The sequence below is a fragment of the Meles meles genome, chromosome 7 (assembly GCF_922984935.1).
Source record: "Meles meles chromosome 7, mMelMel3.1 paternal haplotype, whole genome shotgun sequence".
Classification (NCBI taxonomy): Eukaryota; Metazoa; Chordata; class Mammalia; order Carnivora; family Mustelidae; genus Meles; species Meles meles.
This window is the reverse complement of record NC_060072.1, coordinates 29,114,423-29,186,511: the sequence shown is the minus strand read 5'-3', so window position 1 is coordinate 29,186,511 and position 72,089 is coordinate 29,114,423. Positions and strand designations below refer to the sequence as shown.

Here is a 72,089-nt window from a genome sequence, read left to right as displayed (position 1 = left end):
CAAGTGTAGAGGAAGGCTTCTGACATGTCGATGTCGAAATTTCTTAAGACACCTCATAAATCTCAGAAGAAGCAAAACTCACCCTACTTTTTTGGTGGATTTAAAAAGTGTGTTCTTCAACTTTTAAATTGTAAAGGTTTCTTTTAAAGAAACATATGCTATCCCAGCTGTCTTTATCTAATAAAGCATCCACTGACAGAAGGGGGAAAAATGGAATATAACATTTCAGAGGTTCTTCAGATACGCTGAATACTATGAATGCAGTTAAATCAGGTTTACGTGCAAGTGTAGGAATTATGGGAAGGTGAAACATCACGTGTAAATTTCAGACTTTCAAAGGTAATACTGTTTATAATATAGAGATTATTAACAAGTCAGAAAAATCACAGGTTATGAAACAAAGAAAAGAAACAAACAAAATGCTGGCTGTTTCTGCTATTCCCGTATTTAAAAATCACATGTTTAATTATAAGATGTTTTTATAACATTTCATGGTAACAAGATTTATAGTGTTGTTCCTTTCCCTCATAATCCCTATGTGAATAATTATACAACAAAGTCAGTACATGCCCCCTGTGCTTTACTTTCTTGCGGTCAGAAGTAGAAATATTGTAACGGTTTATAGATACTGTTGAAGAATTTTCTTAAAAGTCACAATGGTCGGGCGCCTGGGGGCCTCGTGGGTTAAGCCTCTGCCTTCGGCTCAGGTCATGTTCCCAGGGTCCTGGGATAGTGTCCCGCATCGGTCTCTCTGCTCAGTGGGGAGCTGCTTCCTCTGCTCTCTCTGCTTACCTCTCTGCCTACTTGTGATCTCTCTCTCTGTCTGTGTTAAATAAATAAATAAAATCTTAAAAAAAAAAAAGTCACAATAGTCAAAATCAGTAAAAAAAAAAAAGAATCAATACAAAGAGAAAAACCATGAAACTTGCTAACAACTAATGCTGTACTTTCAAGTGGAATCAATAACTTAAATAAGACTATCTTTCCTATAATTGACTGAGAAAACTGATATTTGATATGACTCCTTGTATGATTTATGTTTAAAAGCCAATTTGGTTTCAGACACAGATCTTTCTAATCTCACTTTGCTTGTAAGAGAGCAACAATAACAGGGTTGTGAGGACCCAAAAGGAAGAGCAAGGGCTTCCCAAGCTGCCTTCCCCCTCCAGATGGTCTCTCCTCTTCCAGGGGAGGTTCAAATAAAAACCTGCTGAAAGGACAATCCTGGGAGCCTCAGCTGAGCCTTGCAGAGTCATCTGGGAAGCTTGTTAAATATATGCATTCTTACACCACTTGCAAAGTCTCCCAAATCAGAATCTCTAGGGTAGGACCCAGAAATCTTACTAAGATCTCTGGATATTTTCACACACTAAAGTTTGGGAACCGTACATTCTAACTTCAGAAATAACATGAACAACGTACGGAGCCTCCCTGATCCTCAGGTTCCTTCTTTGTAAATTGTAGATAATCATATTCACCTCATAAGATCATTGTAAAGATTCAATTAGATAAAACCCAGATGAAACATAGGAAGCTTGCAATGCTTAGTGCTATTTTTAATCGTTGCTAGTGACCCCGAGTTCCTGGTTTTCTGGGCCGATTCAGTGGAAAAAACAAAGGATTTAAGGACATTTTTAAGAAAGCAGGTCAAGGAATAGATCATGAAATTTAGACATATTACTGATTAAAATGAAGCCAGAAAGGATTTGGCAAAGTGAAAGAAAAATGAGTGTTGGAGGGTCTGAGTGTCTCAGTGAAATGAAAGCAAAATGTGTAGTGGGCCTCCATGGAGAGCTGGCAGGATGGAGAGTAGAGAAGAAAGCGTGTTTTCTTTCCTCACATTTCTAGAATGGAAATTGTGTGTGTGTGTATCTGGGTATCCGTGTGTATGTGTATAAAACAGTTGGAAATGGGATAACACTATGAAAGCGCATGACATCAGCTTCAAAAGTTGTGAAACGTGAAACATGAGACAGTTTGATATGGGACAATTTAAAACCCTCAAGCCAAAAATCAAAACCTTGTTTCTACTCCATCCAAAGAATCTGTTCCTCTTCCCTAAAAAGTTGTGCTTCTCTCTCTGAGAGCAAAGGGTTAGAAAACAAAGTAAGAGAAGAAAGTTGCCAAAGAATGGGGAGTTAGAATTTACAATTTCATTGGTCTGACGGTTCCCGATGGTGGCAAGACAGATAAGACAGCGAAATCGACAAGGTACATGTGAAGGCCAGTGGCATTGAGGCCACAGGCCTGTGAAATGGCTTTTGTGGTATGGGTTTCCAAAAGAACTAGGGGGATGGCAGGGTTTCTATGGGAGAGGAAGACTGGGCTCTGGCGGCAATAAAGTGATCACTGAAAGCTGAATAGTGTTCAGGTTCCTGATAGACGGACAGGAGGAGAAAGGTAGAAGGACTTTGGTTGTGGTCATGATGGGCACCCCACTCATGCTAGGCTAGAGAGTCAAGGTTTATAAGTGGGCATCATTGTAGAGCAGGAATTATGCCTCTCACCCCGACTCTGGTCCCCAGGAACATGAGAGAATCAGCTGTGTATGCTCAGGCAGCTTCGAGGGAAGGCAAGTGCCTTGGAGGACCCACAGATTTCAGAAAGACAGCAGGCTCCCTCTGCAAAAAGGTTGAGATGCTGGGAAAGCTGTTTACCCTGATGGGGCAGGCAGGCTTCTGGAATGTGCTCTCAGTGCCCTCAAACAGAGCCTTGCATTCAGGAGGGGACTCTGTTATCAGGACTCATACTCTGTAGACATTGCCTTGAAATTCTTACCAGTCTTTGAATTTGCTTTCTCAATGGAAGCTGATGGGATGATGAAGAATGTGTGCCAACTCAGAACCTCAGCTCACCTACTGGCCTGCATCCCCACTGCCTCCCACCTCCCTGGACAAAGCCTCAGCCACCTGATCCCCCCACCCTTCTACCCCACTGCCCAGGGATGGCTGCTGCCCCCATTGAGGGACTAGGTAAGGGTCTTGGGGATGAATAGGGGGCCTGGAATGCAAGCCCCACATTGAAAGTGATAGGGCGGGGCCTGGTCTTTTGGGAGAGTCAGTTCTGGTACCTCACCCAGGAGAGCATGATATTCAATAATTTTTTTAAAAACCACCATGGCTGGTTTGAAAGGAGACCACAGAAGAAAGGAAAAAGCTTTTCCCTTTGTTTTCTCTCACAAGGGGCCCTATGTTTATATTTTGCCCTGGACCCTACATTTTATGTAGCTGGCCCTGCCTGGAGGTTTCCAGAGCTAACAAAGGAAGACCACAGACGAAGGGTGATGAGAGAGGACTAGAGAGAGGGGACATCAGTGGGACTCTGGGGGAGGGCAGGGAGGACGGGGAGGACGGATGGATTGATAGCAGGGGATGATGGGCTTTGCATTTGGAGCAGTGGCCAAGGAGATTGTGAGAGAGATGGAAATTACGCTGTCAAAGATCCAAAGGAACGCTGACAGAGGTTCGAGTGAGAGTGCACTGAACTCGAGGGCTTACCTTTATTGCTTATGGCCTCTGCTCAGGACGCCAATCAGAACGTTAGGAGGGTTTCATAAGTTGGTTCAATAAATCCTTTCCCAGCGGCTACCGGCACAAACTGCTTCAAATTTGAAAGAGCTCCTCTTGCTGAATACAGCGGTACACCATGGGGGCAGGTGGAGGCCAAGGGAAGGCAGGAGGGGCAGGATTTGAGTCTCACTGCACAGAGCTGGATGTAGCCAAAACCTTTTGAGCTTACAAAGGAAAAATGAAAGGCTTGGACACCTGGCTTTCTCAGTTGCCAATTTTTACCCTGATCATAGACCCTAATTTCTTTGAGCTTTATCTGTAAAATGGGGATGGTGATCATTCGTGCTTTCTAACTCCCTGAGTTTGTTAAAAGTGTCAAAATATATTTTAAAAAAATGTGAAATTCCCTTGCAAGTAGCTACATAAATATTGATTGGTACTTTGTCTATATTCTTTTTTTTTTTTTTTTGAGGTGGATTATTGTTTCCTCCAAATTACTCTGTGACAGCATTTAAGAGAGAGACACCAGAGTCCTGCTTCATTGTGGTCAGCCCCACACCTCTGGAAGGTTCAGGCCTTAGGGTGGAGCTCTGAAGATTTTAAGTACAAACAAAACTAAAGTAAAAGGGGAGGTTCCAAAGCAGTGGAAAGCAAAGTCCATAGAAACAAATGTTATGTGTGAATGGATGAAAGTCTTAGAAGATATATATTAGATTAAAAAGATGGGAAGAAATAGAAAAGGTCTTATCTTTCTGAATTTAGGATACTTTTTAATCTATACCATTTATCTTTGTCAAGGGAGTCTCTTTTCCTGAATTATTCTCTCTTTTTCTTTTTCATATATTATGGAAGGGTCTAAAATGTAAGTGGGCTTAGCCCCACTTACCCACTTTTCCTTATTTATCAGTGAAATAGCCACAAAAGAGCAATTGTGGGCAGTGTGGAAAAAACCCATTAACGATCTAAAGAGATCCACGAACCATCGCATTCAATAATAATGTCAGGGTTTTAGAAAAGGACTTAAAGATGGTCCAGAAATTAACACTTCAGTAAAATGTTTCAGTCACCTCTTAATAAATCAACATCTTAGCTTAATTCAAACAAATGTTTTTGAAACCTCTTTTCTCAAACACTTATTTAAAATTTTAAAGTAGATAATGTCCATCTCTTCAATTTTGTTAGATTTTGGAGACAGAATTTAAAGTCATAATGTGTCCCAAATTGCATTTTTTTTTTTTTTCCTCCTGGGAAGATTAAAATAGTGAGTAAAGTGTAAACATTGGATGCTGATACTAGCTCATCCCTGAGGTGGTGGTGCTGGAATCGCTTCTTTGGAACGATCGCCACCTAGGGGAAATTATGAGTCAAAGCAACATCTGCAATGCACCACACAAGCCACGTAATACCTAATGACATATATAAGAGGAAAAGCATGCATGTATTTCAGTGAATGAGTTGCGCCGCCTAGGAAACACAGATTAAGTGGTGTGTCTAATATGTGTGTTTTTGCATGATTTATTTAATTTTGTTCCTAAGTACCATTAAAACTGCATATGGCTTTTTTTTTTTTTTTTTTTTTTTTTTTTAATGTATTAGGGCTTGACTTCTAATTTTTTCCCCTCCATATCTGGAAATACTTTTAGAAAATAGAGATCCTGGTGTTTGACCTTTGGGGAAAATTCTTCAATTTAAAATAATCAGTCACTAGTACCCTGAAAATGTCTAGAAGCCCCACACACTAAGGAATTCTCTCTCAATTAAGGCTTAGAAATTAACAAAAAACAAGGTTCCTTAAACCCCTTTGTTTCTGAGCATTTTTGACTAGGTTCTCAATCACAGCAAGTAGGGTAGGAGACAGTGTAGTTGGTTGATTTGGATAGAAATGCGCTAATTTTCTTTGCTTCAGTTTCTGATGGTTTTCGATCACAGAAATTTCCAAAAGCATATTTAACACGAAATATGATCCAAGCAGCTATCTTGCTGTGCTATGTAACAAATATGCAAACTTGAAAGAAAGCAACAGATCTTTAAGTTAGGTTTAAATGGATAATTTAGCAGCTATGAGAAACGTATATATATATTTTTTTTAAGGAAAAGCTGCCAACCTCAAAAGTTAACTCTTAAAAAAGTCTCTAAAAATGATTTTACATTAAATCATTTTCCGAAGATAACAACTTTTGGTTGATTGGATTCTTCCAGGTTATCAATTTTCAATGTGTCTAGACTTACGATGTAGGTAAGAGTCTAAATAGGTAAAAAAACCTCGTGGGTTATTTGAAGAAGTTTTATTGTCCTGTGTTTACCCTCATTAGATCTGTTTTCATACCGTTTGGTAACTGCCTATTAACTCATCAGTCTCCCTCAAGAAATGGTAAGCCCCTTGGAGGCAGAGACTATCTTTTACATGCAGTCATTTCTAGAATGTCATTTGGTTAGTGTCTGTTCTGATTAACTGATACTCATACTACCTACTGGTGGTTAAATATTTTGGATACAACCCTTAGATTTACCAATAGCACTAGAGTAGTCCCTAAAATTTTAGGAAGTACACAAAACACAATGGGTGAGTGAATGAATGAATGGCTTCCCAAAATGGACCTACCCTCTGTTTTAAGTGTACATTAATTGAATGTATCACTCTCCGCCACATGCAAATACCCCTTGATTAAGTCAATCTACTGCAGAAGGTATGATTAATATTTGTAAGGCAAAGGCAGACATAAATTATTCTTATCCTTTTTTAGATGATCACTAGCCTCTATAGCCTGCTATAAAATATTTTTATAGGTAATCAATAAGTAATGGCACACCAAAGGGAAAGTGTCATATGAAATTATAAATGTGTATATATGTATTTATATATATAAATATATATATTTGTACCTGTGTATATAACTATAGTCTTAGGAGTAAGTAGTGTATTTGGAATTGGAATAGAAAAAAATTCTTGGGGAGCTTGGGTGGCTCAGTCAGTTAAGCATCTGACTCTTGGGTCTCAGCTCAGGGCTTGATCTCAGAGTTATGGGTTCAAATCTCACATTGAGCTCCATGCTGGGTGTGGAGACTACTTAAAAAAACAATTTTTAGGTGCATTAACGTGAATAATAAGTTAACCTACCTGGATAAGTAAACTGGACATCTGTTCATTGCCTAATGAAATTATTTAAATAACCTGACAGCCCGCGTGTAAGATATGTAACATATGTTCAATTTAGTGAGTTCTGTTTCTCTTCTGCTTGCAAAGTAGCTGTGTTCTGAGTCTAAACTTTAGTGTCCCATAGTTTTCGTATAAAAATGGCTAAGAATAATGAACCTAAATGATGAAAATGCTGCATTCTAAAACACATTTGACCTCAAGGATTTTAGTAAGATCCTTGTGAATCTGTCTGGTGTATGTAGTCTAGACCAATCAGCTTTCTCCCTCCAGTCCCCATCAGCAATGAATCACCACGTATAATCCCCCTCAAATCTTACCTCTCTTCTATTTCCATAGGCCCTCTTTTCTTCTAAGTCAACAGCTTTGCTAAACAGGACAAGCTAATCCATGCTAATATATTCATTCCGTATTATTCATTGTCAACTCTCTCCTGATAAGTGCAGAATGTAAAAGTTGATTTATAAAGAAAAAAAATTGTCTCAAACTGAAAGAGTGGTGAGGTTTAAGGAAGGGTGTTTAAGCTAGAGAAAACATAAATATGACATGACTGATAGAAACTATTTTGGAAAAGGAATTTTGAAGCACAGTCAAATTGAAATTCCCTGTCTGTTGCCTTACTTAGGGCCTGGTCTGATGGTAATGAGTAGCAGAGGAGTTGTGACAGTTCACATAGTAATTTTCCTAGCTAAGTCCTTATTTTCTGTGAAGTTTCATCCACATTTCCCATTTCAATTCTCGCCTTCTCTAATTCCTGATATTCTCCTTTTGGTGAACATTTCTCAGCTTTTACACTTGGACTCTTCATGATACGCAAAGCTTTTAACTGACCTCCCGATATTGGCTACGGCTTTTATTTTTTATACCGTATTTTAAATTTCCCCCTACCAGTGACAGCCCTTGCATTCTTTCCCTGCCAGCCGCTGACAACTTTCCATTCCCCCCACTTCTATTAGTGACAGCTGATTCCTCATTTAGAGAATTAAGAATTCTGCCATCAGAATGTGCTTTCTACTTTCAACCTTAGAAGAAAGGGGAAAGGGGCCAGGAAACTGCTCTAATGATGGGAATATTCCAGCACGGTTTGGCACTCTGCTGCTTGTCTCTCTTTAAAAACGTCTCATCCCATAAATAATTTATCACAGAACCTCTGGACATCAATTACGGAGACTCAGCGTTTTTTCAGGGCAGGATTACAATATTGCAGTGTGACTGCCGGAGTTTGACTTTGGATGTTTACTCCGAGGGATGTCCTTGAATAATCGGAACTGAAATTGAAATTTCATCATACTCACCTCCCCTTCCCCATTTCATGGGGCAGAGCAATGACACAAGAAAAACAGTGCGGGGCTCCCAACTCCAGGCGTCTGTTAGCTTTACACCCCAGACTACGATGGTTCCCCGTTCAGGTGCCATCAGTTTCAGCTTCCTCACTGTGCTAAACTAACCCGGCGTGTAGTTCTGACACCAGATAAGGACTAGGCCGGCGCTATTTTAAACGTGGCATAGAATTAGAGTTTGGTTTAAAAAAAATATTTTATTTATTTATTTGAGGGAAACAGACCGAGATAGCAAGGAAGCATGAAGGGGGAAGAGAGGGAGAAGCAGGCTCCCTGCCAAGCAGGGAGCCTGATGTGGGGATTGATCTCAGGACCCGGACCCCAGCCAGGATCCTGACCTGAGAAGATGTTTAAATGTTTGAGCCACCCAGGCTGCCCTAAATTGTTGAAATTTCCAAACCAGTTACTTTAAACTGCAGAATTATGAGACACTTCAAATGTAGTTGCAGGTGCACTTTTTTTTTCTTTTTTTAAATTTTATTTATTCGACAGAGAGAAATCACAACTAGGCAGAGAGGCAGGCAGAGAGAGAGGAGGAAGCCGACTCTCCACGGAGCAGAGAGCCTGACGTGGGGCTTGATCCCAGGACCCTGGGATCATGACCTGAGCCGAAAGCAGAGGCTTTAACCCACTGAGCCACCCAGGTGCCCCGTTGCAGGTGCACTTTAAGAGAATTGTTGCTGTGAATATTATCAAGGTGGTTTGCATTCATGATTCTGTGGCCTGCCAAGCTAGAGCCATGAGCTTCCTTGTTACATTCAAGGACTTTGTGTTCAGTTCCTGTAAGGATTTGTCTGTCCACAAGGACCTACTCATCGGATGACGCGGAGTTCTGGGTGCAAGAGATGATCTCCATGCTTCCTGCTGAAAATGGTTTTATTACACACATCATGAATAAGTCACTATGCTTCCCTATGAGAACTACCTGATCACCAGAGATCATTTCATAGATTTCGTTTTATTTTTTTCATAGTATTAAAAACATGCATGGAGGGCTTCCTATATGCAAGAGTCTGCACTGAAAATAGGAAATTAGTTCTTTGCCCTGGTGGGGAGGGGGATTCCCTAGGCAGAAGAGAACTATAGAAAACTAACCATAACTTTGATGGTAATAGAATTATCAATAAAGAGAGTATGAAGGAAGTAGAAAGCAGGAGTACCTGCCCTTTGTGGAGGTGCTCCCGGCATCACATAATGAATGCATTACTAAGGAAGCTGTGAATGTGGAAATGGCTTCTCAGGCTAAGGCAGAGCCAATCCTTAGTACTGAGTTATGCTCCCAGTACATGTGGTTAAGCAGCTGGAAAGAGCTGGAAATGGGACAATAATAAAAATATTAATTATACTCTGGATGCTGGAAAAAGAGCAGGTTTGTCTCTTTCTCAATAAGTTGTCCTCTAACTATTGTCTGTGATCATTAATAAATTGTGATGCTCAAGTCCTGGAGGTAACTGACTATCACAGGTCTTTCACTTAAAACGAGACCAAAACAACACTGTATGTCAGCTAATAGAACTTAAAATAAAAACGTTAAACTTCTTATATATATAAATATAAAACTAGGCCAATGGGCACATACGCTTATTTTTATTTCTCAGGATTAAGGTATTAAGAATTGTTTACTTCAGCAATTTGGATTTATAATTTAAGCATAAAGATCTATTCCAGGGGCACCTGGGTGGCTCAGTTGGTTAAGCAATTGCCTCCGGCTCAGGTCATGATCCCAGGAACCTGGGATTGAGCCTCGTGTTGGGCTCCTAGCTCAGCAGGGAGCCTGCTTCTCCCTCTTCCTCTGCCTGCTACTCCACCTGCTTATGCTCTCTCTGTCAAATATATAAAATAAAATAAAATAAAATAAAATAAAAAACTAACCTAAAAAAAGAAAAAATAAAGATCAATTCCAAATTTGTTGTCTTTTCTGCTGTTGATATTAAAATCAAAACAAATTGCTGATATAAAATAGTGTTATAAATGTCAAAAGGAGGGCGCGTGGGTGGCTCAGTCAGTTAAGTGTCTGCCTTCAGCTCAGGTTATGATCCCAGGGTCCTGGAATGAAGCCCCACTTCGGGCTCCCTGCTCACTGGGGAGCCTGCTTCTCCCTCTCTCTCTGCCTGCCACTTCCCTGCTTGTGCTCTCTCTCTCTCTGTCAAATAAATAAATAAAATCTTTCAAAAAGTGTCAGGAATTCAAAATAGATTGTAATAATATATCTAGATAAAATTTTTTTATCACTATCAGATAATAATCTGTGGAAATCCAAGAGTCTTGTGGGTCTGTTTTCCTTCTTTTACAAACTTTGATAGTTTATATTTAAGACTTAGTTTCAATAGTCAAAAAGACCCAATTTACTTACTATTATTAAACACCGAGATACTTGGTAACATATTCAAATAAGTTATGCAAATATCTTAATATGGTGCTTCGTGCCAACATCTCTTCTCTGTGTATTAATATATACGTGTCCCCACAAAATGCATCTGTAAACACAACAGAAACACCCTGATCATTAGTTCACATCTAAAAGTTTTTCCCTTGCCACTAGGTGGCGCCAACATATTAATAGTAGGAAGAGCATATGTTCTGAAAGAAGGCAAAACTGAGAGTAAAGAAAGTTTAACTTTGTTTTGTATTTAAATATTTGTCCTGCTATATACTTTGAGGTGATGAGATTATTGCAGGGAATAGTGTGTAATTCACCAATTTTTTAAGAAAAGGAAAGCGTGCTTTATTTTTATTTTTTTAAAAAAAGATTTATTTTTAGTTATTTTAGAGAGAAATAGAGCATGAGCAAGGGGAGGGTCAGTGGGAGAGAGAATTTCAAGCAGACTCCCTAGTGAGAGTGGAGCCCGATGTGGGGCTTGATTTCATGACTCTGAGATCATGATCTGAGCCCAAATGAAGAGTTGGTCGCCTAACCTGCTGAGCCACCCAGGCGCCGATATTTTTTTAATTTTAAGGAATAAGTAAAAGATGAACATTGACTTTGGAAAGTCCGCAGGGGTGAAAGAATGTAGATCCACTCAGTCCTGACCTCAGCTTGTCATTTTTTATTATCTCCCAGGGAATGTTACAATCGAAAGAAAGTTACAATAGCAAAAAAATACAATTATATTTAGCAGCATTATAATTTCACTTTTGGTAGTGCTATTAATGGTAAGTGTCATATGAAGTCTAACAGTGGTTTTGGTGAGAACTGGTAACTTAATTAACCCCAGTAAAAAGCCTTGAATTACTAGAACTAAAAGTAACATGCTAAAAAATCTAAATCTATTCACAGGAGAGAATGCCCAAATATTTCATGATAACAGTAGTACAAGCATTATAAAAAGTTCAAATGCCACATGAAAACAACAGAAGATGCTAATATTAATAGCATAAGACAGAATCTTCAATAATGTTGTAGTATGACGAATGATACCCAGGGATCTTACAGCCCTACAAAATTACCTACCATTCTTGTGAATATTTTCCTAACATAAAATTTTGATTGTAATTTAATTATAGGTGAGAAGAAGCACAATATCTAAAACTATAAATTATCCCAATCAGGTGTTTTTTTCTCATCAAATATGTGTATATTGACACATATATATAATTATTAACAGTGTCTAAGATTGTCATCCTATGACTTACCTAAACTATTAAAGTACCACTAAGGATCATAATTGAGACAGGGTATCGGTATCAGTATCTCTTCCTTAGGTAGGTACCATTATTACCAACCCTGCACTGAAGGGGCTGTAATCCCTTCTCCTCTCCTTCGAACTCAGGTCAAGCTTATAAAAGGAAATTTTGTTCCCACACAGGCTGTCTTAAATAAGACAATGGGAGAGATGTTCCAATAATACAATGGGCCCATAACTTTAAACTCAGAACAAAGGACTTGGGTCCTGAAACAACTACTTTGAATTTCAGGTCCTTCGTCTGTATTAGGAAAATTAAGCATTAGTTCCCAGTGTGGCTATATGCTTTAATGTGATAATGCATGTTAAGAATCTTGCATATGCTTACATGGTTTTTGAAGTATTAAGATTTCTGTTCTGAATAGTTGACATGTTCCACGCAGGTATTTAATATTTATTGGAATCTCCACTGTCTTTAGGCTTAGCATAAGATAGAACCTTTTTCTTTAAGCATTACATCAAAACACGTTGAAAAGACGCAATGGCTGTATGAAAAAGAATGAGCCTGACTTGAGTGGATAATTCTTGGCACTAGTATTAAAGTATTAATGTCAGCCATAAGAAGGAAAGAGACATCACTGAGCTGGCATTAGGGGGAGATGATAAAGAACAGAAGTTCTAGCTGTGGAGATTTAACTGATTTTCATAGCCCTGCCCAATGGTAAGTGCAGCTCAAAGAAATGTATCTGATTAGTTATCTTTGGGGGAAATGAGACAGTTAATGTGTGACTTTAGTATTTATCTTGTGAGGCTTTGCATTTATAGTTGTTCTGATTACTTAACAAATGACTTCTAGACAACCCATAATATGTCAGTGGTCTCATCTGTGCACTTCCTGAACGTTTATTCTGATAACCAGTAGTTCTTGAATATCGCTCTCCTGAGTGTTTGAGTATTGACCCACGTCGTCTTCAAAATCTCATTTAATCTCATGAGGTAGATACTACAGGGAAGAAAACGAGAAGCCAGAATTTCAGGAACATGCCTAAGGTCACACAAGTAGGAAATGATAGAAGTTTCGGAGGCCCAGACTGTGATCTTGATCATTGGCTTCCCACCAGGGCTCTGCGATGGCACAAACCCCTCCACCCAGAACTTCTAGGTGCCTCATGAGCATGCATAGCTCTTAAAGGTCTTGCTATGGAGCAGATTCCAACTCAGTAGGTTGTGGGTGGAGGCTGGTTGGTAGAGGTTTGTTCTAACAAGATCTCGGGTGATTCCAATACCCTGTGGTCCGTGGACTATACTTTCAATATCTAGGCTCCAGACCACTACATCTGCACACTGCTTTAGCAGGAGCCCAAACCAAATGCCTAGGGCAAGTTGGTTCATGCTTAGATTAGTGCTCACAACTAAAATATCTAGATATCTCAGTCCAACAGAATTGCCATGAGATGACGTTTCCTGTGCCTCGTTAATGAATCTGAGCTGATCTAATGTTCAGAAATTGACATGATTTTGATTATAAGGTGTACTTTAGCATATAATGATTAACAGTGATGGACAGTCTATACTGCACTTTTTTTTTTTTTAAGATTTTATTTGTCAGAGAGAGAGAGAGCACAAGCAGAAGGAGAAAGTAGACTCCCTGCTGAAAAAGGTGACTGTTGTGGGACTCCATCCCAGGACGCTGGGATCATGATCTGAGCCGAAGGCAGATACTTAACCCACTGAGCCCCCAGTCTCTATACCGCACTTATTAAATATTGGGTTATTTGGTCTTCAAGGTAGGTCTGAGTGGTAACGGAGTATGACAAGTATTTTTGAGGAAAGAGACCCAAGGCAAGCGATGACTGCTGAGTCTCTTTTGCAGCTCTGACCACACAGAGATGCCCAAATTCTTCTCTTCTGTCAGCTGATCTTGATGTTTGGCTATGTTCCATTGACTGATTAAAAGTAAATAGATGCAAAAATAAATAAAAAGCAAAGAGACGCAAAATGATAGTAGTGAAAGAGGTAAGCTGCAGCCACATCCTGATACTGCTTTAAATACACAGATAACCAAGGCCGAAGGAATTTGGAAGCATTAAGGGTAATTTTCTATGGTTATTACACTAATAAAAACCTATCTACATACAAACAACAAGGCTGCATATATAATTTTATTATGCTGCTAAAATCAAAACTTAGTCTTATTTATTCCCAGGCTCTGAGACCACCTGTGAGATAACGGTACCATTTTCTTCCCAGACCCCCCAGGTTTGGCGTGGCAGGCAGGAAACTGGTTATTTAACCTCTTGTGTCTAGTTTAATGGAACTAAATATGTGGGAATTCCTTTTTTTCATATGCAGATGTTCAAAGTTTTATGAAACCATACTCAGAATTCAGAGTTAATCTCTAAATGTCAAATGGTAAACTATCCTTAGAAGACTAATATTTTCACAGGAAAAAAAAATCCTTTTGAGTTACTGTGGAGACAATGAAGATAAATCAAGAAATGCTGCACTAGGAAAGGAAAATTACCAAAGTCTCTATATTTAAAAACACTCGAGGATTGACAGCAAAGCTTCTTATCAAGCCTGGGCTTTCCAGACATATTTGTGATTTATAATGTTATTTTTCTCCTCATTGACAAAGGAAAGAATACCTCAATTCTTGACAAAAATGGCTACACGGCACCTCTTTATCACACTGTGTTCACTCATGAAGCTTGAACTGACTTTAAGAATAATGACCTTATGGGGTACCTGGGTGGCTCAGTCAGTTGAGCATCTGCCCAGGTCATGATCAGGGTCCTGGGATGGAGCCCTGCATCAGGCTCTCTGCTTGGTGGGAGTCTGCTTCTCCTTCTCTGTTCCACCCATGCTCTCTTTCACTATCTCTCTCTCTCTTAAAAAACTAAAATCTTTTTTTAAAAGAAAAAAAAAGAATAATGAGCTTACTTTGAAAAATCATGTTTTCTTCAAGTGTACACTTACAGCTCAAACTAAAAACTGGGTTTATTCTGAGTTCATACCAATATCCCTGAATGTTCCACTTGTACTGAACGTTCTGTGCAGAGATTCTCCATGGGAATGCTCCAAGTGTGCTAAGCAACAATCCCTAGGACCCTGTCATTAGACGGTCGTGGGTGGGGAGGTGTCTGAAAGTGTTAATGATGGGTGCACTGGGATGACTATCTTCCCCCCAACCTCAACATTATTTATTTCATACTGAAGGGACCATCACACTATCTGGCTAATAAAACAAAGAGTTCAGATAGAAAATTATCAGGGACTAATCATCTTCTTCCTTCATTAAGTTTTGCCGGTGTCTTTCAAAAGATAGAGGTAGCATAGAAATGAACAGATAATAGAGCTTTGGCCTCCCTGCATCACTTTCATCAGCTGTTCTGCCGGGACACTGGTAGGTCCATCCTCAGTTCCTTAAAGACACCAAGTGCCTCCCAGCTCTCAGCCTTCAGATTCGTGCACGGTTCCTTCTGCCCACAGTTAATATCCCCAGCTTTACTCTTGGATTTCTTTGTGATTTATACTTTCATAGTGATGCATTTCCTTGGCATTGCTTGCACTGACTAATTTGTCTACCTCATTTCACGTGTCTTTTCTACTAAACTGTAAGCAATGTGAGAGTAGGAATTTTGTTTTTTCACCACTGTATCCTTTTTTTAAAAAAAAGATTTTATTTATTTATTTGACAGAAATCACAAGTAGGCAGAGAGAGAGGAGAAAGCAGGCTCCCCGCTGAGCAGAGAGCCCGATGCGGGGCTCAATCCCAGGACCTTGGGATCATGACCCGAGCCGAAGGCAGAGGCTTTAACCCACTGAGCCACCCAGGCGCCCCTCACCACTGTATCCTTATCACAATTCACATTGCTTGGCCCCTAGTAGTGCAGTAACCATTTGTTGAAGAATGGTTCAGGAAGCAGAGGAAATTGCTGAGGCACTGCTCATGTTTATATCCTTTATAAGGGCTAGTGAAGAATGCCTTGTGCCTGTGGAGGCAATTAATGTGTTAAATTTTTTGAAGGCAAAAGTAGAATCTTTTGTAATAAACTGAGAATTGTCTGATGTGATTAGGAAGAAATTAAATCCTAAATGAAAGCCTAAATCCTTAATGAGAACACACTTACGACTTAGTGAATATTTGAATGTCTTGGATAAAGTATTTATGAGCTATGATTTGCTGGGATTTGTGGACCAGTCCCAGGAGCAGGCCTCTTGGCTTCCCCCCACATATAGACACTAGAATAGTGAGCATACTATGGAAACCTAACTGTACAGGTCACTCAGATTGCCTCTCGTAGAAAGTCATGATCTTTTAGAGTATTATTAAATGTTTGGAGTGTTCAGCACCATTTTAAAATTCCTACAATGTGTAAGTTGTTGCTTCTGTCCATCCTGTTGACCACGGAAGTATTGCTGAAGAGATTTCTAGTGTTTAAATAATAAGTGAAAAACAGAGTACTTTCATTTAACACTTTTTTAATTTTTTTTTTATTTTTCAAGAGCTTAAGCTTATTCCCCCCAAAGCTGTAGTACCCTGGGATATATGAGTAAAAAGCAACATCCAGGTAAGGTACCACCATATAGTTTCCAGCAAATAAATACTAAAGTGTGGCTCAAACTATACTTAGAAGTACAGCTGGTCAAAAATGTAATTTCTGAGAAAGAAGGTTCAAATTCTTCATCTAGGGATATTTTGGAAATATGCTACAGATGGAACTTTTTATTAAGTTATGAGAATTAAGTGCCCAGGAGGAAATGTATTATCACTTCCTAAAAATGTCTGAATAAAAGCTATTACTTGAATAATGTTGTTCGTAGACAATTGTTTAGACATTAGAAACAAGCTCACACAGGCTTGAACTTACACATCTTTGTTTTATTCTCCTTTATGAAGGAAGACAAACTGGGAAAGAAATAAGATATTCCACCCCCAAAAGGCCAGTAATCCTTAAAAAAAAAAAAAAAAGAATCCATTGTGCAAAAACTATCTTTATGGTTCCTGTGAACTTATGACAAGGAATATATCCAGGAACAATGCTTTGAAATCTAAGCTATGTTCCATTGTTTGCAGTTACCTTGGATTTTAACTAGCTGTGCAAGTTGACTTCTGACCATGGGGAATCCTCTCCATGCATGGATTTATGGATTGTTGAGGCCATGGCAGATAACCAGTTCCACAGAAGCAACTTCATGTTCTTCTGAGGAAGATCCATAGCACTGTGGAACAAGGAATATAAGTGAGCGATGCCACAAGAGACTGCAAATGGGGTTATCATAATACAACCCGCAAAAATGAACTCTGAAGGTGGAGAATCTACAAGGAAAAATATTTTTCAGTGATTTCACTCTTACGTGAAGAGCACTGACATTCAGTAGCCATGGCATGTGCTTCTTAAGCATGTAAACAGCCAACCTATCTGTGGATTCCAAGCTCATTAAGTAGACAGTTGAATAAATTTGTAAAAAAAAAAAAAAAATCAGCATTGCCAGAATTAAAAAAAAAAGAAAAAAGAAAAAGTCTTAGGTGTCTAGAGGAGGAAAACACCAAATGAAACTATTCAAACTGCAGTAATAAAATATTTGGCCTTTAATCATGTCCAATTAAACTGCATTTGAAAGCTCCCCCTCCCCCACCCGTAGTCATAAAGAAACACACCAATTTTTCAACATTTTATAATGGCCAAAGAAGGGGTTTACATAGGTATGTTTATTAATGGAACTCACTTTTTAATTTTTAATTTAATTTTTAATTTTTAATAGGTTGCTAATCCATTTTCGCCTTAAATCAGTTCCATCCCATTCTCAATCCCTTTCCTGAGGTCTAACAGTTAATGTCGTCTACCATGAGGAGTGCTTCCTGGGGCACTTTGGGAATTATCTGCTTGGGGCTTAAATAAGTACAGTTTATAAAGTTCTCTCTCTCTTCCTCAGCCCCCACTAGGAATGATAAAGGCATTTCTAGAGGTAAAGGATTCTCTTCCTCTCTCGGCTCCTCTTCCTCCACCCCCTCCTCTTCCTCTTCCATATCCTCCTCTTCCTCTTCTTCCTCTTCCTCCTCCTCTTCGTCCTCCTCCCCCTCCTCCGCGCAGTCAGCCTCTTCGACCTCCTCTTCATCTCCGGCCTGAGCCTCCTCCTCCTCCTCCTCCTCCTCCTCCTCCTCCTCTTCCTCCTCCTCTTCCTCCTCCTCCTCGCTCTCCTCCTCCCTCCCGTCACACTCCTCGTCACACTCTTCCTCGTCACACTCCTCCTCCTCCCTTCTTTCGTTGTCGTCGTCATCCTCCTCCCCCCAAGGCTGTGTGGTGGGAAACCGGTGCTCCTCGTGGGGGTCGGGACTGAAGCCCAGAGAGGGATTCTGCGCAAAGGGGTACAAGGTCTCCCGCGGCTCCGTCTCTTCCTCGCTGCCGCTGGGGGGCGCGTCGTTCCCGGAGGAGCCCCCGGGGGAGGCCGCGCCGCGCGCCTGCGCCTGCTGCGCCCGCAGCGCCTCCTGCTGGCGCTCCAGCTTCTCCTGCTGCCGCATGTCCTCGTAGATCTGGTTCATGATGAACTGGGTGGTGTTGCGCGGCGCCCGCATGCCGGGTGCCCGCCACCCGTACAGGTTGACCGGCCTCAGCAGCGTGCTCAGATCCACGGGCGGGCTCCTCGGGAAGGGGCGGCGAGGGTGGCGGCGCAGGCCGCGGCCCCTGCGGCCCCAGCGCTTCTTCCTGCCGGGGGGCCTCGCCCAGCCGGGGTTACAGGGCCCGCCCCAGCAGGAGCAGCAGCAGAGGCAGAGCGGGTGCACACCAAACACCCAGATCACTTGCACTCGGCCGGGAGGCTTCCAGAATCCGGCTGGAGGTGGGCGCCAGGGCTCTCCCCAGCGCCCCCAGTTGGAGTACACGGCCCAGTAGGGCCGTCGGGGTGGCTGGAACCAAGGGCCCGGACCGTGCTGTTGCTTCGGCTGTTTCCTGGGGGGCTCATACTCGGGCTTGGAACCATAGCGCTGGCGCCGCTTGTTTATGGGAGCGCCCCTGCGCCTTCGGTGGCAGGTATACGAGGTACGCAAGGGGGCGGAGGTCGCCCAGCCGCCGCCCCGGTTGAGAGGGTCCTCCTTGTTGTCGAGGGTCTGGGTCATCGTCCAAGGAGCTCCCGGAGGTCTAAACAGAAGCGTCCTAGAAGTTGTCGTCGGTTGGCCTGGTCTGAAGGTCTGCAGAGCCTTGTCTGTCTGGGCAGCACCACGTGCCTGCTGTCGGGAGGGCGCCTTTCTCTCCAAAAGGACCCCTCTTCCCCCCTTCTCCCTCTTCTCTGCTTGCTCGATCGCTCTTCCTTCGTAATCTCTTGTCTTTCGCACCCAAGTTGTCTTGCCCAGGTGGGTTGGGCGGGACTGGGGGTGGGTAAGGATGGTGGGGGAGGAAGGTGTTGGTGGGCGACGCACGGTGAGACCCGCTCCGGGTCCCACACACACCCGCCTCGGCGGAGGCGCGGGCTGGGAACCGGGGAGGCAGGGGTTGCGCGTTACCTTGCTGCTCCCTCCCAACCCAGGTGCTACACCGTCGCTGTCCTGGCGGGACTGAGCCGGCGTGGGCAGCTCCGGCCTTTAAATACCGGCCGGAGGCCCCGCGTGCCCACCGCGTCCTCGGTTGCCCGGGGCGATAGCCAATTGGGGTCGAGGTCGTTCTCGCTGTGCGAGGAGGGGGTTCCGGGTGGAACGAGGTGCCCCGTGAATGTTCGCAGGGGACTTGTGACGCAGGTTTTGAGAGCGGGAAAGAGGGTCCTAGGCTGGGGTTGTGCTTACCAACTCAGGCAACGTTTGGGGGCAGTTAATTTGAAACTTTTGTACCACCTGGAGGTGCGGGGATAAAGATGGACCTTGAGCTGAACCCCTTGGAAGGGGGCAATCTTGTACATCGGAAAACTCGTATCTTACACCTTTGGAAGTCGAGGGGATAGAGGGAAAGTGCCTAGAGTCAGAAAACGGGACCCCACTCCTTACCTTAGGGCCTGTGCACACTCTTCTGACTCCTGGGGGTTCTAGTGCATCACACGTGAAACACGACCACCACCATTTATTGCGTGTGCTTGCAGCAAGCATGGGCTCACTGCATGTAGGCTCTGTGAGGTGGCCATTGTTACGGCGCCTCACAGATCAGGAAATTGAGAGGTTAATTTACTCAAGCTCGTGGGCATAAGGAGCTTTGGGGCTAGTATTTAAATCTAAGCCGGTTGGCCCCCAAACCAAAGTCTTAACCACATGGCTGCTCTCTACTGCCCATTCACCTTAAGTAGGACTCTTGCCAGGAGTACACGAAATCCTTAGAGGAAATGCTTTGCTAATCGTCATACAGCATGCAGTTGTCCACTAATTAAATCAATAGTACCAGGATGTATACAGTGGGTTTACTCTTGAGAATACAAATATGCCAGTTACATCTTTAGGTAAGTCCCTTTGTCTACCAGACAACCCATACATTGGGAGTCTTTATAACATTATGGTTAAGAATACGGGCTTTGATTTAAATTAGCACAAACCTACTCTGAGGATACTGTAATGGTGGATATAGGTCATGGTCGTTAGGCATTCATCCAAGGTCCATAGAACGTACAATATTAAGACTGAACCCTAATGTGATCATCACTTTGGGGGGTGATCATGTGTCAGTGCAGGTTCATCAGTTGAAAGACACCTACCATTCTGATGAGGGATGTTGGTCATGGGGGAAGCTCTGCATGAGTGGGGAGTGGGCGTATAGAGGAAATCTCTTTATATGGGAAAGTATATGGGAAACCTACTCCATTTTAATATGAACTTAAAACTGCTTAAAAAATGACATCTGTTAAAGAAAATGTGCTTCAACTTCGATTCAGCAATGACGAACCTCTGTGAACCTCAGGTTCCTAACTCATACGGAGAGTAGAGTTATAATGCCTATTCCACGGAGTTGTGTTAAAGGTTAAGGTACTTCATTAACGCAACCAATGCAAGTACCCCAGGAGCGTGCAGTCGCTGTTAGCTATCATCATTGTCACACTTAAATACTTTAGGACTTTAAAAGGAGTTGATACGGTGTATGTAAAGATAACCAACCCTGTGCATGAATGCCAAAGTCGGCATCCCTACCCTTGTGCCCTTTTCTTGTCCCATTTATTAGAAACATCAAGGACTAGCTACCAGGCTCGATCCTAGAAAAAACCACCCCAGAGTAGATCCTTTTATTGCTTTCCTGTGGTGAGTGGAATTATGGAAAATGGGACATTGCCCAATGGGAATTCGAGTCCATGCAAGCCTCCAATAAATGATGGAGAAGTAAATGTGGGAAAGCCCCTGAAGCCTGCAAAGGTCATTTATGCCTTTCTGGTTGAAAATGGAGAACAGAGTGGGGGATCTTGGATCAGGACTCCAACCACTGCTGTGGGACCACAGTGTAGACTCCACAGGCTTCATTCAATTTGGTTTGCTCTGTGGTTTGCTGGAGACTGGCCTGCTTGACTCCAAGTGCAGAATGCTGACACTTTTAGCCCCCAGTGTCCCTTTCTGGATATAGAACCACACATCTGGCTGTTACTCTGCCCTTACTCTGCTTAATTCAAATTGGAATACCGATACTCCAGATTTATTTTTCTGGGGACCTATGTGGTATACGTACTGAGTTTTAATTGGGAACTTTAGAAATTGACCATGTTGCTGTAGTGGTTTTCTCATCAATTTCTTCTTTGTTTAAAAGAGATTAACTCACAGAAAATAAAAGCATTGTTCTTGTACAGTTTCTTCCATGGTGACATACATTTCATATTAATTCTCCTTATTAAAGAATGTTAGCATGGTATTGTTCCTGCTCCTTCCTTACTCTTCTTAAGAGAAACAGAAAATTATGGTTTATGATTTGTAGTTTTTTTCAGTAGATTGGCATTGTAATTCAAATTGTTCATGTACTGGCAAATCACCCAAGAAAATTACCACCAGAGCATGTTAAATGTAACTTTCAGAAATGCAATTAAGGATTTTTTTTTTTTTGCAATTAAGGAATTTTTAAAGACCTCTTTTAATTGGCCCATATTCCTTAAATACTACAAAATAAAGTGTTTTAATATGTAGTATTAGTTTTCTACTGCTGTGTATCAAATTCTCACAAACTGACTTAAAATAACATACATTAGTTATCTTAGAATTTTCAGGTGTTGGGGGGTCCAGGCTTAGTTGGGTCCTCTGCTCAGGATCTTACCAGGCTACAGTCAAGGCACCTGGCTGGCTTGGGTTCTCATCTGGGGTTCTCCATTTGGGAAAATGTTATGGCAGCATTTGTTTTCATGTGGCTATATAAGCGAAGGCCCTCCCTCTTAGCTGTCTGTTGGCTGGAGGATGCGTTCAGGTTGAAGGCCACCCACAGGTCCTGGGAGTTAACAGCCATTCCTAGAGATTATTCTCACTTCCTTGCCCTGGGCTTTCTCAGTAGGGCTGCTCATTCCTTCAAGTCAGCAAAGCAGATCTCCCTAGTGCTTCCTAGCACAACGAATACACACACACACACACACACACACACACACACACACACTCGTGTATGTATCATAGTATGGGCATGACATTGACATTAATGACATCTGCTATCTCTGTCATATTCTGTTGGTTAGAAGCAGGACCCAAGGTCTTACCAGCATTCAAGAGGAGAAGGTTACACAAAGCCATGAATAGCAAGAAGTGGAAGGTTCACTAGGGGATTACCTTAGAGTGTTCACCACACAGACCAAGTAAATTGAGTAAAATATATCCTTCATATAAACTAGTATGACTTTATTTGGGAGACTTGAATGGCATGCAGCGTTCTGAAATTCCATTAAATGCTGTATGACAGCATAAGTTATGCTATGCTTTATGTTATGCAGGACTTACACAGTTACGTTGAAAACACACTGCTATCTTGGTGTTATTTTTTGTGCATTTGTGTGAATTGAAAAGGATGAATGCTAACACTTGATGGCAGTAGTAACTCATTCAAAATCCAGTCAGTGAGAGCCCCCCGTATACAAAACAAACTATGAGAAGATAGGTACTTCATTTTTATATTTATCACAAATGGCATATTTAAATTGTTCCAGGTTGCCAATATTAATTGCCCTTTATTCTGGTGCCGTGTAATTGGGTATATTTATTAGATTTTAGCATTTTTTAATTGGCTTTTGGAAAGCAAGCCTCCGCTAATTAAACTTATAAATTAAAATTTTTTAGAGAGAATTTGGATATGCCTGAGAAATTTGGTCAGATAAATAAAAGTCAACAAATACTTTTTAGATCCATCTTTTTCACCTATTAAGTTCTATGGGATATGAGAAAAAATAAATGGAACGCATTTTATACACTCTCAAAAACGTGCCTTTTGCAACCCTGAAGAGATCCATGCAGTCATTTCAAACCAAAAAGGTAAGCGCCATCTGTTGGTCATAGAAGCTAACTACAAGGTATTAAGTCCAGCCTTTCAAAAAGTGAGATGAAATTAACTCATTAATGTAGTGTGCTGATATGTGCTTTTCAGAATCAGTAGTGCTATACGTGCTGATATGGAAAATTGTCAAGAAATATTTTTAAGTGAAAGAAGCAAAATTTAGAATAGTGAATACTTCTGTTATTTAAAAATCCATGTTTACATGTTAGATGCGTAGATAATGGTGTTATGTGTGTGTAGACCTGCACATGTATTTTTGTATGAAAAAGGGAAATTTCTCAGGGCACCTTGGTGGCTCAGTCAGGTGAGTGTCAAACACTTGATTTGTAACTCAGATCATAATTTCAGGGTCATGATCTCAGGGGGCATTGAGCCCCACGTTGAGCCCTGCTGAGCCCCATGGGTTGGGCTGCATACTCAGTACAGAGTCTGCTCCAGATTCTTTCCCCTTTTTTCTCCCTTACCCAGTGCTCTTCCCTGGCACTTCCTTTCAACAGAAAACTTCCCATTCCCTCTCTGTCTCTCTCTCTCTCAAATAAATAAATCTTTAAAAAAAAATTGCTTATGTACAAGTTTTTGTTTCTCATGAAAACTTTTACAAAAAAAATGCAAGAAACCATCATCTAGTTATTTCTTGGGAGTGGAACTTGAGGTTTGCAGCAGGAAAGAAAATCACCTTTCATTGTATATTCCTTTGTCATTTTTTGGTTTGTAACTATGTCCCTGTGTTATGATCATATATTTCAGAAAGATCAACTTTCCTTAGGCATTCCTTAGCTTCTTCCCTAGTGTGGTGATCATATCATCATCTCTTTTCCATTTTCTAAATTTTATTTTGTTCACAGTCACAGAAATATACCAATAGGATGATTTGATTGTTAGCCAGTTGTGTTAGAGTGATGAGACAAGCCTAGGGTCCTCTACAGCGCCATCATCTTATGAGATATAGCAATAAACTGCCACTTAAACAAGGGTCTAAAATGAGTTCTCAGATCTTTAAGGTGACAAAATACTTTTTTTTCAAAAACTGAAGATATGTGATATTGTCGGATATGATTATTTGCATGTTGTGATTAAAATGGATATTTTCCCACAAGGCCATTGTAAATTTCAAATTATTTTATTGTCTCCTTCATTCTCATTAATAAATTTGGAAACAGAAACATGCTTTAGTTAAAAAAAAAAAGGAATAGAAAAGTTTAAAAACACCTAAATCTTGACAATACACCTAAAGTGTTCCTTTTGTTTTTTTCTTTATTATAGACTTAACTTGAAATTATATGGGATATAAATCCTTAAAACTTGGAAGTTATATGTGATTTACAAAAGTATCTATAAAATCAAAACTAATGTTGTCATTTAGTTTTGCTCTTACTGTACATCAATTGGTTTTATTCCTGACTCACCTGGTGTTTGCTTAACATGCTAAATTGTTATGATATCTTAAAACTTTCAGCTGTACACCATTTTTTAGAATGCAATTTGAAATTATTGTGCTGAGTTTCTGTTTTTGAAGAGAGCAGTAAGAATTGTTCCATTATAGTGGGTGTCATAATGCTAACCATGATCTGAAATTAGACAAGACTTCCAATAGGCAAACGAGGTAGGCACAGGTAGGCTTGAGGAGTTTTGCTGAGATTGATAGGGTTTCCATCCAATCGAATATCCTCCAGCGCCTTACGAATATAAGTTAAATTTTTAACATCGCAGAAGGTGTCTTCATGCATCTCCAAGATGTTGTTATTCTAAAAGAGATGGCAATAAATGATAAGACAAAATATAACATGCTTATTATTGATTAATAACACAGTCCATTTGGCTTCACCCCATTTTAATTCTTTTGTTCCTTCTCTTATCCAAAAATGCATGTTATGGGATCATTAGGCCTCAAGCACTTTCTAGGCTGTGGGGATTAAATCACTGACGATTAAATCACTTGCACTTGAGTAGTAGGAATGTTAAGATAAGGAGGTGAGAAAAACAGAGGTAAAGAAAAAGTTATTTCTGCAACTGATGGGTCTTGTGAAGGAAGAATGGTAACTGTGGAAAGTTTTCTTAAAGAGATAGCAATGGAGCGCAGAATGGAATAACACACCGGCATGGAAAGAGCCAAGATAGGAGCATTGCAGGGAGAGAGAAGACCATGTTCAATTTGAGTAATTACCTTGGAATGTTCAAGAATGGGAAGAGAGTCAACATGGCTGAAGCAGAGTGAGGGAAAAAGTGAGCAACTATCAGGAAGATAAGAAGGGCCCAGAAAGGCATATTTAAAAATAGCTTTGTTGGGTATATTTCACATGCCATAAAATTCCTTCATTTTAAGTATATACTTCAGTGGTTTTTAAGATAGTCACAGAGTTGTACAACCATCATCATAATTTATTTTTAAAATTTTTAATTAATATTTTAACCATAATTTAATTTAAGAACATGTTGAACCCTCTACATATTAGCAGTTATCCCCTCTTCCCATTTTCCTCTATCTTTAGCCCATGGTGACTTCAAATCTACTTTCTGTTTTTATGGATTTTCCTATTTTAGATATTTTCTGTAAATGGAATCATAGATCATCTTCTGTGACTGGGTCTTTTCACTTAGAACTGCATTTTCAAGGTTTATATATTTTGTATCATGTATCAGTACTTTGTATTTTATTGCCTGATAATATTCAATTGTGTGGATATGCCACATTTTTATCCAATCATCTATCAATAGAAATTTGGATTTTTTTTCTGCTTTTGGCTTTTATGAATAATGCTTCTATGAACATTTGCAAACAAGTTTTGTGTTGACATGTTTTCAGTTCTCCTGGGAGTTGAACTGTGGGTTTATACTAACTCTATGTTTATACTACCTCTATGTTTAACACTTCAAGGAAGTGTCAAACTTCTCCAAAGTAGCTGCACCATTTTAGAATCTTACAATGATGTATGTGTTCCAATTTTCTCTGAATCCTAACCAACACTTGTATTTATCCGTCTTTTTTATTTTAACCGACTAAGCGGGTGTAAGGTGGTATCTCATTGTGGTTAAGTTCATGGCTAGTGTATTTAATACAACTGACATTTGGTATCAATTTTATAACCTGCCACATTGCTGAACTCATTTATTGGTTCAAATGATTCAGTGGATTTCTTGTGACTTTCTTTTTTTTTTTTTAAGATTTTATTTATTTGACAGAGATCACAAGTAGACGGGGTGGGGGGGCGGGGAACAGGCTCCCCGCCGAGCAGAGAGCCCGATGTGGGGCTTGATTCCAGGACCCTGGGATCATGACCTGAGCCGAAGGCAGAGGTTTTAACCCACTGAGCCACCCAGGCGCCCCATTCTTGTGACTTTCTATATAAAAAATCTGTAGATCAATTTGGGGCCTATTTCCATCTTAATATTAAATCTTCCAAACCATTAATATGTACTATCTTTCCTTTCTTTAGATCCCTTTCTCCCCAGATAAAATTATATACATTTAAGGAGTACAGAATAATGTTTTGATATATGTATACATTGTGAAATGATTACCAAAATCAAGCTAATTAACACTTCCATCACCTCCCATGGTTACCTTTTGTATGTGTTTCTGGTAAGAACACTTAAGACCAAAACTGAAAAAAAAAAATTGAAAAAAAAAAAAAAGAACACTTAAGATCTACTCTCAACAAATTTCAAGACCTCAATAGGTATTCTTAACTATAGTCATCATGCTGTATTACATCTCCAGAACTTATTCACCTTAAATAACTAAAACTTTATATTCTTTGACTAATGTGTTCCCATATTCCCCCAGTCCCCACATCCTGGCAACTGCCATTCTACTCTCTGCTTCTTTGAGTTTGACTTTTTTAGATTCCACATATAAGTAAGATCTTACAATATGTGTCCATCTGCATATGGCTTATTTCACTTAGCATAATGTTCTCACCCATCTTGTTGCAAATAGCAGAATTTCTTCTTTTTTTAAAGATTGTTTTTCTTTTTTAAAGAATGAAAAATATCCCATTGTATATATACACCACAATTTCTTTATCCAGTCACCCATTGATAGACAGACCCATAGTTTGCTTCCATATCTTGGCAATTGTGAATAATGCTGCAGTGAACATGAGAGTGCAGATGTCTCTTTGAGATACTGATATTGATAACTGATATTCATTTCACTTGGATGTGTATTCAGAAATGGGATGGCTGGATCATATGGTGGTTCTTATGAACCTTTTGAAGACCCTCCATACCATTTCCTTTAATGACTATACCCGTTACATTTCCACCAATAGTACACACGGGTTCCACAACCTTGTTGACCTTGTTATCTTTGGTCTTTTTGATAATAGCCATATAGTGAGATGACATCTCATTTTGGTTTTGATTTGCATTTCCCTTACGATTAGTGACATTTAACATCTTTTCATACACTGGTTGGCTACTTCTATGCTTTCTTTTAAGAAATGTCTATGTAGGTCCTTCATATTTTAATCAATTTTTTTGTTGAGTTATTTGAGTTCTGCATATTTTTCTGATATTAACCCCTTACCAAACGTATGGTTTGTGTATCTCCCACTTACAGGTGGTCTCTTCTCTCTGTTGATTGTTTCCTTTGCTGTGCAGGAAGCTTTCAACAAGATTGTAGCACTCAGTCTACACGTCTTGTACTTTTTTTGTTAAAATTATTCCTGGGTGATTTATTATTTTGTGTTAATATGAATAGAATTGTTTCCTTAATTTCATTTTCAGATTTTTCATTTGTAGTGTATACATACACAATATTTGTATATTGATTTTATTGCCTATGACATTGCCTAAATCATTTACTAGATTTCTTTTTTTGACTCATTGCTTATTAGGGAAAGTGTTGTTTAATATCTTCATATTTGTGACTTTTCCAAATTTTATTTGTGGTTAATTTCTATTTAAGTTCCATTGTAATCAGAAAAGTACTTTGCATGATTTCAGTTCTTTTCAATTTGTTGTGGCTAGTTTTGTGGCCTAGTATATGACCCTTCCTGGGAAATGTTCATTGAACACTTGAGAACCATATATATTTTGCTATTATTGGGCAGAATGTTCTATAGATGACTCTTTTTTTTAAAGATTTTGTTTATTTTTTTGACAGACAGAGATCACAGGTAAGCAGAGAGGCAGGCAGAGAGAGAGGAAGGAAAGCAGGCTCCCCGCGGAGCAGAGAGCCCGACGTGGGGCTCTATCCCAGGACCCTGGGATCATGACCCGAGCCGAAGGCAGAGGCTTTAACCCACTGAGCCACCCAGGTGCCCCTCTATAGATGACTCTTAAGTCTAGTTGATTTTTTGTGTTTTTAAGGTGTTCTTGAACTATTTCCTAGTTGATCTTGTGACTGGTTGTTCTATCCATTATTGAAAATGGAGTTTTGGAAGACCCAATTTATGGTTAAATTGTCTCTCCTTTCAATTCTGACAGTTATGCTTCACACATTTTGAGGCATATTGTTTATATCATTAATATAATGTAATAATGGTTAATGAGTATATAATTATATATTGTTAGATGCATATATGTTTATAATCATTGTATCTTTCTGATGGCTTAACCATCTTCTCATTACATAGTGTCCATAAGGAATAAAAGGTTTAGTGTCTATGTGCTGTACTACTCCCTTTGATAGGTAATAGGTATGCAACCATTAATAATAACTGTGCCTTACACGTAAGTACTTATCATGTTCCCATAACTGTACCATTCACTTTATAAACTAAAACTGTGGTGCAGGGAGGCTCAGATATTTTGTCCGATCTTTAGAGAGGATTAGAAGTAGAATTTCAGTCCAGGGAATCTGCTTTTGCCAGAGCATTCATTCTTAATTACTATACTGTATTTTGACAAACTTTTTGAAATGAATCAAAATTGGGGATTTTTATATAAACATTAAAAATAAATATTGAAGATGACATAAGTTAAAACCAACTGATATTGGATATTGATGCAGTGGTCATGAGAAGATAGATGCTTTAAAGGGTACAATTAATGCATTTTTTAAGCCTTAAAATAGGGAATATGAAGCCAATTACTTCTTGTTAAATGTCGTATTGTATACACCAGCCCATTGGGTTTGAATACAACATCAGAGACACAGTTACTTTGTAAGGTCAATATCATCACAGACAATAGTAATAAAATTTAATTCAGAATGACAAAAACACATTGGAAACACATTTTCTTAACCCAGAGAGATGGAAGTCTGTCATCTCTCAGCAGATAGGAATGACCTAGGATTGAGTTTAATTCAATACATGAAACTTAAAATTAAAAGCTAAAGTTGACGTTTTTGCTATCCCGAAAGCTAGAAAATAAATTAGATTTCTCTTTCTCCCATTTTCTCTTCCACTTCCAAATCTTACACATTTCTCCAAGAACTGAAACTTTCAATTTTGTTTGTATTTCTTTTTTTTCCAAAAGTAATTTTGGGTGCCAGAAAGATGCATTATGATTTGACAAAGACTGAAAATCTTTAAAGACTAAAGTCATTATCAAAAATGACAGTATAGACAGAGGCAGGAATGTACAAAGACCTTGAACTCCAATTGAGAGAGAGAAAAAGAAGAAAAATGGTGACAGTGTGTCAACAGACCATTATAAAGACTTTCTGTGTCCTGACTTCCTCACCTTTACTTTTGTTTTCCATGGAGCTGTTGGGCATACGTTACTGGTGGAAACCTACCTGGAGGTGAAGGGCCCGTAGGTTTTCCGGGAGTGGCAGAGGGATGTGGTCCAAATTGTTATCAGTGAGGTAGAGGTGATGGAGATCAGACATATCCTGCAAACATTCCAAATGGAGGGACTTAGTGGAAATTAGCGGCACCACAGTTGTGTTTTCCATTCCCAGTTCATGCAACTATTTGTTAAAATAACACACGCCTGTCAAGGTCTTGTTTTGCAAAGACGAAGCAGATTAGTTCCCCAGGTTACTAGACATAAGTCAAATGAGTTTTGGAAAAATTAACTGTAAGCGAATATTTCTTGATGAAAATGTAAAGAGCTTCTCAATCTCTCTACAAAGAACCTTGCTTTGCCCACTCTCACTTTCTCTGTTTAAGCAAGGCAGTGTCTACCCATGGGAGACACTCTCCAGAGGGGTTTTGAGGATCTGGGTGAGGCAGAGGAAGAATGACCTTTGTGTTACAGGGACAGAGAAAAGAGAGTTTCTCTCCAACAAAATCCTGTTCTCTCTAGTACAAGTACTAGGAAAAGGGCAGCCTAGCAAGAAAAAACAAACAAACAAAATTTAGACAATAACAGGTCTACTCTAGACAAACACCACAGAACAAACCATGACTCAACCACCACCATGCCAACAAAAGCTGAATGGGGAGACTGAACTTTGACCCTTGGCCAGCTACAGTGAGGTGTCCTAGCTCCCTCGCCAACCAGGGTTACAGGAGAGCTGGTGGAGAAACAGGACTTTGGCCGTTGCTCAGCAATAATGGGTCCACACAGCCCCCTGCACTCTCCCCGTGTCCCTTCAAACAGGATTTTAAATTTGTTTACCAGAGTTTTGGAAAAGCAGCCTGAATACAGTGCGAGTGGGTAAGACAGCTGGCTGGTGAGTATTCTCAGGTCCTTGCTGTTACTCCTCTAAGCAAGACCCTCTGGCCCCAAACTTGCTTTCTTCACTTAAAAAACAAAATTTCTAAGATTAACCGAATCCATCCTTTTTGCAAGGTAATGTAATGGACTTCTACCTCAAGGCATCACCCACACCCTGCACAGGTAGTTGTCCTTTAAGCCACATAAAATATTGGCCCTGAGTGGAGTTCTTAGAAAGTACAAATTGCCTGGCTGACACTGTTTCCAGACGCTCCAGACGCCTCATGCAAGCTCTGCTCTCCGTTCCTCTTGTTCCACCAGCCTCAGAACTTAGCAAAACGCAGTATTTCCCAAAAGTTTGGTGAATAGTATTGTGTAGTTTACTTTAGGGGGTAAAAATCTCATCAAATTGAATCTGCTTAAGGCAATAAAAATGCTAGTCATTGATGGCGAATGGGGTAGAAGGATGAGAAACTTCCATAACCAGACTTAAAACTCACTTTAAATGCTTCTTGCTTTATTCCTTTCCTTCCCAGCCTATTGCTGCTGATATCGATAAATGTCAAAGTGTTTGGCAGTTCGGGGAGCTGCCTTATTTTATTGTCACGCAGGACAAGCTCCCGGAGGCGAGGTAGCTTTCTGAATGCATCCTCATCAATTTCAGATATTAGATTTGATGTCAAATCGATCCTTCTTAAATCATCTAGAAGGAAAAATGAGGGAGGTAGTTAAATACTCTTAAATATGTTTTGTTCACATAAAAGTACGACGATAAATTTTTCATAAAGCAAATAGAAATATGAAGTGAACTAGCAATAGACAACTAATGAAATAATTGTTTCTAACTACTTTATATAAAAATGTAATTGTTTTCGGGGCGCCTGGGTGGCTCAGTGGGTTAAAGCCTCTGCCTTTGGCTCAGGTGATGATCGAGCCCCACATCGGGCTCTCTGCTCTGCGGGAAGCCTGCTTCCTCCTCTCTCTCTGCCTGCCTCTCTGCCTAGTTGTGATTTCTCTCTGTCAAATAAATAAAATATTAAAAAAAGTAATTGTTTTCTCCCAATACTATACATATTTATGTACTTGTAAGAAAGCATAATTTTAGCAAAGGTATTGACACATTATATTTATCTGGTCTTTTCCCCGCAGTCTTCATAAGCTTTGTCTAGATTTTACTATTTAAAAGGTTTTCCTCAGTTATGACAGATTGCTCTATTTTTCTCATCGTGATAGATACATTAGCCTTAAAATACAAAGGCATTCAAAAGAGATTTTCAAATGATTGAAACAGTTTATAAAGACCAGTTCCAAAATTCTTCGAAGTTGGCAACAATTATAAAGTCAGAATGTAGGCTTGTAGGCATAAATCATAAAGCAATTGTGCTTAATGGAAGTTATTCAAACAACCCAAATCCTAGTAACTATATGACCACAACATTTTACTCAATGTCATGACATGATAATGAGATCTAGTCTATAAAATATACATATTTATGATTCTATTTCTTGATTCTAAATATACATATTGATTTTAAATATAAATATTGATTGATTGATTTTAAATATACATATTCTTATGATTCTATTTCAAATTTTATTTGAAAATATATAGTTTCTTAGTGACCTTTCATTCTTCCTCATTTTTCCCCCACATAATTAGAGCAAACCTTCAAATATTTAAAAAAGGAAAAAATAGTTGATTTATGGGCCATATTTTCATATTCAAGTTTCATTTTGTAGTGCAAAATTTTAGGAAAGTCTGTAAAGAAGACAAGGAAATTAGTGCTGTCGTCCATACTTAGGCTTGCAAAATCATTTTTGTTGATCTTTTTAATTCTGTTGAAGCGGGAATAGAAATAAGCAGTGTTCCTGGGCAGCGGAGGGATAGCATCAAGTTCGCGGTCATCACAGTATACAGTGGTACTTATACACGTACACAGAAGGCAGGTTGGAAAGTCTAAAAGGTAGAGGCAAATAATTACATGTAAGTTACAAAAGCAGCTGCTAAGAAATAATATGATCAGATGTTTGTTAAATAAGTTTACAGTCTCATACAGACCATCCTGGTATATTTCATATTTTCTTACATAGTTTTCTATAAATGGAAATTAAAATCAAATGTACCAACTAAAGCAGCCATAATAACTAGTACATTCTTTGTACTGTTTTAAATTTTATTTTAAATGACCCAGTGGCTATAGTGTGGTTGTTGCTTTTATACTCATTAGAAATTCTCTTTTCAAATATAAATATTAAGACTGGCTTTTGTAAAGTTAAAACATCGCACATAGTATTTTTATTAGGTCTTTGGTTCAATATTTAAACGCCCCACTGAAACAATCTGCTTCAAGAAAAAGGGTAATAATGATTTATATGAATTCACTCAATATGTAATTATTGAATCCCTTCTAGGGAGATACAATTCTATTTTATGACCTTCTATGAAAGATAAATGTGAATCACACAGTAAAATGATAAATCTGCAAAATGTCATGAAATAATGAGCATAAGAGAGGGGAATTTGACTCAGTCTGACAGTCACCGTTCTCTGGGGCGGTGATAACTGAGTTGGGATCTGCAGAAACAGCCGGTGACCATGTACTTCCCATTGGGAGCGAAGAGTGCACAGGTAGAGCAAGCAGCAGGGGCCAAGGCCCTTCCCTTTGGAAGGACTAAAAGCTGCTCCACGCGGCTGTAGCACAGAGAACACTGAAATGTATGGGACATACCATACAGAGGCCTTATGGGCTGTTATTACAGATGTCGCGTCTTATCCTAAGGATGGGCAGGGTATTTCGTGATCAGATTTGCGTCTTAGGAAATCACTCTGCTTGAAGGTGTGGTAGAGGACTGAGGGAGGGCCAGTGGGCAGAGTGGAGATGAGTTGTTACTTAGATAAAGGATGGCGGTTGCTTGGCTGCGGTCATGATGACATAGCGAAAAGGCAACAGATCAGAAGATATTTGTAAGGCTGGATTATATCTCAGCATATCGGTCTGTCTCTACCGCGCCCACATGCACGCACACACACCTCTCCACTCTCTGTTTAGCCGTCCTGCAGAGGACAGTAAGCTTCTAAGGAAGAGAGAAAGGCAATAACCAGAAGGAAAGGAAGAAAAGAGAATGGGAAGATGTCTCGGAGGCCAGATGGAGAGAGAGAAGGAAAAGGGAATAGAAAACCTTCTACGGCTGCTGAGATGTCAGGTAAGTTAAGGACTGAAAATATCTCTTGGATTAGTCATTGGAGTGGTTATAGGCAACTTCCGTAAGAGCTGCGGAGTGAAGGGGCTGGAAGCCAGATTAACAGCCAGTTGAGGAGGGGAGTAGGGGGTGCAGAGATAGTTACTGCAAATACAGACGATGCTATCAAGATGTTTGTGAAGGAAGAGAGAGGGATGGTGATAGCCATAAGCAGATATATTTGCAGTGTGTAAATTGAGCGAAGCAGGATCCATTTGTGGTTTGTGATCAAGACCCAGTACTGTGCTTACGAAGGTCTTTTTGCTGTCATTAAGTAGGAAAGTTAATTACAATAACAGCTTCAGGAATGAAAACTATTTTAAGACTGGAAATCTAAGAAAGACAATTTAAGGGGAAGCTATAAAGTATTTAACACTTGCCGATTTTTCAAATTATTATAAATTAATATTCGCTACTTATAAAATTTTTAAAAAGTAAGGCATTTGAGTCTTTTATGTATTCATGGCTTTGCTTTAGCAATAATTGCTTAGGATAATTCATACATTATATGTACATGCTATATACATATCTATGTGTATATATTCACACCATTTATAATTTAATTCTCTTTTCTTCCACTCATAACCCACGTCTATTTTATATGGCTTCAGAATATTGTTTTTAGAAATCCATAATAATCATAAAAATATTTTGATTACTAATGATTTAATATTTCTTTCCAAGCTATTTAACTTTGATGAGTATATAATATTTAAATTTGAGGGCACCTGGCTGGCTCAGTAGGTTAAGCATCTGCTTTCGGCTCAGGTCCTGATCTCAGGGTCTGGGGACTGAGAGCCCCACATCTGGCTCCCTGCTCAGTGAGGAGTCTGCTTATCCCTCTCCCCCTACTCATGCTCTCTCTCTCTCTCTTGCTTGCTCACTCTCTCTCTCAAGTGAATAAAGAAAATCTTTATTAAAAATATTTAAATTTAATTTTAAAGCCTAGAATTTCTGGTGATGCTTAGCCTGTGGAAATGAAAATGTTAATTAAAGTTTTAACTTCATTACTCACCCTCACTCTACTTCAGAGATAATCCCCCCCCCACCAAAGTCATAGATGTTTTATATAGTTTCAAAACTGACATGCTTGAGCCATAATTTCGACAAAAGCTTTTGAAAATATTAGCGATTATGTTTTTCTGTTGTGCCTGGCTTGGCTGAAAGACCTGAGTATATGGGTAATGATGCCAGATAGTCAACTTTTGAAGGATTTGAAATTACTTAAAAGTAAATCATGTTCTAGATATATTTACTTTCCCTATCAGAAACTTTCTTCTGGGTACTCCTTCTATTGTATGTGCATCTCCTTGGGTTTATTTGGAGAGTGTTCTACTACTCCCTAGAATAGTAACTATGTGGAAAGAATATGATATATTCTTTGGAGATACTGGCTTAGAGTTTACTGGTCTCTCTTCGCATTTCAACACCACTATGTACCACCTCAATGATCTTCAACAACTTTTACACTGTGTTGGGGTTTTAGTTTTCTATTTTTAAGTGGAAACAACAATGCCTAGTATGTAGTATCATTCCAACTCTTTAAAGAGTTCATATACATAAAACACTTTAGTGGTTGGCATATCCACAGTATTTTACAAAAGCCAACCTTTTATATTACTTATTGGTGAACAGTTAAAGACTGGTAGATGCAGAGAGTAGATGGGGGGTTTCCAGAGGCTGGGTGGGGAGTGATGGGGCGTTGTTGGTCAACAGCTATAAAGTTTCAGTTATGCAAAATGATTAGGTTCTGGAGATCTTCTGTACAACATAATGCCTAGAGTTAACAAAACTGTATTGTACACTGAAACATTTTTTGAGAGTAGAAAAATAAGCTCTTCTATCAATAACAGAGTTATGAGAATAACTAACATTTATTATGTTCACTATGGGTCAGGCACAAGATTCATTCATTTAATTCTTACAACAATTCTACGAAGTAAGATCTATTATTTATCATCCCATATTTTAGATGAGGGAACCAAGACAAAAAGTATTGAATGGCTTGATCCAGACTGCATATCCAGAAAGTCCCAAAGCTGGCATTTGAATGGCCTCCCTCTCTGGTTCTCTCAGTATGCTCTGTACAGTAGTCATTTTAAGATAAGTTTTGTATCTCCAGAACTTAGAGTACAGAGACACTCCAACTCTGTACTTATATACTGTTGCAATGGGAATTCTACTCATTTTTCTACACCCCCTCGCTATGCCATTCTCCATGTGGGAAAGCCTTCTGGTGTGAGTCCGTCTGAGTGCCCCCAAGGATGACACTGACACATTCTAACAAGAAATATAGACAGATCATGGAATTGTATTTAGCAACAGGAACTCTTCCCCACTAACTAAAAGGCTCTGGTTTAGATCATCTTCAGGCTATACAAGATACAGTCCAGTGTTACGGAAAGCTTTCTACTTGGCAGCTCCCAAGGACTCTCCCAAGGACTGAATGAGAAGAAGCCCATGCTCCAATAAGTACACAGACAAGAATCAGAACAGACTCATTTGAGGGGCGTCTGGGTGGCTCAGTGGGTTAAAGCCTCTGCCTTCAGCCTTTAGGTCCTGGGATCAAGTCCCACATCAGGCTTTCTCCTCAGCAAGGAGTCTGCTTCCCCCCCTCTCTCTGCCTGCCTCTCTGCCTACTTGTGATCTCTGTCTGTCAAGTAAAAAAGAAAGAAAGAAAAAGAATAGGCTCCCTTGAAATCCAGGTTGTGCAACTAACAGCTATGAGATCTCTTGACAAGTTCCTACCATTTTTTTTGAGCTCGTTTCCTCAATAAGGAAGACCTACAACCTTTACACGGAGGTTGTAGTAGTCAAATGAGAGAATGTGAGGCAAGCATTGTGACCCACAGATCGCCTGTGCCCAGTCAGTGTAAAATATTATTGCTATTGCCATCGTTACCATCAGCCATCACCACCTTGTCCCCCTAAACTGCTGTGGCCTGCTCTGTCAGACCTGGATTCTCACCTTGCTCTAACATGGAGTGGATTCTTTGTTCTAGAAATGCACTCTACCACAACGGTTTAGAGTAATGATGCTAAATAAATAGTTTTGTCCCAAATCTTTGGTTATTTGATAATTTCCATCATGCCAAAGCTGAATTCTTAAAGCTGCTTTATATTTGAGTATAAAATACATGTGTATCTCCTGCTTCAAACCCAGTCTATGGCAAAACTTTCTCTGTGGGTCATGTGGGTTGCCTGTGGCTTGCCTGTGGCATTGGAGTTTGGCAGCTTTGAGGTATGACCAAGTGGACTTAGTTCAGATCAGCCTCAATGGACCTGACCTTCATTGGTGTGTGGGCCCAGAACCCCGGTGAATTCAGGCTCTTGTGGAGAGGAGCCATCGATCAGTCTGGGGGTGGACTCCTCTTCTTCCTCCTCTTCAGGCTCTTCTGGCGGTGGGGGTGGGGTGAGGAGCTCTCTGTTTCCAGAAGGCATCACTGTGGCTGTTTCAATCTGAAAAAGAAACAGAATTTCATCAGGCAACCTTCTTAATCACCCATGCTGTGGGGCAGGACACAAAGTTTACACATATCCATTTTTGCCACAAGAGGTCGCTGGTGTTCTGAAATTCGACACTGCAGGGCCGTCTCGCCTGGCTGAGCACATGTGGTTCTAGTAACTGTTGGTTTTAATTAATTTTGCTTTTCAAATCTTAGTAATAATTTCCAATGCCCATGGTTTTTTTGCTTTTTTTTTTTGGTCATCCTACTCTTTCAAACATTCTCACATGTTTATTCATTTTTTAAAAACCTCGTTTATTGTTTTCTAAATACATAGCATTGCAAGAATGCATTATTGTTGGGGAAGATTCAAATTAATCCAGAAGCGTGCAGAATACAATCTCAAAGTACCCTTCACCCTGAAGCCCTGATTCCATTCCCTTTGAGGAGAACAACCATTAAGAAATTAAGGTGTATGTTCCAGTCCTTTTAATCTTTGTTTTCCTAGATTCAAATATTCTGGGCTTGTTTGTCTGTTTTACAGTTTACACTTCTCCAATTGTTTTACTGTAAAGTATCATTTCTACCAAAAGAAAAATATATAAGGAGTTATGAAAACTATAGTTTTGATTATGATGTGCCATTTCTCATATACTTTCAATATTACTTTGAGTAACAGGTATTATCGACAATATTTGGGTTTGTTAAATTGACCTTTTCGAGAGCTTTGACAGTAGAAGGAACTTATTAAAATGGAAAAAAAAGATGCTCAAATATTTTTTCAGGGATTGTATCTTAGATAATACTTGGTTTTCTCTTCTTGCATATTTTGGGTGATGAGTAATTGCTCTTAGCAGCACCGTTTGCATTTAGAATAACTCCTTACTCTCAAATCCCTTCCCATGCCTCAATGTCTGTTCCTCTGTATTACTTAGTAAATGTCTACCTCCCTGACAACTTTGTCCCTTTAGGCAGGAAATCTGTTCAAGATAGTTTGTTGGAAATAGGCAGCGCCCACTGTTGGGCACATACTTTGTTCATGGAAGCCTCAGAAATCCCAGATTCTCCTTTTTCAACCCTGATAGGGCTGCTTGATTCTTTCCACCCTTCTTTATTTGCATTTATTAAACAAGCAAACACACACACACACACACACATTACCTTGAACTTCAATGTCAAAATGACATGCACAGTATTACTTTTATGTGTAAAATAAGTACATAACTAGGGCAGATATTTTCTGAGTATTTTAGATAGATATTTTAGATAATCACAATATTTTAAAGATACATTTATTATTTAGTTTTTTTTAAATAAATTTGAATACATTGCTTCACAAATGAAAATCATCCCTTTAAAGGAACACTAAACTCTTTGTCCGTTCACACTTTTGAATTGTGTCTCTTTCTGTGTTTCTGTAGGGTCTCCCCATTTCTGTCTTTCTTACACTGTATTAACATGACTCCATCAGTCTTCTGCCTATCCAAGCCCACTAGTTGGTACACTCTAAGCTACATGTTTTATCTTTGTAACTCAAGCCTGTAGCATGATAGGTGATCAACAAGTACTTCTTAAATATAATTTAAAAATTGCTTGTGCAGAATATATCTATTTCACAGCTCTACATTTAATTTTAGAGATTTTACTGATAAGAATCATGAAAGTGTTCATGTTCACTTTAAATGTACTTAAAGCATGAAATCAAACAAAAACAACTCATTCTGTCTTTGGTGCATTAGGAGGCCATACACAAAGATTTTGTAAAACTTGGCCAGGGATCTCCACTTGAGAAGATTGGGCACACTTCCTTAAACAAGGAGACATACGGTTTCCATCTGCAGGATCAGAATGAAGCAGATTTAGAAGGAATAGACCTGCAGAGACCAAAAGGAGGCTCCAGGAAGAGCGGAAATTGAGACAGATGTTTCATGGAAGGGAGGGAGCCTAAAGGGAGAAACACATTCCAGACACGTTGCCTCGAATCTTTAGCTTTGCAGGAAAAATGTTTGCACATACTTTCTACAGATAATTGTTTTTCCACTCATCTGACGTGAAGCTGTAAGCTCTCACTTGTCATCCAGTATAATGAGGCAAAAACAGCTTTTGTGTTTATCAGAACCTGTTTTGTTCATGCTTCCTTGCTAATAAAATGTGAATGTTGAACAATTTTGAAGACCAAGGGAAAGGAATGCTTTTTCAGCTCAGCAAAATCCCAGAACTATAAACTCAAAATGCTGTTCCTGGGAAGCTTTTGCATTGCAGACACATTTATTCTCACTATTGAATAGACATGGTTTAGGCTTCTGTCATTTTTTTCTTCTTCTTTTAACAATTTCCATACTGCGATACAAAGTTGTGAGGCAATGCATGCAAAGAAAGGAAGCCGGGGGAGCATGAGCACCTGGATCTCCCTGTGGCTGACTTTTATTCTTACGCTACAGAAACCTAAATTTGGGAATAAACACAAATGGCCAGAAAACATCCCTGCCCCTTTTCCTCAAGCTACCACAGGCAACCCTCATATGAAAATATAATCGCGACTCCGACATAAATATTCATCCTTCCTGTATTTTCCTCCATTATTTTTCCTCGTTTTACTCTGAACTGTTCCCTACTAAACTGTTTTAACCTCTTAATTATATTTACCTGAATTTTACAAACACAGTAAATACAAAAGATCACTCCTGCCTACGGCCTTGGACTTCGCCATCCCTGTGCTTGAATATTCTTCCCGGCGTGGGACCAGCAGGGCACATCTCTGAGTGGACTGGTTTGTAGTAAGTTGTCAATTTCTGCCCCCTTTTCACTGGGCGTTAGAGCTGTAGATAGTTTATGTCATGGTGGACCGGATTTAGGCATACTTTCCTTGCTCATGAAAGAGTATGTCCGTACCAGAGATGAGAGTTGCTTAACCAACAGACAGTGACCTGGGTAGAGGGGAGTGTCAGCAGATGTCAGGTTGGAGCGTAACAGTGCCAGGAAGGGTCCCCAGGGCTGCGTCAGCCTCTGCAACCACACAGCCTTGACTCCATGTAAGTAATCCAGCACCCCAATACAATCACAGGGAGGGAATTGACAATGACCCCCAGGTGTCTTAGACGAAGTCTCTGCTCCCCGGAGACATCAGGACTCGAAGTAGAAAAATGACTCAGTTACCTTCCTTGTAGCAGATGATATGTTCCGAGACTTACCACCAATATTTATATCGTTAAGAATACTGCAAAAGATTTGAGACTTTCGTTCTCCAATCATCAGAGGAGTTATCCACAGAAAAGCCTTTCTACAGAAGTACTCAGCACCATTTTAAGCGGTAACATTTGGTTATAAATAATTTTAATCAAATCCATTTGTCTCTTAGCAAAAAGCTAAGACCCGTAGGACTATATTGCTCCCACTGGGTCTACTTAATATGTTTGTCTTAATTTCAGAGTAAAAATATGAAAAAAAAAATACTGCGTTTGGAAACAACAGTCATACTTCTTCCTGACTGCCTTCCCTTGTCAGGGAAGCCTGTCAGTCCTGAGTTCTTGTTGAACATGTTCCTTATACCTGTTGAGGATGGTCACAAGCCATTTGCTGTGGCTAAGAATGTGTTCCGACTAATAAAACATACTGTGTGGTTTTTTTCCTAATATTTTGATACCTTTTGATCTCAGCACTTAGTCGGCAGCTGAATTTCCAATGAGGAACTTTATGAAAATGTCACATATGCATGATGGAAAGAATGTTACAAAAGAGTTCAGGATACTCAGATTTGATTACTACCTTCATGAATGAATGCAAAGATCACTGATTGAAAGAGTGAAATCGTAAATGATGTACATGAAATGGTGAATGATGTAAATGGAAGGTTTGCCAGTCTTTATAATTATCTAATCAACCAGAATGAACATGCTAAGTATTACACTTAAATTATGATCATTATGTTCACTTTACCTGTCAGTATTATTTTCAAACATCTATCAATACTTTTTTTTTTTTTTCTCTCTGTGTCCACCACCATTACCATAATGTAAGTCACTATCCTGTCTTGCTGGGAATACAACTGTTGACTTACAGCTAGTTGTTGCCTCCTCTGTTAGATATTCACTTTGTAATGAGAATAAGCTCTTAAAAAGACAAAGCTGATCATGCCAAACTCTGCTTAAAATCCTTAAACGGATGTTTACTGTTAATAGACACAAGAACAGTGCCACGCAGAGGCACAGAAACATACTGGTTAAGAGGAAGGATTCTGAGGAAGTGAGCTTGACTGTAGCTTACCTCTGAGACTTTGGATGAGTTACTTTATCTTATGAGCCTCAGTTTCTCTAACTGTAAAATTCTGGTATGCATAGTAGATAGTACAGCTGTGTTAGGATGAAAATGTTAATATACATAGTAAGTACCATGGAAATTTACTATTATTTGCTCTTTTTATTTTTGCTATTTTTTATTTTATGTTTGCTATTATTGCTAAAATAAAGTCAAAACTCTTTGACTTACAAGGTCTTGCATGGCTTGACCTGACTAGTGTCCCTTTCCTCCATTTCATGTCAACGTGCTCTTCTGTTGTACTGGCCATCTTTAATTTGTTATGCTCCTTGTTCTATAAGACATTTCCATGTATGAGTTGGTCTGCTTAGAATTCACTCCATTCCTCATCTTATTTTTCCCCAATCTTATTTTATCTTTTAATAGCTTTATTGACAATACAGTAAATCCATGAAGAAAAAGAAAGTAAAACATGTGTATGCTGAGATCCTTGTTGATTCCTTGATATTCACTTAAGGATGAAGATATATTGTTCCTATTAGCATGCAAAAAATAATGCAGATTTTAGTAGAAATACGAATAGGGTCTGGGATAGAGACACAGTGAGGTCTCCATCCCAAGAAACTGAAGGGAATTTAGCTTGTTCTCGTGATATAAAACTGACCTTAAAATGCACACACACACACACACACATACACACACACACACACACACACACACACACAAACCATTCCTCCCAAGCTTTTGGGAGCAGCTTCCTGACTCTTGACTTACTCGTGATAATAGTACAGCTAAAGAAAGAAAGAAGTAAAATGAAGAGGGGCAGCCTAAAAAAAAAAAAAAGTTGAGGAAAGAATGGTTTATTTTTATGATCTGCATTGTTTGGAGATAGAAATATGAAATTTATTGAATATATATAAAAGTCACTAAAGAGAGCATCTCTGGTATCAAAAGAAGTTTAACTGTATCTCCTCAGGGTCTAGATGAAAATAACTAGCATGGATTGAATATTCACTGTGTGAGCATCTGTTATGTTCTTTCCAATGATTCACATGTAGTAATCAGAATCACTCTTTGTAAAAGCTGCAATAATTGCACACATTTAATAGATTTGTAAACTGAGACCAGGAATGGGAGGAGCAAGTAAATTGTCAGAGGTTACATGATTTCTAAATAGTAAGTCCAGGATTTGAATCTAATTAGTGCTGCCACAAGACTGCTTAATTTACTTAACTGTGATTCTGTCCCCAGTCAAATCAATTTCTGCTGAATAATCTAGCTTCTTAGGTACTTGCACTCTGAAAAAGAGGGGTTCCAGATCATGGAAGTGAGCTTTATCATCACGGGGAAATGCCTTCACATTACAAATTCATAAATGGACTTTCTTGTACAAATTTTAAGCCTCATATAATTTGTGCTCGGCATCATTCATCAGCCTGCAATCTGATTTGATCATCACTGGTTATGTTAGTCAGTTGCTGATCCTGAAGGCTGAAGACCATACCAAGACCATGTTGCCCCGTGGGAGCACTTGACAGTCATTCAGTCTTCCCCTGAAATTGACAATATGAAAAATATCATATAACATCGATGTAGGTGGGTTATAACATTCGAGTAGCATTTATTTTAATTGTCGCTTTTGTGAGAAATAAATATTATGTCAGAATGAAACTTTAGTCTGGTTAAACATGATGGCTAACACAACTCCCATGTATTCACCACAGTTTCATTTTCCTCCTGGGTACTCAGCTCAAGTACATTTTCCACTTTCTTTGACTCTGGCTTAGGTCATGTGGCCAGTTTTAGCCAACGGAATAGGAAAGGAAGTAACGCAGCACATCTGGTCCAAATTAGTAAGGAGCAAGGATACTTTCTCAGTCTGTCAGCAGAAGACACCAGGGTGACCTTGAAGTCCCAAGGTGAAGATTGTGAAGTTCTAGCTCGAAAGAAATCTGAATCCCTGAATAACTACCTGGAGGACGGTAACCTGTTGACTTGTATTGGACAGTCACGTCAGCAAGATATGAATTTTTATTGTGTAAAGCCATGGGGATTTTGGAATTGTTTGTTACAGCTGCTAATATAACTTGCCCTAATATACATCTTTTCAATTTTGGTTTTCTTATCTATCTCTTAGTCACACTGATGGAACAACTTTTAGTATTTTAATACTAGGTTGATTTACCTAGTACATATCATTGACACTAGAAAAAAAAAATGCTTGTTTTTTTGTCACTCTGTTCTCTGATTTCTTTTTTTTACAAACAACTCTTCTTTGATCTTGCTTATTTGGTGGGGTACTTACTGAAAGAGTATACCTCCACATGTGAGTGAATTTACCATTATTTCAATTTACTTATTTTTAAAGCTTTTTAAAAGTATTTTATTAACTAGAGTAAATCAGAGTTAATAAATATGTATAAAAAGCAAATGTCAAATATCAGAATTAGTTAATGGATTTCTATTTACTTCAAAAATCATAAAATCATAATATTTGATATTGACTTGCTAGGATGTACTTATGAAAACATGTGAATTCTTTTATGTTTTTAAAAATTTATCCTAATAGATGGTGAGTCATCATAAATTTATAACTCTAAATGGTAACGCTTCTTTGTATTTAATGCAATGAAATGAAATAATGCAATAAACTGAAAAATTTTAATGTAAAAGAAAAGAGCTGATGATTTGAAGATTTCATTTAATCCCACCTTCTCTAGTCTGTGTCTCTTCTGGGACCACAGTATTTTGTTGTTCACATGTTTATTTTCTCATTTCCTTTCCTTTTTGTCAGAAAGCGGCAACATTCCAGTTTTAGTTGCCAGGAAAAATTCTACTTCAGTCAGTTTTATCCCAGTTTATTGAGGTCTCCATTCACCATCATCCTGTTAGGCTCCAGAAACTTAATAGATTTTCAATACCTTAGTTCTCACAAAATGTATCATCTAGTTCTAATTGAATGTCTCCAAATAATATTGGTAGAGAACTTTGGCAAAGGCTTTAGAAACCTTATCTAATAGCAAAGCCAGTTCACATTCCTTTTCCCCTTACTGCCCTTGTTACCCAAGTAAGGATTCCAGAAAGATAATTTAGTGTAGGCTGAAGTCAGTAATCTCATGGGGATAGGGGTAGGGCGAGAGTCAATCTCAGTAATTGAAACAAGAAGTTGGACTGAAAACCAAGAGATTTGGAACCTTATAACCTCTATTTTTTTTAAAATGATGGAGTAATTTAGTATTTTTTGTTTCAATCTTTCCTATTCTAACACAAAATAAACTGTTCCTTCTAATACATACTTTATTGATCCACAAAGCATAATAAGCCATGTCTTTTAGCATCTAAAACTTCTATGCATAAAATTGCTATCACTCATGGTGATGATGATGAGGAGGAGGATGTATATATTATCAGATGGTAATAACGACATTTAAAATAGGGAAATGTGCATTTTTAGAGGATGTCCCAGGGAAGACCAGCTAAAGTCAAATGCCTGTGAAAAAGATAATTAGCATGTTAATTTGTTTCTACTGTACAATTTTAGTGGTAAAGGCTTACAAAACTTTACAAATTTAGAAACCTGACTTGATCTTTTAGGGACAGAATTACCCCAAAACTGTACTAAACCGAAAAGCTAACCTGAATCCTTCTACTGTCACCAATATTTTGTCTGTAGCCTCTGTAGTCTCATTTGGGAAGCTAAATATGATCAAAAGAGTATTGATAACCGAAGACCCAGAACACAGGACTTAGGTAAGTCAGCTCTTTAATAGCATGAGGCAAAGGAGGAGCTGTTTCTAAAGGGATCAGAATCTTTTTGTTGTTTTTTTTTTTTAAGATTTTATTTACTTATTTGACAGATAGAGATCACAAGTAGGGAGAGAGGCAGGCAGAGAGAGAGAGAGAGGAGGAAGCAGGCTCCCTGCCAAGCAGAGAGCCCAATGCGGGGCTCGATCCCAGGACCCTGGGATCATGACCTGAGCGAAAAGCAGAGGCTTTAACCCACTGAGCCACCGAGGCGCCCCCCAAGGGATCAGAATCTTTAAACTTGTTGACGACCATAAGTTTTTGCTCTTACTAAGGCTGAATCATCTTGCCAATAGAAGGCTGCTGAATGGTAGTTAATTGGCCTTGAAACATTTGATTTTGTGATCTACTTTTTTTCTCTCAATACCAAAATGTACCAATTCCCTTCAACTTCCTTTATGTTTTTATATACGTTAGAGATTCAATATAGTTTTAGTGGAAGGATTTTTATCTTAATTGTGCTGGATTTGATTTTTTTCATATTTATGTCTTTAATCAGAGTTTTGATATTGTAACTCCAAAGAGAACACACTCATGAGAAAATTTGATCCAGCCTCGGTATTTTTTATATATATTTTCTTTGTCCTTCTCATATATGTTAAGAAATGGAGTCATAATACATATTTTCAACCATACCCTATACTTCATTAAAGCCCACATTGAATGTGAGTAGAGAGACTGGCGTGATGTCACGGTGATTATCATTTAGTGCTCATCTAGCTGCATCTCATATTGGCTGCATTGATGTCAAAAGCCAGTGATTGTACAACCTGATGGGTGACATTACCAAGCAATAACCCTTGCACTATTTCTATGCCTGTGTGTGTGTGGACGTTAACAAACACAGGGTAAGTCTGTCTATTCCTGGCAGACTCAAGACGAGATTAACCAGAACTTGTCTTGGGAGTATTAAAATGGTGAATTTGTGGAACTGGGGAAGATCTGGTGAAAGGCTTATTAAAGGAGAGTTAGGCAGGAAAATAACAGGTCAATTTCAATCTTGAGTTAGGTATTATTAGTGTGATGGGAGAACATGTCCAGGGTAGGATTACCCAACTCAAAACTACGAAGAGTTCCAAAAATTTTTTGAACAATGTTACTTCTGGAAGATTTATAATTTACTAGCCTTTAATTTTTAAAAAAGATTTTGTTTTATTTATTTATTTTAGAGAGTGGGGAGGGGCCAGAGAGAGAGAGGGAGAGTGAGAATTCCAAGCAGATTCTGTGTGAGTGCAGAGGTTCAGTCCCAGGACCCTGAGATCATGACTGGAGCTGAAATTAAGAGTTGGATGCTTAACAGACTGAGCCACCCAGGTGCATTTAGTTTACTAATTTTTTAAAAGATTGATTTATTTATCTGAGAGAGAGTGAGTGTGAGCAGGGAAAGTGGCAGAGAGGGAGAAACTCAAGCAGACTCCCTGCTGAACGAGGAGACAGCTCAGGCTTGATCTCATCACCAGTGATGTTGTGACTGAGCAGAAATCACGAGTCAGCCACTTAACCAACCGAGCCACCCAGATGTCCCTTTTTTTTAAAAAATCTATTCCTATGTTAGATGCCACAAGACAAAATCTACAGGACTATGTTAGAAAAACAAAAGTCTGCACCATAAAGAAATGAGAAGGCATACATCTAGCACAGAGTCTTGGGCACTAAGTATGTTGACTAAATTAAATGCAGATTAAAATAATTCAGAAAAAAAATAGCAACTGACACTAAAAGAAGAGCTGAGGGAAGTCAAACACCTGATCTGGGCTCATCCCGAGAGATTCTGATTTCAACAGTTTGAGATGTGGCCAAGGCATTAGGATTTCTAAAATCTCTAGAGATGATTCAAATATGTGGGCAAAGCTGAGAACCACCACACTAGAGAGGACATGTACTCCCCTGAATAGGATGTTGAAGACAGAAATGCTAATTAAGCCCTGGAACTTTGAAAGGTTAGTAAAGTCTTGATGAGAATGTGGTAGGATTGTTTTACACTAGGCTCCCAGGGGCCAGAGGCTTCACAAATATTCATGACAGCTTCGGTTTAAGAATCTGCTGAAGTTGATGCTCTTGCTGAAAAAAAAAAAATGGGGAAGAAGGGAAAACTCCCTGGGAGGTAGGTTTCTTGGATTCCAGAGCAGGAAACCAAGGAGAAGCCACTGGCATAGCTTTCAGGCTGAAGAACCCCATGGGCTGAAAATTCTTGCTTACAAGATCGTCTGTCACCTCAGAGAATACACAGGGAGCATCAGGTGCCAGAAACCCAGGGTTTCCAGGAAAACGGGCATTCAAAGGCTTTGAGGTGAGTATGCAAAAAGAGGAGAAAACTTCTGATTGACCTGGTGACCAGGCTGGCCGCCATCCTATGTTTTAAAAGCATTCTGGAAAACAGGGCTATCTCAGATGCTACTCTGAGAAAAGAGTCCTTATACTAGGGGATGTCTCCTGGTTCAGTGCTGCTCAAACCACAGGTCCATCAGAACGACTAGGAGGAGTTAAATCCCTGATCACTGGCCCCTAGAGTTTCTGATTCATTAGGTCTGGGTGGGACCTGAGAATTTGCATTCCTGACCAGCTCCCAGGTGATGCTGATATTGTCGGTTCAGGAACTACATTTTGAGAACAGCTACTCTAAGAAACAGTACAACAGTGCCATAAATGTATAACGGAAGATTTCTCCACGTGTTTGAGCTCAAAATCTGCAAACTAGGGACAATAGGCATTAGCTGACCAACATCTGGATGAGGCCAAACCAAGATTTTTTTTTTTCCATCTCCTAATTTTTTTAGGTACCTCCAAGTCTCTTCTTGAGTGCCCGCATTCTATACTGTTTTTGGGGAATATACTTTTCCTCAGAATAATTTATTTTGGAGACTCAGGATTAACTTGTTCTTTAAATTAGGGTCAGTTTTGTGATAATACTGTGTGTGTACTTGATGCTCCAGTCCTTTTAATATTAAGATCCTGGGAAACTTGGTAATGAACTAATAGCAAATGTTGTGCCTCTGAAGGGAACTACACGTGTGTCTGGAAGAATCCATTCATGTTGTCATAACTGAGAGTCCAGCTTTACCCAGGCAAGATGAAGAGAAAGCAAGAAGAATTAGGAAAAGGAGGTTTGGGACTATATCCATTCTTTGGGTTTTTAAATCAAAGTCAAGCAGTTCTGATTTTGTACTGTAATCTCTTTGGATTTAAACAAGTCCAGACTTTAACGTCCAGGAGAGATTAATCTGTAGTCTTTTATTTTTCCTCAAAAACCTCATAGAAGTAGGGGAAATATATACGTATTTGTTTTATCTTTATGTTTCTGGAATTTTTTTTTTTTGGAGTATATTTACTTAGCATTTATTTTCCTTTCAGAGTCTTTCCTAAGCTCTATTATTAATGTGGCTTGATATAATTTGAGGTAGAACAGAGAACTGAGGGTAAAATGTCAATCTCAGATATGGGAAGGCCTTTGAGATAAATTTATTGACTCCCTCAGATCCATTTAGAGCTTCTAAGATCAAAATCTACATTCTGTCAGAGGACGCCTCAGAGTGCTGGTTGGCATAGGGTTATGTCTCATAAAGGTGGGAGCATGATTGTCCTAAAACCGGGATGTTTTCTGTTGAAGGGAAGAGCTATACTGAACTTAATAGTTAAGCTTAATGGGTTAAAAGCCACCATCTTGGGGGGGTGCATTCTCTGTTGACCCCTTTACTCACTCTTCCTGAGGTAGAAAGACTGGACTAATTGGTGGGTGGGAGAAGGCTTGAGTGGTTCAACCTCTTTTTTGGGGGGGAATTTCCTGCCTCTCAAGAAATATGATTTTATCCCTCTATACACTAAGACTTACTGGATCAGACAGTCATCTGAGAACTGTGGTTAACCTCCGTTGCCTCAGACTGATGGCATATTTACTTCTGGAATTTCATATTAGGATGCTCATAATTGCTTCATACCTAAATTATAAATTTCAACCTAGCCTTTATCAGTAGTAAAGGAGATATTTTGAACTCTATTTGTCTGTGTCTCATTTCTGTTACTCAACTGGGTCTGAAGTTTAGGCAGTGCATTAGGAGGAGTCTTTATGGGATCCCTTGAAATCTAACACCTACTGCCCAGAAAAAATTCAGTATTATACGTATCTATATGTATTATAAGACAAAATAGTATGCATATACACGTACCTGCCTCCTAGTTTCATATTATGTTGTTTACAACTCTTGTTTTCTTTATTTGCTTCACCTTCTTTATTTATATTTTTATGCCATAATGTAAAATAATACATAATTAACAATATATAATACAGGATGCTATATTGTGGAGAACATAACAATATACACTGCATTATATAGTTTTAGAAATTATTTTATGAGGTGATGCTGATGTGTACAGATTATATTTTATCTATATCTACATTTATAATTACTGTATATATATCTATATATCTATTGCTGTACACATTGTAACTTTTGTTCGTGTAAGCAGCCTTAAATACTGCTGGTGTGGTAGATAAACACACAAGTAAAGTAACATGTCTCAGATTTGCTGTCAGGTCTGAAACTGAGGACAGATTTGCACATATAATTTCTCAGCATATATATTTTGTGACAGAATTCATAGATGCCTTATGTCTCACTAGATAACTATAGATCTGTGTGTATGTATGTGTGTGTGTGTGTAGGTATATGTGTGTGTGTGTATGTGTGTATATATATACATATATGTATATGATATCTGTTTTCACTTCCTCTATTGTGTTGAAGACACATATTTATAAGATGAGTAGACTGGGAGGTACTGAAGAAGAGAAGAGCTGGTGTGATCTACTTGGCCCAATTCTTGGCTCTCAGCAAAAGATTGGGAGGCAGATCTGAAGTGAACTCATGCCTGGTGCAGTGAGCCTTAGTTACAGATGAAATCCCGTCCCTTTCATGAAGGTTTCCCTGACCACTGCATGGTGGGTCAGCTTTTTTGCTATTGACTGAAGGAGTCATTTGATGATAAAGCTACTCACTTTTATGAAACACTTAGCATGGGCCAAGCTCTAAGGTAAGCAGTTAACAAGTGTTATCTGACTTCATGCTCATAAGGTAGCTTATAAACAGGAGGCTGAAGCTCAGAAGGGTGGTACGATTTTCCAAGGCTGTACAGTTGGTGTTCAGGCCTGGGACTCACACGCAGGGAGTCTGACTGCAGAACCCAGTCACTCAACACTGTGACAAACTACTTCTTAAGGGTGAAACAGGTGTATACATGAGAAACACCCAAAGTCGGTGGTTTCTTTCATTATGCTTTGTAGTGGGTGGTTTTGTAGTTTAAATGCCCCGGCAAAGTCAGGGTGGGAAACAGGTCCTCACCGATATATTCACTTGGACTGGATGCTCACTGTGTCAGTCACTTCCTAACCAGGAAGCCCAGGCCTTCAGCAGATAATATTTAAATTACAGGTCTGTGTCTCCTTAAAAAAAAAATAGAAATCCAGAATGTTATTTGGATTTTCACTGTAACATAGACTAAGGTGTTTGTTAAACAGAATGGAATTTAAAATTTTTCTTTTTCCAAAATTGTCCCACACAGTTGATAATAAATCTTGAAGCTATTCCTTGTTCTTACCATTATGTCAACATTTGGCTTCCGAAGGTGTTAAAAGGCTCTGAGAAATATTCAGCCTGGTTACTAAAGATGTATTCTTAAGGGTTTCATAGACTGGGATGTGGATCTCTTAAGTGCAATGGAATTTTGCTCTAAACATGAGCCTAGTGCTCAAATTGATTTAAGCAATCCATATAATTATCTCAAAGAATGTGACCATGAAGACTGGCAATGAAAGCTGTTTCTTATTTTCTATTTTATCTTGAAAATGAGTGAGGAAGAAATGTGTTTGGCAAAGATTGTTCAATCCCCACATTTCTCACAAAGTAGCTTTCAGTTCGGAAGGATTGTCTTACCTCTCGCTCCCTTAAATACTTTGACAGCTAAGACAGATGCTTAGATATTGTGTTAATTATCATCACTTGAAAATTCTTGCATTTCTGATTCCTAACAATCAAGTTACTTACTTTCAGAGGAAAGAAAGCTCAATATTGGGCACAGCTAAAAGAAGTGAAGATTAAAGAGAAAGAAAATAATGGAATATTTTAATGCCAAAGTCTCTCTGGTTTGGCATTAAAACAATCTGGTTTAAATTTTACTCTGAAACTTACTAGCTGAATAACCTTGGGCAAAATTCTGATCCTTAGTTGATCTTAATAATAATAATAATAATAATAATAATAATAGGATAATTTATCATTTCAAGGGGAAGTTATGAGAATTAACTTATGCTTGTGTTCTCATAAATAAGGTATAATACAAACAAGTCACTGATAAAGACCATCAATGTTCTTTTGTTTCCTGATGAGCCTATATGAGTGTATATGTTTGTTGCTACATTTTTCAGAAATTTCCAATAGTTTTAAAATAACATTCAAACAGTTTAACACTGTTTTTAAAAGAAGCATATGGCAAGTCAATCAGACAACCATATTAAAAGCTCATAGTAAAATTCTTCCCTCCCTTCCTCCAGAGTGTCTTTGGTGAAGAGGGAGAGTGAAGAGGAAGATTAGCTTTTATTTGTTGCCAAGTTCTGAAAAGCACATTTAACTCGGGTTGAGTTTAAGTTACTTCTTCCAATAAACAAGTGTTTTATATCAAACTGTAAGTTTGAAACTTTGAAATGTATAAACTGGTCAAAGCAAGACATCACTTCAAATATAAGGATAAAAGTATCCCATGCCTTCATCACCAGAAGAAATATATAGTAGAACTATTACTAATCTGATTACTTTTTGTTTAGAAAATATAGAGATGGTTTTTTAAATTAGCTACATGTCAGCATGACCAAAGCGCTATGACAGTTTATCATATTTAGATAACCTAATTAAAAATACTTTTTATATATCATTATGTACAGAGGACATTCATTCTGTAAGTGGCCCAAAATTAATTCAATTCTCCTTAAGCGTTTTCTAGTGTTACGGGACATCAACATTTATGCTAAAACTATTTACGTGGCACCATATTACCATGATGGAAACTGAAAAGAAACCATTGTTCAACTGTTACTGGATGAACTCCCTTCATTGAGTTTTTGTCCATTTCTACAACGTCACTAAATTTAATTTTCATTCCTTTGGTGAATCTTACCCGTTCTTCATCTCTGAAAGCTATTTTTGAAGATTAATGAATTTGTTTCAATAGAGGTTTTCCTCATAAAGATGATTTAAAACAACTTAGTTACTTGTTCTCTTAACGAAAGAGCAAAAAAAAAAAAGGGCTAATTTTAAGATCGATGGAGAGTAAGAGCAAGGAAACCACCTCTTATTCAAAAAACTTCCTATTGGTCAATTATTACTGATATTCCTTTATTACTTGTTATTGTTATTTATTTATGAAAGTATGAGGCAGTTCTAAAAGCATTGTGGTAATGCTTCAATCTATAAGGGGGCATTAGGATGATTAGAAAGTAAAAGTGGGGAAGAATAAATGAAACAAGATGGGATTGGGAGGGAGACAAACCATAAATGACTCTTAATCTCACAAAACAAACTGGGGGTTGCTGGGGGGAGGTGGGATTGGGAGAGGGGGAGCGGGCTATGGACATTGGGGAGGGGAGGCGAACCATAAGAGACTATGGACTCTGAAAAACAACCTGAGGGTTTTGAAGGGTCAGGGGTGGGAGGTTGGGGGAACAGGTGGTGGGTAATGGGGAGGGCACGTTTTGCATGGAGCACTGGGTGTTGTGCAAAAAGAATGAATACTGTTACGCTGAAAAAATAAATAAAATGGAGAATAATAAGAGAAAAAAAAAAAAAAGAAAGTAAAAGTGGGGGGCGCCTGGGTGGCTCAGTGGGTTAAGCCGCTGCCTTCGGCTCGGGTCATGATCTCAGGGTCCTGGGATCGAGTCCCGCATTGGGCTCTCTGCTCAGCAGCGAGCCTGCTTCCCTCTCGCTCTCGCTCTGCCTGCCTCTCTGTCTACTTGTGATCTCTCTCTCTCTGTCAAATATTTAAAAAAAGAAAAAAAGGTTAAAAAAAAAGAAGTCTCAAATCAATGGAGAATAAACAAGCGTTTAAAAAAAAAAAGAAAGTAAAAGTGGGGAAAGTAATATAAAATAAGGAGTGGTGCCTGGGTGGCTCAGTCAGATAAGCAACCAACTCTCAGTTTCGGCTCAGGTCATGATCTCATGGGTCCTGAGATAGAGCCCTGCTTGGGCTCCTGGCTTAGTGGGGAGTCTGCTTGAAGATTCTCTCCCTCCCCCCTTCCCCCACTCATTCTTTCTCTCTCTGTCAAATAAATAAATCTAAATAAATAAATAAATAAAATGAGGGAAGATTAAAGCAAAAAGTTTTCCCAGATTTCTGAGCAAAATGGCAAGCACAGTTAGTTATAAGATGTAGAGCCCCCAGAATAAGCAACTTCCTTAGAATTTGCAATCCACTTGGACACTGAGGCCTGAGAGAAATTTCTACTCCACATCCTCCTGAAGAGCATTGTATGCCATCATTGTAAATGCCCTTTGTACTGTCCCACATTAAATAGAATTAAGTCTCCACAGGGCTCTGTATTATAACATTCCTGGCGTCTATTGAAGATTAAGTAAAAGTAATTATATAAAGCTAAAGTAAGGTAGTAGAAGACAGGATCAGTCTGGGGACACCTGGTTGACTCAGTGGATTAAGCCTCTGCTTTCAGCTCAGGTCATGATCTTAGGGTTCTGGGTTTGAGCCCCACATCGGGCTCTCTGCTCAGCAGGGAGCCTGCTTCTCTCTCTCTCTCTCTCCCCCTGTCTCTGCCTGCTTGTGAGCTCTGTCTGTCAAATAAATAAATAAATATCTTTTAAAAAAAAGATAGGATCATCTGATTAGATGGAGCTAAGGAGAACTTACTGCAGGAATGGTAGTTCCTATCCTCCATAAATATTAATACAGCTACTGAGTACTTTTCTAGGCAAAAGAAACAACTCATGGGCAGGGCCAGTGTTTATCTTAGGCCTAAGAGAAATGAAAAAAATCAGTAACTGCAAAACTCTATGATGAAAATGGAAGCACCAAATTGCTGCCTTAGTCAAAAACACAGTTTCAATTTAAGTTGATAAGAGAATACCAAATTTTGAACTGTGTTCAGATGAAATCTATAAGGCAAATAGTTAAATGTTTCCCTGAATTCCAAGCCACCAAATACTTTTATATCCACACCTATATAGAGATTAGATAGGGTAGATAGATAGATAGTTGGCCAGCCCATAACATAGATATAACATTTGGAGGATGCGTATCTACAATTATTCTTTGAAATAGTTAGGCGTAAGCCATTCTCTCTTACGGTAATTACATAAGTAAACTATCTATACAGGGGACTTCTAGTTTACATTTTTCACTCATAGAACAATGCTTTCTCTCTCTTTTAGCAATGTGGGAGCACAAGCATTCAGTTCAACTAAAACAAATATCAGGTTAAAAGGACAATTTGGAAAATGGTAGAAAACAGGAAGGATAATGTAATTTTTATTAACCTGCTAGGAATTATTTTTTGATATGAGAAGATAATGCAATTATATGTCATTAATAACTATAATCTTAGGCAAGTTACTTACCTGCTCTTTTTCTCAATATTCTCACCTGTTCAATGAAAATAACAATAGCCACTTCCAAGTTTTTTTTACAAAAATGAGATAATGCACGTGATAGACTTAGAATAGTACTCAGCATGTAGTAAGTGCTCAACCAAGCTTAACTAATATTCATCAGAAAGTAAAAAGTTCCTATTTTGGTCTTAAGGCTTATATCCAGTTCTTAGAAATACCATTAAAGTAAAATAAAAGCTAAGTAAAAAACTGCAAAAATGTTATGTTGTACTAGCAAATGTATCCATTTTCTGCTGGGGAGCATAAAGCGTCGTGATGGATTTGCCGGGGCTACAATCTGCTCCTAACATAGAATCCAGCTGATCCTGGGTATTCTAAATGATCAGAAATCACCTAAGTCAGCAGTCTGGAGTACTGTTACTGCATAAGATCTTCAAAATCAGAAATTCTTCCACGATGCTTTCCTGTCACCAGGGAGGATATGAATATTCTATCACCAGTAGAAATCAACAAAGCTCTATTGAGATACTGACTCCGGGGGAGGATGACTGGGCTCACTGCTAGCTAAATCATTGGATTCATAAATGCAAACTTTGCAGCAGTATAAGTCAAATTTGTTTTTCAGAAAAAAATTACATTATTGCATATTGTATTAGTTTTCCTTTTTTTAAAAAAAGATTTTATTTATTTATTTGACAGACAGAGATCACAAGTAGGCAGAAAGGCAGGCAAAGAGAGAGGAAGGGAATCAGGCTCCCTGCTGAGCAGAGAGCTTGATGCAGGGCTCCATCCCAGGACCCTGGGATCATGACCTGAGCCAAAGGCAGAGGCTTAACCCACTGAGCCACCTAGGCGCCCTAGTTTTCTATAATGGCATGACAAATTGTCACACATTTAGCAGCTTAAAACTAGACTCATTTTTAATTGACAGTATCTGTGGGTCCAGGGATGGCCTGACTGATTTCTCTGCTCAGAGTCTCACAAGGCCAAAATCAAGGTTAACGGCCAGAGCTGTGATCTCCTGTGGAGCTTTGAGTTCCCAGTATCTACAGTGCTGTGGTTTCCATATACTCACTGGCTGTCAGCTTCTCTCAAAATTTAGAGACTTCCTGCATTCCTTGCTATGTGGACCCATCCATTTTTATTTTTATTTTTAATTTATTTTTATTTTTATTTATTTTTTAAATTTCTTTTCAGTTTCCTAGAATTCATTGTTTATGCACCACACCCAGTGCTCTATGCAATATGTGCCCTCCATAATACCCACCACCAGGCTCACCCAACCTCCCCTCCAAATCCCTCAAACCCAGCAACAGATAGTTTCCCTTGCCTTGAGTTTCTCTCATGCTTCATAATTTGTCCCGGACCTCAAGATACTGTTTTAAAGGGAGCACAAGTGTAGGTCAAGACAACCAAGATAATTTCCCTTTTAAAATTTCAGTTGTGCCATATAAAATAACCTAATTATAGAAGTGGTATCCCAATATAGCAATGATGTTAAGAATTATAGAGGCTGTGGACAGATCAGTAGATGGCTCATTTAGGGGAGATCGTAGTATTCTACTTACCTCATAGTCACACACGCACACAGAATCTGAATTACTCATTCAAATTCTAGAGGGTCTACTATATTGGCTTATGATGCCAAGTCTTACAATGTGGAAGAAAGACACTGGCATATATTCCAGAAGCAATGTTCAGTTATTCTATAAATTTGCAATTTTAAAATAGAAGGTTAGCTTTTCTATAGACGATAAATAAATTCTAGGCTAAGATAGGCAGAACCGTACTTTTGGCATTAAGGACAAAAACTAAAGAACCTGATCCCACCACTCTCCATGTGCTTTGTTTACCATGAAGTTTTTCATCAACTGACCCCTAGATGGTTGTGTTACCAGCGTTCATACAAAGAATATCACATAGGATCAAGAACATATAGAACAATTGCTAATTGCTCTTAATTTATAAAGATGAGACAAATAAGGTTACGAGGAGTTGCCAGAATCTGAATGTCCAAGACTAAATTGAAGAAACTCCTATCATGAGTAACTGTATTCTAGAATCCACTCACCTGACTAGACCTATTGGCTTTATTTCACATCTTTCTACAAAGAATTGCATATTCTTTTTTTGTAAAGCAGTTTACATGAATGATTTGTTAAGATCTGAGCTGACGTTCTGAATTTTGTTCTTCATCTCATTTTATGTATTATCTTGTTTTTGTTTGTTTCTGTTTTTTTTTTTTATTGTTTCATAGGTGGTGGGTGAGTGGGGTGGCTGATTGACTTTTGGTACTGGATCAACTGGGTAAAATGAAAAAATATGCATAGTTTGCTTTCAGATGTATTATGTTTCATTATAGAACATATGTATGTTCTATATATATATAATATACATGTATAATAAGTATACATGTATACTGTGTGTCTATAAACTGGTTTTCTGATGATGACTCCTCACAACAGATTATTAAATCAGGGATGACTTACCTATTTCAATCAGCAACAAGAGATTATTTAGTAGCTCTCTGGAGTCCTCAGTTGTTAAGGATGCTGAGTTTGCCTAGGCCAGTATGAAAATTAAGGATGTTTGAATGAGGTAAGGGGATACAATGCCACATATTTGGTACCTTACAAAAAGGGTTGCTCTTTCAGAATAAGCAAATACCGAGGAAGGGTTGTATACTAAATCATCTTTATGTAGATTAAATTTTTTAGCTTAAATTTCTTGATGTCAGAAGGAACTTCAGAATCTCTTGGGAATATGCAGTAAAAAGGGGTTCTGACAGCAAGGAATGGCTTTAAAGAAATCTGCAGATAAAGCTCATCTCCTTCAAGATATTGTCTAGGACAGCCTTGAGCCATCCCTAGAGTCTTCTCCCCAGGCCTGCTAAAACCAGAGGATTTACTTTTGGTACTCACCAAAGCTCTTGATCCCAAAAAATATCCTTTGGAGGCATGACAAGTAAATTTAAACTACAATATTTAGTTCGGTAGATAATGGCACATACATATGCAGTCTTTCTTTTTTTTTTTTTTAATATTTATGGCAGATGAGTTAAACACTGAAAAAGTTTCCCCTTATACTCTCCACTGATGATTAGATTGGAGATGCAGAGACCACATAATGCAAGACTGGTGTTAATGACCATAAACTCCACAGAAAATGCTCTTAACATAACTGAAGGCATCTAGCAAACTGAATCAAACAGTGAATATGGACTTGGAAAATAAAGTCACAACTTTGCAGAAGAAAAATGTTCTTCTGATAACCCTTAAACTTTACTAAAACGAGGGAAAGAGAAAGAGGGAGAAAGAGAGGGAGGGGGATGGGGAGTGGGGGAGATTGAAGCTAAAAGAGAGGGAGATGGAAAGGAAAAGGGAGTTGTGGAGAAGATGTGAAACTATTGTATTGTGCAAATTTGATTCTTGAATTTCATCAGGCAACATAAACAATAATGAGAGTATTTATCCTCTTAAGAAAGATATAGCTCAGTACCATTAAATACATGCTTTTGTCTAAGTATTTTATTTTCCTAGTTATCAAAAGTAATTAAGAATATTTACACTTGAGTGACTGGCCAAAATATGTTATGATCCTGTATAGGTGATGTAATTTCCCTTTTGGTTGATTTCTTCTTAATTAGTTTTTGTCAATGTTGTACATTAATTACACTCCAACATTTCAAGGTCCGTTTGTTTCTGATTCAGAAAAATTAGTCTGTATCCTTTAGTTATGTAAAAAGTCTAACATTTAATTAGAAACATGTCATATCAGATTTATGTAAAGAGCTGTAACCTTGCCAATGCCTACATTACTGCTAAGAGATAATCAGTCATTTCGGAAAGCACAGTCATTCTTGGAATACAGTGGAGTTCCAAATCATTGTCCGTTATTTGCATTCTTTTAATTTTCTTCCAACTTATTTTAATCTCACATCTTTTTCCCCTACCCCAAACTTTCCCAGCTTCCTCATCATTGCATGTGTATTATTTTCACTCTTCCTTACCAACTCCTTTTTCCTTCTATTTTCTCTTGGTCTAACATGATAGAAACTCTTTTTCATCATTGTTGCTTTAATTTTGTGAGAAGATATAAAGGAAATGAAGTGAACTGTGAGAAAGCAAAAGTGTGACCCCATGTTAACCTCCAGCAGATTGAACACATTTCAAAAGAAAGGTTCATATGAAATTATTAAGATAGAACATATCTATTGATACATAACCAAGAATCTCTTTGAAAAGGTACGCATCTCAGTAATTCCCCATACTCATGCTTCTAGAAGTCTCAAGAGTGAGAGGAATCCGTTACCTCAGCTTGACCAATAGGTATGTTTTCATAGTTGTATAAATTATCCAGGTCCTCCAAGGCATTGTCATATGTGTCTGAGTCATAGTTGATGGGTTCCAGAGTTGGAGCGGTCCCAGCAGCGTCGAAGATGACAAGTCCCAGAACGAGTCTTGCCAACATTTTCATTTTTCAAGCTTTCCTAATCAAAAAAGACCAAAAGGCATAAATATTTAATTGATGATAACTTATGAATACTTTTCACTAAATAGGAATGATAAATCAAAGTCAATGCCGTGGGACTCAAGCCGGTAGCTCTCCTGACATGGATCATTTGTAAACATAACACAGGAAATTGTATGGATTCTGAAGATTATTGATACTGATGTTCAAATTAATCACAAACCCATCCACGTTTTTACAGTAGATAGTGTAATTACAGTGAAATTGAGTTTACTTCATAGGGAAACGCGGAGAAAATGGGATGTGGAAATATTGCCGTGCACTCATTCAGAAAAGCTTTTGCATCAGAGTTTTACCTTTAACTAAGCATTAAGTTTCTTTCATCAACTCTGGGAGTAGGAAGGAGGAGGAGGAGGATAAGGAAGAGGAGGAGGACGATAACTGTTACTCCATTTTACAGAAGAGGAAACCAAAACAGGGTTGGCTAGTGATCTAACTAGGACTCATAACTGTTTCTTGCACACTCAAGCTTATGGATTTTTCCAGACAAAATAATGAAAATGTTCCTCCCCCTTTTACTTCCTTGTTGCCTCTGGGTATCATTAATGTATACATACATAATTTAATATATGTACACATTAACATTTCATGCAATACTTTTCAAAAGTTATTCTTAACTAAATGGAGCAGAGAAGAAAACTATTTTTCCTTTAGTCCTTAGTGTTTTCTTTCAATTCTTAATAGCCATCTAAGCTTTAAACTCAGAATCAATAAGAATCCATGTCTAAAAGTTATCATTTGGCAAGATTTCCCTAGAGGAAGATTTCCACACACATAAGACTTAAAAGTCTTTTGTTTTCTAATTCTTTGTTAAGAATGATTCGTATTTTCCATGATCACATCCTGCTTTGGGGGAGGATTCCATCAAAATCTTATTATTTTAATTATATTTATAACATATGTAGGATATGTTATACATATATATGTATAATAGATGTTTAACATTTATAATTTTAATATTTTTGTTCTGTATATACTCCTTTGAATACATTTTACTTTAGAAAAAAAACTCTAATTTTAAATATCTAAGTTGGGTCTATCAAAAATGTTACTGGTGGTCATTTATTGAGGAAGCAAAGCCTTTGTAAAACTTTTTATCAAGTATGTCTAATTTTAAAGGTTTTGTATTTTGGATACACTTCTTAAGTCTACTTCAAGAACAGAACCTCTGCTGTTTGTACCTATGCACACACGTAAAAGGGAACTCATGATAAATATTACTTTTAAACTTGAAAGCACTGACAGACAAACCGACCTTCAGTTACTTGAAAGAAAGTCTTTATGAAGCAGGTTTAGGCAGAGGGATATGAAATCCCTCTGAGAATGAGAAGCAGGACAAGGAGCTCCTTTTTATTCCCTCCTATGCTTTCTTCGAATCATTTTTTTATTCACACTGAATAAATGAAGCCTCTATTTTACCTGCCTTTGCAAGGCTCTTTGCAGGACTGGGGATTTGGAACTGCTGGACAGTCACCAACAAAGTCCTGTTGAATCAAATGGTGTGATTTACAAATCTTCCAGGAACCATTCTTCCCTTTTCAAGTGGGAAGCATTCAGAGGGACTAGTACTAACCTCGAAAGAATATTTTCCTTCCCATTTCTGGCCACTGTCATTGTTCAGAGCAATTAGGCACCGGCTGATTATTTTTCTCACTTCATACTCTGTATTTGATTAGAAGTGTCTACATTCTTCGAGTTTACTTGCATGGTGCATATCCCCTAGAGCTATCAGCAGTAAGAACGTCTGTGCAAAGCCTGGAACTACGAAGAACACCTCTCTATGTTCAGTTTTAAAAGGATGTTTCTTCCTTCAAGTAACTATACTAGTATTTAACGTAGTGTCTTTCTTGGACTGAATTTGTTGTGCACTTCACACCATGTCATGAGATTTTGCAAATTATGCTTATATAAAACCTTAAAATATAGACCTTAAAAAGACACTCCAAATGCCTAATTCCCATATGCTCATCAGTATATATTTAAACACCTGAAATCTCCCCCTTTTCTTCTTTTGCCTAATATGTCAATCAATACCGATCAATAGTGCCTGGTTATCCTGGCAAGAAACACGATCTATGTCAGGGCATTTGCTTTAAGGAATATATTGGGAACTACTGTAATTTTATTGGCATCCCTCCTGACTGTTAAGATCAACTATTTTACTGTCCGCTATTAATTCCTGAGCTAATTCAAAATTTTGGATTTTCCAAGAATAACATAAATATAAAATAGCAAACTTAAACCCAACCCATTGCATCAATGTTCACCATGAGATATTAAGGCAAGCTGAATTATTTTTAAAAAGATTATTATAGTAGAAAAAAAGTCTCTGACCCAAGAAGAAAGCAAGTGTAAAAACTTACCTTTGGCTCCTCCTTGGTGAAATGGCACGGAGTGACTGGAGACGCAGAGCTGGTAGTATTTGCCCTTGACCAATGGTTGTGAATTCTGGTCTGTGGGAGGTGGAATTTATAACACTCAATTTTCTGTCCAGGAAAGCTAACCTTGAGAAATGCTTCTCAGTCTTTAGAAACCCCAAATTACTTTAGAGTCCCTCAAAATAATCAGTAGAATCCAAATGACACAGGGTACATGCTCTTGAAATTATGTTAAAGGAGTTATCATTGCCAATGTGTCCCCCTAAACATTTTAAATGGAAAAAATGAGCTTTTACTATATTTCATCTCTAGCAAGTTCACCAGTTAAGAAAAAGTTAATGTATACAGTAATACTATAGGTGAGTATTTTAGAATTGTTCTAATAAGAAATAATTTTCCTTGCATGTCTTAAATGGCTTTCTTCCCTTCTCATTAATGTTAACTGAAATCCAGTAAATGTTGCAAAAGACTTACCTGTTTAATGTTGGGTAAGTTAAAAAAAATCCAAATTATTTTGATTGTTTGGAATGCTCTGAGAGCAATGAAACAATAAAGGCTCTGCATGCCCATTTAAAAAAAAATCCTGAAACAATGTATAAATATGATCTGAGCATTTTGAAAAAAAAAAAAAAGTCTCCTTTTTTCTCTCTTTTATCTATCAGAGCCAAACAAATCAAATTACATAAAAACACTTTCCCCCAGCATACAAGATTTGTCGGAGGCTCCTGGTATCTGATATGGTTTGTGAAACTCAGCTTTATTACAGGTTTGGAGAGAAAGTATGTTTGTATTAAACTGGTATTCTTTGTCTCCATTCACACTGCAAAAGTTCTAGAGGAAGATGAAACTTGTGTCATGTATCCTGGCTTCTGGTGTGCTTTCCATAAATCCAGGAGTCTGGTTCTAACCTGTGCATCAGGATTCCTTTTTCCTTGACCAGAAGTGAATAGCCATATTAGATTTTGAAAGTGCATCAGGGCACACTGATGGAGGAGAAAGTCTGTCTTGAGGACGCTCATGCCTCTTTCTGCCTTTCCTGCCGTCCTCCCTCCCCACCCCAAACTCCTTTGCTTATGGGTTCAGGGCTCCCTCAGCCATTAGCCTCATCACCCACACCTGCTTCTGCACTTCTGCGTGATTTGAGCTCAGCGTGCCTTATTTTTCTTGGGACCAGTTTTATTTGTAATGGAAGCAGTGATTCTGGGTGAAGTCCAGAATCTATCAAGCCTGCTCCGAAAGCAGAGAAGCCATGGGGGGGGGGGGTAGGGACACCCTCCCTGCCTCCTTGTTGTGTCACATGATATGGACGCTACTTTCAGAAGCACTTCTGGAAAGAGGATGGAATCCGAGTTCGCACGCTGGCACTGTCACAGCAATGCCCCCCACTGTGTGTTAGAGGAGTTTATATATGTCTCTCAACACATTCTCCATCAGCGAAGTTCCCCATTCACAGATGGGCGACACTCAAACATTAAGTTACCCAGTGTCACATGTGACACAAACAAAGAGAAATCCACATTGGGTCAAGTTCCCAGATGTTACTGAGGTCATCTGAGGGATGCTGGCGATGGTAGAAATGCAGTGGCATCTCTCAGTTTTTTAGAGAGGCTGTTTGCCTGTCACTAGGTGTTAGGGTCTTTTAGATGCTTTAGGATAAATAGAGATGGATAGGATAGGCATGAAAATACCTAATATTTCTTCTTCTTCCTCCAAGATTTAATCTAATACTCTGCACACATTGTCAGATGACAAAGGTGGCATCTATGTAGTCCCTTCTCTTCTCAAAGGCTCTGGCTGAACCTGTAAGATTCTACTTGCGGAAATAACGCTTTCACACTCTCCTTTAGTGACCTGTTGGTTTACATGACACTGTTCTTAGGCTTCAGAACGTTGTCTACTAATGCAGTTGTTTCATGACAATTTAATAACTATTCTTTGTCCTAATACAGAATTGAAAGCAGAAATGATCATTCCTGGGGCGCCTGAGTGGCTCAGTGGGTTAAAGCCTCTGCCTTCAGCTCAGGTCATGATCCCAGGGTCCTGGGATCGAGCCCCGCATCGGGCTCTCTGCTCAGCAGGGAGCCTGCTTCCTCCCTTCTCACTCTCTGCCTGTCTCTCTGCCTACTTGTGATTTGTCTGTCAAAATAAATAAATAAAATCTTTAAAAAAAAAAAGAAATGATCGTTCCTGAGTCTTTTCTTTTTCCAAATAGATGAACCTTTCACTGTTCCTTATAAAATATGGATAATTTTTAAGTCATTTCTCTTGGTCTTATCTGGACTCTCTCCAATATTTTCAAAATCTAGGTTGAACTGTGGGAGCTCAAATTTGTAACAATCTCATGAGGACCTAATCTCTATATAGTAGGGAGAAGGATTAATTACCGGGTCCAGCCTTTCTTATCCTTGGTAAATATCTTTTAGTTTCATGATAATTTTCTTAATAGAGCCTGAGCTTGGTTATCAGAAACCCTTAGGGGATCAGTTATTAAGACTAGTTGCATTACCTAGTAACAGAAGCTTTCTGGCTTTATCTATTTAAGCCCCCAAATGATTTACAAATCCTTATGGCTACAATTCTTAACAAAATTAATTAAACATCATCCTGCTTGCTTAAATGAAATTAATTTTAAATGGGATGGTCTTCTCTCAGTGATGCTCTTTGTTCTGTAGAGAACAGAGAGGAGCCCTTTGATGATCACATGCAACAGTCCGTCCTTGTCCTCAGCCCCAAAAGGCCACATTGGTAAGAACGACAAGGAGGGTGTAGATATCCCACCCCACCAATTATAAGGAATAAAACCATCCCCTGAAATGATTAGCTGCCTTCCTATAAAGAATCCCCATGTTGCCTTTCAGACTTTGTACTCATCAGTAGGGGTCCTGGAGTTTTGGACCATAAACCCATATGCGCTCTTCTGCCTGTTTACCCTAATCTGATCCAATCACCTCCTCTAGAATCCTTCAAGGCTGATCTGCAATCTTCAAATTCTCCTGTGCCCTTAGTTTCTTTTTGGAAAATGTCCCTTTGCTCCTTTGATCTTAAAACAATATGGCTGCTGCTGTAGTGGGTTTGATTTTTTTTTTCCTTGTTCACTCACATAATTCAAGGATGGAGCAATTTTTCTTGTTTTACACTTTCTCTTCCAAATGATTTGTCCTCTTTACTCTTTCAAAATTTTTGCCCATTCCGAAACTCATGGCATTTGGCTTAACCACCTGTCACCTCTCCCTGTCATCAACTGTTTGATCTCCCAGCCAAACCTCTTGCTGCTAACTTTAGCTCGTGGTTCACTCATACCCTCTATTCAGACCCTGTCATTATTTCCAGGGATGCCAGCCTCCGTGTACATGACCCATTTATCGTGGTGGCTCCTTTAGTTTCACAGGTACAGTTAAGCTACCACGTTCCTACCCAGCCACTCACCATCACTCTCATGCCTTCTAGCTCCATAATCACCTAAAGGGCACTATTATCATTTTCTTTTTGCCTAATAAGACCCTCTTGCCATAGCCGCCACCACTTTTCCACAATTCATCACATCTCTTATTTTTATATCACTCTATATCTTTAGATAGAAGCACTATTATCATATTTATACCTTTTCAAGGACTCCCTGCTTTCTTCTTCTTTTTTTTTTCTTTCTTTCTCTTCCATTGGGCTTACCTGGAAAAACCTCAGCTTTAATTGACTACTACTCCCAACTGTCTTCTCTCCTGCCTCTGAGCAGCTGTATTTTACCAGTGAAAATCACACACAACAATGATTGGTGTCACTTTAAATTCCTTAAACTGATCTTCAACCCTGGCCAACAGATCTACTATTCTAACAGGTCTATTTTATAACATTTTTTCTCCTCTCAAACCTCCTATGTTCCTTTTCTATTCACTGGAAGTCATTAGAGTGATGGTAGAAGTCATCAGAAAAATACTCTATTAAACTTTTGCCCTCTAGTTGACTGCACTTATACTCATCCTCTGTGTTTTCTCCTTCGGTGACAGAGATCTGTGTTTCTCTAAATATCTCCTTTCTCCCAGCATCTCCCTTTTGGTAGTCATTTCTACATACAGACACATATGCTCTGGCCAAAACTCAGCCAGGAATTCCCTCTAACATGAGTGAACCGAATGAAGGTAAAAAATGGCAGCTATGGAACAGAGAGGGCTGGGGGGACAAGGTAACCAAGAGATGGGTATTAAGGAGGGCACGTGTTGTGATGAGCATTGGTGTTATATGCAACTAATGAATCATTGAGCACTACATCAAAAACTGGTGATGTACTCTATGTTGGCTAACTGAACATAATAAAAAATATATAAATGCCAACAAAATGGTGGCTACAGCAATGTCTTTGAGAACACGTGTAAGTCTAAAGACGTTCAGAGTCAAATTATTTTAAAACACTGCAGAGTCTAAAACTTTATCTGCAGACTTGATTCATTCTATATATGAAATTATGCCTCAGTTTTATAAAATACATTTTCCTCTTACATTGGATATAATGGAATAAAATACATTGTCCTATTTTTATGACCCCTTGTACAGAAAAAAATTTCCCAAACAAATGATGTTTATTGGCTGTTTCCCCTTGCTCTGTTCTTACTCACTCTCCATTCCCCTGCAGTTTGGGCTCTGTACGGGTAATTTTCTGGCTTTGTCTTAACTGCTGTCCTAGCTGCCAACTTTGGTTTTACTGTGGTTTTCCTCTCACCCCACTAGCTATGCCTGGTCTCTTCATCAGCCACCTCTTTCTCTACCCGGCCTTTAATTTTTTGGAGCGCCTCTGGTTTTAGTTCAATGATTCATCTTGTCTCGATTTATCCTTTTCCCTTGAGGGCCCTCCACTATTTTCATGCTATAATCACAACAGAACACGAATAACGTCAATACTAACTGACATGGTCAAGGTTCACTCTGCACCTGGCATTGTTGATCATGCTCACTTGCTGAGGTCCGGGGAGGTTAAGTGACTTCAACCAGTGAGAGGTGGAACCAAAATCAAAGCTGAAGCCGTCCGGAAGCCAAGTCCAAGTTCTTCACCACAACACTGGAACCGCCACCTTCTGCTTAAATCCTCCGGCGTCCCATCCCCGGTCTTCACCGTTCTCTCTGAGCTGCAGATCCTTGCATGCTGTTGACCACTTTGAACTTGACATCTGCATTTGGATCGGCCATCTGCCGTTGTGGTGTGTCTGAGATAAGGGCTCTGGACCCACCTTAGACTTTGTTCTTTTGCTCTTTGTGTTTAATTAAATGATACCACGTCCCTCTCCGTTGGCTCCAGTCCAGAGCCTTAAAGTTATTGTAGATTTCTTCCATTTCCCTACTTTCTCCCCATCTAAGCTATCAGAAGAAGTTGGTTCTACTTCCTGTGTATTTCGTTCCACCATCCTCTCTCATCTGGACGATCAAAAAAGCCTGTTACCAAGTCTCCCTGCTTCCTCTTTTGTGCTTCTATCATTCGCTCTCCAAACCCCTGCCAGAGGCCATCTAAAACATAAATATGTGGAACTCCATTTTTTTTCATTGAAACATTCAGTAGCTTCCTATTTCTCTTTGAATAAAATTAAAACTCTTATGCCATGTCTCCCAAAATTCCCTATCAACTACAGCCTACCTACTTCTCCAAGCTTGGATCAAGCACCATTCCCTCTGTCACTTTCTACAGGCATATGAATGGCCTTTCTGTTCTTGAATCAGGCCTGATTATGGCTTCCTCAAAGGGTTGCACTTACTGTCACCCCTTATGTTAGAATGGCTAGATAGTTTCTTAAACTGTTCATGTTTGTGCATAAATAACACCTGAATGGAGCTTCCCTGCTTCAGCCCCTCCCCATCAGAGTGGACCACCTTCCTTTCCATCACACTCTAATGAGATGCTACAATTGTGGGGTTTTTTTCATAGCACTTGCCACACTTGTTATTATATTTTTCTGTTACATATATAATATACATATTATATATATATAATATAGATAGATAGGTAGATATTTAGATATATCTTCTCCCAGGTTAACATAGATACATCTTCCCCCAGATTAATATAAGCACCGTGATGCATAAAATTTACCAGTCATATTCACAATTATATCCTTAGTGTCTAAAACAGTCCTTGACCCCACAATTCATGCTGAGTATTATTTGAATGAATGAATCAATTAATGATTGCCTGCATGAATCAAATGCATAGCAATTCAAAGCAATAAATAATTACTTAATAAACTACTATGGGGGTGCCTGAGTGGCTCAGGTCATATTAAGTGTCTGTTAAGGGTCTGCCTTCGGCTCAGATCATGATCCCAGGGCCCTGGGATAGAGTCCGGCATGAGGCTCCCTGCTGAGCAGGGAGTCTGCATTTTGCTCTGCCCCTCATTCCATTCGTGTTTGTGCTCAATCTCTCTCTCAAATAAATAAATAAATAAATAAATAAATAAAATCTTAAAAAAATAAACTACTATAATTTGCTTGGGTTATTCTAAAATATATAGGATTACTTGCATTTATGATAAATGGTTTTTAGCTTTCCTCTTATTTCTTTTTCTTTTTTCTTTCTTTCTTTCTTTTCTTTTTTTTTTTTTGAATTGCATCCTTCTGTTTGGCTAACTGTCAAGCTGTCTCTTGAAACTCTCTAAGCCACTGCCCATGGGCTTCATGGAGCAAGTTTTGCATTTGCTTTCTGCTAAGATTTTCTTGTGTCGCATACAAAAATATGAGGTACAGACTTTTGATGAGAATCTGAGAGTTTCCATAGCAGTTAGGACTCCTTCCAATAAGAAGTATAGAAAACCCCAAATAAAACTCATTTAGGAAACAGGGAATTCACTGACTCAAGTACCTGTAAAGTACAAATTTCTCTCTTCTTCTGTTTGCTGACGTCATTCTCAAGCGGGCCCAAAAAAGGCGGTGGGTGACTATGTCTGTTCCGTATCTTACATCTGTCTGGGTTAAAATCCAGGGGAAAAGAGGGAGGTCTCTGTTCTAGTAGCCTAAATTGCATGTCCAAAATTAATAATAATTATTAATTAATCACTTTTTAAAGAAGATGTTATTTATTCATTTGAGAGAGGGAGAGAGAGAGAGCAGAAGCAGAGGGAGAGACAGAGGGAGAGGGAGAAACAGACTCCCCGCCAAGCTAGGAGCCTGACACAGGGCTAGATCCCAGGATCTGGAGATCATGTCCTGAGCCAAAAGGAGACACCCAACCATCTGAGCCACCCAAGAACCCCAATTAATCACTCACTCTAAAAAATGGAATTGAGAGAATTTAGTGTCTGTTCAAATGAGTCCTCACCTCATTCGAGCCTCTGCTCAAATGTCACCTCTTCAGTTCCTGCTTTTCTGATCACTCATGTGGAAGAGAACCAGCTTCTTTATAGCCCTTATGACTGTTTGACATTCCCATAGAGAGTGTTACCTTCTTTATTTTCTTTGCTGGAATGCGATGGTCACAACAACATGATATATCTGTTTTGTTTGTGGCTGCATTTCTAGTCCATAAACACACAGAAAGTGGTCAATACATATTTGTTGAATAAATTAATGAACCAACTTAGATCTCTGGCCAAATGCTTTACCCCTGAGCCTGCAATGAACTGAGAAAGGAGTGGTTTCCTGGAGGGACTAGTAAAAGAAGAGCAAATGAATCATGAGTGGTGAAAGTCTTTGAACATTAGTGTGGGACCTCCTGAAATCTTTTTTGTATGAAATGGGGGGTTTTCCTAAATTCATTATTTTTATCTGTCTTCCCAAAGAATCAACAAACGGTATCAACAAGTTATTGACAAACAACATGTTAAAATAGTACCATTAAATCTCTGCTTCATGTATAGTTTATGGAATACTATGTTTTCCTTATCATTTTCACATTACTCATGCTTAATCAATAATAATTATAAAAATATTCAAAAAAAATTTGGAAGGGGAGGCGAACCATAAGAGACTATGGACTCTGAAAAACAACCTGAGGGTTTTGAAGGGTCAGGGGTGGGAGGTTGGGGGAACAGGTGGTGGGTAATGGGGAGGGCACATTTTGCATGGAGCACTGGGTGTTGTGCAAAAAGAATGAATACTGTTACGCTGAAAAAATAAATAAAATGGAATTTAAATAAAACTTGGAAGAAAAAAAAATATTCATAGACATGGTTAATGCTTTTTAATTATAGTTTGAACTGAATTATTACATTTTATTTGTCTTTTTTATGTTGCATATTTAAAAAAATCATTTTGGTATAAATTATACATTTTCATCATTATAAAAATTCAAGGACTAATTACGTTTTGAGAAAAAAGGAAAATAACTACCCAAATGCTCACCACCCAAAATACTATTATCTTTGTGTATCTACAGATAACATTTCTTTTAGCTAATGTTTCCAGATTTTTTTTCCTTTTCTCCCCCCAAACATTTCATATGTGCCAAATTCCCTGAGGCCTTCCATGTTTGAAAATGTCTGTGAACTTTTTACTCTGAGGACAAATTGTTTGGTAGGATATTCTTAGGTCACATTTTTCTTAGGACATTGAGACATTGCTTCATTGTCTTCTGGCTCTAAAGGTTCCAGTGGAAAAGTCTGAAGCCAGCCCAATTATTTTCCACTGTTTAGGTCATTTTCTTTTCTCCTCTGGAGGCTTATAAGATGTTTTCCTCACCTTGAGCCTTGGTAACATCACCAATTATGGCTTGGCATTTATGGTTCTGTATCAGTCTTCCAAGAGAAGAATGCGTTTTCACTAGCAGATTAGTTACTATTCTTCATTTCAGCACAAATCTCTTCTAGCCTACCCTTGAATTTTGATTTCTATTTAATTCATTGTACTCATTTTTCTAAAATAACAATTATATTATACTGAACCTCATTTTGTTCTTTTTCTATCACCAGCTCTTTTCACTCTAGTCAATACTCTTATTTTTCTCTTTCCTGTGTGTGTCCTTAAACTGACCACTCTTCTATTGTTTTTAGTAAGTATTTTGAAATATGCCCAAAAGAATTTTAACAAAGGCCTGTTCTCCATGGGAGCTACTTTTCCAGAGGCCTCTCTGACCTGACAGAAGGGCAATCAGCCAACTCCAGCTCCTGCTAGCCTTTTTGTTCCACATAGGGAGAGACAAAAAGCACTAAAGGCATATTTCCCAGGGATTAAGGTCTACTAAAAATCTGAGATTTAACTACAAAAATAAATACATAATGTTTACCCTCCCCAATACCTTATCAGCACATCAATGGGGCTTCAACATAAAAACAGGTTAGAACTGAGAAAGAGTCAAGAGACTGATTCTACATAAGAAAGAGTTCTTAGGCTATCAGACACATGAAAAAATGCTCATCATCACTAGCCATCAGGGGGATTCAAATTAAAACCTCATTGAGATATCACCTTACACCAGTTAGAATGGCCAAAATTAACAAGACAGGAAACAACGTGTGTTGGAGAGGTTGTGGAGAAAGGGGAACCCTCTTACACTGTTGGTGGGAATGCAAGTTGGTGCAGCCACTTTGGAGAACAGTGTGGAGATTCCTCAAGAAATTAAAAACAGAGCTTCCCTATGACCCTGCAATTGCACTGCTGGGTATTTACCCCAAAGATACAGATGTAGTGAAAAGAAGAGCCATCTGTACACCAGTGTTTATTGCAGCAATGGCCATGGTCGCCAAACTGTGGAAAGAACCAAAATGCCCTTCAACGGACGAATGGATAAGGAAGATGTGTTCCATATACACGATGGAGTATTTTGCCTCCACCAGAAAGGATGAATACCCAACTTTTGTAGCAAGTTGGACGGGACTGGAAGAGATTATGCTGAGCGAAATAAGTCAAGCAGAGAGAGTCAAGTATCATATGGTTTCACTTATTTGTGGAGCATAACAAAGAACATGGAGGACATGGGGAGATGGAGAGGCGAAGGGAGTTGAGGGAAATTGGAAGGGGAGATGAACCATGAGAGACTATGGACTCTGAAAAACAACCTGAGGGTTTTGAAGGGGTGGGGGGTGGGAGGTTGGGGAACCAGGTGGAGGGTAATAGGGAGGGCACATATTGCATGGAGCACTGGGTGTGGTGCAAAAACAATAAGTACTGTTATGCTGAAAATAAATAAATTAATTAAAAAAAAGAAAGAGTTTTAGAGAAAACTCAAAGGCTATAGGGGCTGGGGGAAACATTCAACAAGGAAACTAGAGGAAATTAAAGCTTCTGGCACCTACTGCTATGGCCAACACTGAGCACAACCCAACTCT

The 72,089-nt window shown here is 38.8% G+C and overlaps 2 protein-coding genes across 5 annotated transcripts; both read right to left on the bottom strand.

Annotated features, from left to right (window-relative positions):
- Positions 1-17,456: 17,456 nt before the first annotated feature.
- Positions 17,457-18,746, bottom strand: CCER1 (coiled-coil glutamate rich protein 1). Its single transcript, XM_046011074.1, has one exon. It carries the CDS (start codon positions 18,744-18,746, stop codon positions 17,457-17,459), a length of 1,290 nt encoding a protein of 429 aa, XP_045867030.1.
- Positions 18,747-24,074: 5,328 nt separating this feature from the next.
- Positions 24,075-67,015, bottom strand: EPYC (epiphycan). Of its 4 annotated transcripts, none has more exons than XM_046012922.1 (8): positions 66,753-67,015; positions 61,840-61,929; positions 59,258-59,435; positions 37,128-37,299; positions 32,399-32,557; positions 31,101-31,303; positions 29,735-29,830; positions 24,075-24,791 (listed from the first exon to the last, which is right to left on the bottom strand). In XM_046012922.1, exons 3-8 carry the CDS (start codon positions 59,420-59,422, stop codon positions 24,621-24,623), a joined length of 966 nt encoding a protein of 321 aa, XP_045868878.1. In that variant the 5' UTR covers positions 59,423-59,435; positions 61,840-61,929; positions 66,753-67,015; the 3' UTR covers positions 24,075-24,620. The 4 variants fall into 4 exon arrangements, with proteins under 4 accessions (XP_045868878.1, XP_045868877.1, XP_045868879.1 ...); XM_046012921.1 differs by having other exon boundaries at positions 66,775-67,015; XM_046012923.1 differs by having other exon boundaries at positions 66,798-67,015.
- Positions 67,016-72,089: the final 5,074 nt, after the last annotated feature.

Coding starts and splice junctions, on each gene's coding strand:
- CCER1 (XM_046011074.1), bottom strand. CDS start 18,746: ATGACCCAGACCCTCGACAACAAGGAGGACCCTCTCAACCGGGGCGGC.
- EPYC (XM_046012922.1), bottom strand. CDS start 59,422: ATGAAAATGTTGGCAAGACTCGTTCTGGGACTTGTCATCTTCGACGCT. Junction 37,300..59,257: donor TACCTATTGGTCAAGCTGAG/GTAACGGATTCC, acceptor TTTCTTTTTCAG/ATTGAAACAGCCACAGTGAT. Junction 31,304..32,398: donor AAATGATTTTGCAAGCCTAA/GTATGGACGACA, acceptor TTTTCCTTCTAG/ATGATTTAAGAAGGATCGAT.